The sequence below is a fragment of the Lycium barbarum genome, chromosome 7 (assembly GCF_019175385.1).
Source record: "Lycium barbarum isolate Lr01 chromosome 7, ASM1917538v2, whole genome shotgun sequence".
In the NCBI taxonomy this organism is placed as follows: Eukaryota; Viridiplantae; Streptophyta; class Magnoliopsida; order Solanales; family Solanaceae; genus Lycium; species Lycium barbarum.
The window spans coordinates 38,796-110,884 of NC_083343.1; the positions used below are offsets into that span (position 1 = coordinate 38,796).

The 72,089-nt window shown below is 36.7% G+C and overlaps 4 protein-coding genes across 6 annotated transcripts; 2 read left to right on the top strand and 2 right to left on the bottom strand.

Annotated features, from left to right (window-relative positions):
* Positions 1-6,935: 6,935 nt before the first annotated feature.
* LOC132602786 (uncharacterized) lies at positions 6,936-13,948 on the top strand. Of its 2 annotated transcripts, none has more exons than XM_060315555.1 (4): positions 6,936-7,263; positions 7,437-7,534; positions 13,557-13,628; positions 13,806-13,948. In XM_060315555.1, the coding sequence occupies exons 1-3, from the start codon at positions 7,038-7,040 to the stop codon at positions 13,608-13,610; spliced, it is 378 nt and encodes a 125-aa protein (XP_060171538.1). In that variant the 5' UTR covers positions 6,936-7,037; the 3' UTR covers positions 13,611-13,628; positions 13,806-13,948. The 2 variants fall into 2 exon arrangements, with proteins under 2 accessions (XP_060171538.1, XP_060171537.1); XM_060315554.1 differs by having other exon boundaries at positions 6,937-7,263; positions 13,710-13,948.
* A 3,523-nt stretch (positions 13,949-17,471) lies between these two features.
* LOC132602787 (uncharacterized) lies at positions 17,472-19,916 on the bottom strand. 2 transcript variants are annotated; one of them, XM_060315558.1, is made up of 3 exons: positions 19,584-19,916; positions 17,736-17,891; positions 17,472-17,638 (listed from the first exon to the last, which is right to left on the bottom strand). In XM_060315558.1, the coding sequence occupies exons 1-2, from the start codon at positions 19,771-19,773 to the stop codon at positions 17,770-17,772; spliced, it is 312 nt and encodes a 103-aa protein (XP_060171541.1). In that variant the 5' UTR covers positions 19,774-19,916; the 3' UTR covers positions 17,472-17,638; positions 17,736-17,769. The 2 variants fall into 2 exon arrangements, with proteins under 2 accessions (XP_060171541.1, XP_060171540.1); XM_060315557.1 differs by having other exon boundaries at positions 17,472-17,891.
* Positions 19,917-24,015: 4,099 nt separating this feature from the next.
* LOC132602012 (cold-responsive protein kinase 1-like) lies at positions 24,016-30,868 on the bottom strand. The gene is made up of 7 exons (XM_060315044.1): positions 30,710-30,868; positions 28,805-28,972; positions 28,586-28,716; positions 27,958-28,171; positions 27,086-27,317; positions 24,862-25,012; positions 24,016-24,770 (listed from the first exon to the last, which is right to left on the bottom strand). The coding sequence occupies exons 1-7, from the start codon at positions 30,768-30,770 to the stop codon at positions 24,447-24,449; spliced, it is 1,281 nt and encodes a 426-aa protein (XP_060171027.1). The 5' UTR covers positions 30,771-30,868; the 3' UTR covers positions 24,016-24,446.
* Positions 30,869-54,112: 23,244 nt separating this feature from the next.
* On the top strand, positions 54,113-59,759 carry LOC132602788 (LEAF RUST 10 DISEASE-RESISTANCE LOCUS RECEPTOR-LIKE PROTEIN KINASE-like 2.1). The gene is made up of 3 exons (XM_060315559.1): positions 54,113-54,999; positions 58,025-58,057; positions 58,219-59,759. Exons 1-3 carry the CDS (start codon positions 54,324-54,326, stop codon positions 59,361-59,363), a joined length of 1,854 nt encoding a protein of 617 aa, XP_060171542.1. The 5' UTR covers positions 54,113-54,323; the 3' UTR covers positions 59,364-59,759.
* The last annotated feature ends 12,330 nt before the right edge of the window (positions 59,760-72,089 follow it).

Here is a 72,089-nt window from a genome sequence, read left to right on the forward strand (position 1 = left end):
CATCATACCCTAGTAAGATCGAGGTGTGACACTCTATTTGCCCCGAAATTGCATCAGTCCATACCAAATGGGCTGGGGACCAATGCGGATGGCTTACACTGGCAGGGCGTGGCTTATTTTTCTATTTATTTTGTCCAAACACTGAGGACCCTCATTTGGAGACCCGTCGTGTGTATTAGCCTATGGGTTTTGCGAGATCGGATGAGCCGGCTCTGTTTGCCCGAAATTGCACCGGTCCGTACCAAACAGGCTGGGGACCGATACGAATAGATTACACGGGTAGGGCGGGTCTTATTTTCTATTTATTTTGTCTAAACACCGAGGACCCTCGTTGCGACCGGACCTGCAGGCTCTGTTTGGCTTGAAATTCCACCATTCTGTACCAAACAGACTGGGGATCGATACTAGTTGCTTATCCGGGCAGAGAATAGCTTATTTTTCCATTTATTTGGTCCAAACACCCGAGCTCTCGTGATTTAGACCTATCGTGTGTGTTAGCCCATGGATTTCTCACGACTGTATCTGCCGGTTCTGTTTGCCCTGAAATTCCTTCGGTCCGTACCAGACGGACTAGGGATCGATACTAGCTTTTTACCCGGACACGGCGTAGCTTATTTTTTCATTTATTTGGTCTAAATACCCGAGATATGTTTGTCATGAACACATTCCCAACACTCATGTAAACTGTTATATCCCGTATTTTTGAACGTCAGATTATTTGCTGAGGTGGGGCCCACACATCGAGATTTTTTTGGGACATCTGAAAAGTCATATGAATCACATATGTGAAGTTAAACACAACTCAAGAAGGACCCTTGGGCCAAATCAAAGTGGAAGTCCTCCAAACGAATATTTTTAAGAAAACGGTTTCTGGTGATCTGACGGGGAAAAAACGGTATTATAAGTTTGGAATTTGAAAACGTACCAAGAAATATAAGTTGTATATAATTGAATTAGATTTCCAACCATAGGTCGTGGGTTCCCAGGTGACATCGGAATAAGGAGATATGGACGTTTTAAGGCAGAAAGGTCAGTGGGCTAGGCCCAATCCGAACCCAACCGGGTTAGGCCCATTACCCATGTCCTTATAAGTGCCAATTTCGGCATTCCTCCTCATTTTAACACCAGGAACATCCAGAAAATTCTGGGGAGAGAGAGAAAAAGAGTTTTGGAGAATAAAAAACCAATTTTGATCGAAATCTGAGCCCCGAATCCTGAAGCCCATGAAGGGAAAAATGTTGTACGCTGCATTGTCTTCAATTTCTGCTAAAAATCAACCAAGGAGGAGAGTGATAACGTGGTGGTTGAATGCTTAAGGTATGGATAAGGTTCCTTTTCATTGCTAACAAGTTTATTTAAAGTTTTAACAGATTAGAACGGGAAAATAGCGATATAAATTCGTCCGTTGGCATTGAAATTGATTGTAGAAGATTATGTCATTTTAATATGATTTTATGATATTATGGAAATGAAGTTGTTAAAGTGTGGATTGTTGTTGTTGATTATGAATTTGAAAGTAGAAAATGCGTCGTGGTAGTTTTGTTGTGTATATAGGAATTTCGGGTGGAATATGGAATTGATGGAATTGTTGAATATTGTATAGATTGCTTGGAATGTTCTTGGCCTATGTTTGAATGGTCTTAAATTAGTACATGAATATGAAAATGGTGATATTGATTTGAAAGTGCAAGTTGGTTTGGTAAGTTGTTATGGGAAGTTTTGTGATTTTATGGTAGATTTATGTAATTATGAAAATGAAATTGTTAAGGTGCAAATTATGATTATTGTTAATGAAATTGGAGGACGAAAATGTGCTATGAATATTTATGTCGAAGATTAGAGGTTTCGGATGAATTATGGTTTTGGTGGAATTTTTGTATATTTTGTAGAATGATATGAAATGCTTCCGAATTGTATTGGAATGATCTTGATTAGTAAATGGATATGAAAACATTGATATTAGTTTGGAAGTGCGAAGTTAGTTTGGAAGTTGTTGCATTATGTTGGAAAGAAGATTAGTTATGCTATATTGTGTTTTATAATGATTGTTGGTGTTGTGGGTATTGTTGTTGGTTTGGTTGTTGATATTTTGAGCCGAGTTATATTCTCGGGGCAGCGAAATTATAGGGGAAATGCTGCCCAAATTTTTGTAGACAAGTGGTGAATTAAAGATTTGAATGCTAAAAGTCTTACTATTGACAATTGGTAAATATGACCATTTGTAGATTTTGGGCGAAACGGAAATTGAATTTGAGCGAGCGTAAGGCACAGCTAAGGTATGTAAAGTCTTGCCCTTCATTCTTTGGCATGTTCTAAACATAATAGGCTCGGCCGTGAGCCTTAGATACGACCCTGTTCCTAGAAATCCGAGATTGAAATTGGCTCCATTTCATTTAATGGGATTGAATTGGTTTCTTAACATTTCGTCGGCAAAATGACCTATATGTATCCAACTTTCACAAATGAAGTCGGAACGCCCTAAAACTCTCACGGATGACTCCATAAGACATGATCTATAATTTACGTACGCCACCTCGGTTCGGCCCAAGGTGAGCCCACAAATCTTGATACTTTCCGTATGGCTTTAGCTAACTCATTTCTGTCCGGAATTCACGGGTAGCTTTTGGTTATTATTCTGTTTACTATGCGATAAGTGTTATGACTACCTTCATGAGTCTTATAAAATATTTTTGACATCTGGAACGTTTCTGGAAATCTTATTCTGATATTCTGGATAAGCTACGTACCTTCGGTATTTTTCTGATATACGATTTTGGCATATATGAATCTTGTGTGATGCATGATCCTGGCATGTGTGATTTATGTTTGGAAAGTAATAAACTTGGCATTCTGTTATTACCTCTTTTGCCAAGTCCCGGGCCGGTTATATTATTGTGCGCATTATGTGATATCGACCGCTGGACCCCTGACCGCGGTATGTCCGACATTGACCGCTGGACCCCTAACCGCGGTATGCCGGATTTGTGATATTGACCGCTGGACTCCTGACCGCGGTATCTGCGACATTGACCGCTGGACCCCTGACCGCGGTATGTCGGGTTTAAGATGTTAACCGCTGGGTACTTGGCCGCGGTATGTGTGATAGTGACCGCTGGACTTTTGGCCGCGGTAATTGTGTGTTTGATTTTCTGTGTGTGTGAGACGGAAATGTTTTCAAAAGAAAGCAAAGAAGTTTGGCATTCTGATTGCCGTATTTGTCTTCCGGGACCTGATATATATGCTATCTGTATCTGTATATGCTTATGACTCTGCATGCATGATTCTGTCTGTTACGCTTCTGTATGCCTGATCTGGATTATGACTCCGTCTGTTACACTTCCGGAAATCTGATTCAGACTATGATTCAGTCTGTTACACTTCGGTACCTCTGACTCTGATTACGATTATGTCAGCCATATTCTGTACCTCTGACTCTGATTACGATTATGTCAGCCATATTCTGTGCCCTGGTCCGTATGGTGATTCTGTCCGCTATATCTCTGCACTTCTGGTTCGGACTATGATTATATTTGTTATATTTCCGCTTTACATACTCAGTACATTTTCCGTACTGACCCCCTCTTCTTCGGGGGCTGCGTTTCATGCCGCGCAGGTACTCCCAGGTGAGTTGAAGACAGTATAGAAGATGTTCCAGTGCAGATGGCAAGCTCCATTTGTTCCCGGAGTGCTGCCGAGTCAGAGTTTGTATGTTATGCTTTCGGGATTACGTTAGAGACTTTGCAGACAACGTCGTGGGTACTGGTTGTCAATTTGTAAGAGGCTCCGTCAGCCGATGTGTCGGTTTGTGTTATGTACTGAATTTTGTATGATCATAGATTTGTTCGGCTTGGAAGCTACGAGAAAGAATATTTCAAAAAAATTTACTATGTATTTTACCTTGTTTGATTTAAAAAGTTTGATGTGATTTTATGTTCAGCAAGAGTCTGAGGGTTCGCTCGACCCTAGGCAAGGGTCGGGTGCCCATCACACCCTAGGGATATTGGGGTGTGACATAAACTACTCCAAAATCCCCATAAAAAGTCACTAGTCACTGACTGTTATACTCAAACCTTTTTTTTTTTAAAGAAAGAATGGGCATTAACAATGAATGCACTCCTCCTCTCGTCCCGGGATCGGTAAGATCGTTCCATACATAGTTTTCATGACCCTCCACCCGCACCCAATCCCACTGAACCGGTTCAGGTGCTACCAACTCTGGCCTTCTGATAAGTTCTTACTACAAATGGTCTGGCCAACAAATATTACAACCAAAATGGTCACGACCATAGCAAGGGCCAACCGTTCTTTATCATAAGGCATTCCTTCCTGACAATTCTTATCTAATATAAGCTACGGGATGACCTTTTTGCATGAGAACTGTCCCAATACTTGTATCACAAGCATCCGTTTCTACTATAAAAGGGTAGAGAACTGCTTGATAATGCCAGCACTGGAGCTGACACCAGTGCCTCTTTCAGAGATTCAAATGCTTTAGTAGCTACTTCACTCCATTTGAAATTATTCTTTTTAAGTAAATCAATTAATGGCCTGCTCATTATCCCATTACTTTTGCCATTGGGGAGGGATGTATTATTATCATCCATGCCGTTGTGAGAGTAATTTTTTTTTTATGACTTTAACCTCATCCAATAACTTGTAGAATAGATTATAATCCTTTCCTTACCATAATTTTCAACGAAATTAGTTAGATTCCTTCTTATTTAATGTTTATTGTTACATGATGCTTTTCAATTTTACAATTTTGTTTTGGGAAATTTCTGAACTACATGATGAATTACTAGAAAATAATAATCCTTATACTTTTTAGGATTTAAACAAAATGAATTTAAAAATCGGTGATATAAAGCGTTCTGGAGTTAATCTGAACACACACACACAATATATATACTATCAGGAGTTTGTGTTTCCTATCAAACCTGATAAAAAAAAATACCTTAAGTATCACCTTTTTATGAGTTTTCTACATGTACTATCAAGAGTTTGTGTTTCCTATCAAAACTATCACCAACTATTTGTCAAAACACATCTCAACTAGTATTTGATGTTGGGTGGTGTACATTCTTCTTTTTGTTTGTTTAAAGATGGTGTCAAATGGGATTATTAAAGGAATTATTTGGAAAATTAAAAAAAAATAAAAAGATAATGGTCAAAAACACATCTAAAGTATAATTGTTTTTCTTTTGCGGGTTTCTAGCACCATCATAGGTGTGTGTTAATAAATAATTGGTGATTGATCATATAGGGAACACAAACACTTGATAATTCGAGTATATTTAAAAAAATAGTTAGTGATAGTTCAACTAGAAAACTCACCAAAAAAATTAATAATATTTGAAATGTGTTTTAGACCGTGAATAAGTTAGACTAGTATTCTACTACTAGCAATAGGAAAAGCATACAAAGATGCTCACGCCAGCGAAGCATCGAATCCCCAATGTTGCCTTAAAACTCCAAGACCCTTCATTTTCCTCTTACTCTTCTAAGAGCCTGTTTGGATTGACTTATTTTAGATGTTTTTAAGCCAAAATAATTTTTAAGCACTTTTATAGTATTTTAATAAAATAAAAAAATATTTTTAAGCAATTATTTTTAAGGCAAAATAACAAAAATAAATTAAAAGTCATAAACTAAGTCAAATGCTATAAGCTCATTCAAACGGACTCTAAGTCCGCAACACTCATAAACTAGTCCAAAATCCCCATAAGAAGTCACTGGCTGTTATACTAAAACTTTTATTTCAAAGAAAGAATAGCATTAACAATGATTTTCACCGGAAACCAAAAAATCAAATATGATTTTCAACAAATCCAACTAAACACTCGAAACTCATCCGAGGCTTTCCAGACACAAATCAAACATGCATATGTGTCATAAACACGCTTCGAACTCACTCGTGCACTCGAATTTCCCCAAAGAGATCTCCTTAATCTGGTGTTAATCCAAATCAACTCCAACCAAATCAAAACGAACCGTCCAACCAATGACCCAAAACCCCACCAGCCGCCTTAGGACCCGAATCAAGGACAACTAAGTCGATAATCACGTTCTGGACCTAACAGATTTTGGGGACAAGAGTAAGTGCCCTAAACGAGCAAACGGGTAGCGTGTCCTAACTAGGGGTGTTCATGGTTCGGTTTGGGTCGGTTATTGGTTAAAATCATAACCAAACCAATTTAGTCGGTTTTTAAATGTCTAAAACCATAACCAAATCAAGTAAAATAATAACCACCGGTTTGGTTATTGTCGGTTTGGTTCGGTTTGGTTCGGTTTTTCGGTTTATGACTAGCCGTGACAATTCAAATATTCTCTCTCTACATTCTTCAAATTTCGTATGAAACTCTTTTTTCCTCATAGCCCACAAGGGTGAACTTTGCTGCATATTGAGGGAAAGACACGCTGTTGGCAAATCAGGTGGACCAAACTTACAACGCAGTTTAGATTCAAAAGAACAAGTCAAACAGAGGTTTCAAAATACAAACAACCCTTATGCTTACGACTTATTAGAGTTGGGCTTGGATTGTTGGACATATTCTTTTAAGACATGGGCCTTAAAAATAAGTAGACCAAAATTAAATTAATAATTAAAAGGTATAAAATATCTTTAATTATTTATGAAAAGCTAATATTATACATATAAATAATTATAAATTTTATGTATATAATTATCGATTTAGTTCGGTTATTTATTCGGTTATTTTTTACTATAACCATAACCAAACCAAATATTATCGGTTTTTCAAATTTAAAATCAAACCAAACCAAACTAAATCAAATGTCGGTTATTTTATTCGATTTAGTTAAATTTTCGATTTGGTTTTAATTTTAACCAAAACTGTGAACAGCCCTAGTCCTGACGGAGCTTAAAGTGAAATTAATATATTACGCAGGCTTAGCTGATATTAGACCTTTTACTCTTTTAAGTCCACATTAGAGTGTTCCCAACACTGATATATTTCTTGGCAAGGCTCTTCTTAGTCAGTGTAACGCTAAAAGTTGCCGCCGGAATTATCTGAAGAATGGGCGAATGTACTCCTCCTCCTCGGATTGGTAAGATCGGGCCATACACAGTGTTCATGACCCCTCCAGCCACACCAAAACAGGCACCACCACCAGTTCAGCCTCAGCCGGTTCCGGTAGTCGACAAGTCATGTCCAGTTTGGTCTCCCCCAATGCAGTATGATAAACCCTCATCTCACTCCTCTTTTGGCTTTTTCCGGAATGCTCTCGCTAAACTTCAAAATGGTTGGTATCCCCCCATTCTTGATTTTTATAATAAAGATTCTAACTTTATTGCTTTTTTCTCCTCCTTTTCCTTTTGCAGATCTTGATTTCATCTTTTACCCCAACTTTATGTTACTCAATTTTGATTTGTTTCTCTGTGAATATGTACTTTGTATATGGATGGATCTTTATAGCTCATGCCAGTTTGGATGAACAAGTTGCATACTGGTTTGGCTTGAATCAGTCAAAGTATCAGTGGGCATTAGATGATTACTATGAGACCAAAACAATTGTAAGTCTAAAGTCTCTTTCTTTCCCAAATTTGTTTCTTGTTGAGGTAAGGTTTGGGTGTATGTATATCATGTCCCAAGTTATAAGTTTATGTGATTCTAAGTGGTCTACTTTCTGATCAAGTAAGATTTAAGGTTAAGTTTTGTATTCTATTGTTTGTGCCACAGAAAACATCCACTTGCCCTTACCTGGGGATGCAAGTCATGACCTTTAACTTTACCTCTTACTGTGCTCCTACTTGGTGAAGATTATGTTAATCATTGCACCGATAATTATTTACAGATGTGGATTAAGGATATATGAACTTTAAATTGAGTCTTCTCTTCGCTAGACGTCTTTTCTATAGTCTCTGCAGTTTTTCCTCCTTCATGTCATTTCCTGTCTAGGATCATGTAGCTGCAGGTTATGATTCAGATTTTAGTTTGTTCGTAGCCATAATGAGCAAAAAAAGTCCTAATTAATACAACGTGTTGGTGCAATCTCTTGCTGCAACTAGAAAGATTTTATTTAGGATGAAGTCCTTGCTGGTGCTTTCCAGTTACAACCCCCTACTTAAATCTCTTGAAAGTTGTCACGACCCAATTTCTGGTCAAGCCGTGACTGGCACCCGATGCCTTGACTTTACCGAGCAAACTTTCTTGGCTTTTTTACTCCTTAAATTTGAAACACTATGCCGCCCAATGCAGTTCTTAAAGAAAACTGAGAATGTAATATGATAAAAATACTGTTCCTTCTTTCCTTTCTGAAACTGTAACACTTCATGTAAAAAGTTTAAGTAGATGGCCGAGACCTTTCCATGCAGTTGCAAACTGGTGCTAGCCGACCTGTTTCTTTTTTTATTCTTTTTGATGAAGTAAGTAATTTCGTTGCTGGCATCAAGTGGATGCATAGTAGTTACAGAAGTAGAGTAGCAAAAGAAACTTATCATCTCCAGTACTTATCATGTCTAGTTGATAAAGTTCATAAAGGTAACTGGGGAATCTATTGGGGACAAGTAAATTTAGCTTTTAAAGATTGGAAGGAAGTTGATATTCCATCAAAGCATCTCCTATTTCTTTCATTCCAGATGCTCCAAATAATAGCAGCAGGTATCAACTTCCAGATTCTCTTGATGGTGCTATCAACTTTCCAGCAACTCCAGCTTTCAAAAACATCCCTGATACTATGTGGCATGACCCAATTGAGTCCAAAAAGTGTAATAAACATATTCTATAACTCTGTAGCCACTGGACAGTGAATGAAAAGTGGGTTGTGTGATTCTGCTACCTTCAAACACATATAGCACCTATTTGTCAGATGAAAATTCCTTCTGGCTAGGTTATCTTGGGTCATGCATGCTTCATGTAGTGCTGTCCAGCTGAAACAACTAATTTTAGGAGGTAATTTGACTTTCCAAATAAGCTTCCAAGGCCAATAAGCTGTGATTGCATTTTGAGGGCCGAGAAGTTTATATGCAACCTTAACTGAAAATTTCCCCTTCCTCCTATTCCCCCATTTTAGTTGGTCTGCCATCAAGTTGTTGATTGTGGCATTGTGAAGTGCTGCTAAAAGGTTGATCACTTCTTCCATCTGTTCCTTCTTAGGTTGAGGTTCCATGTGTTTCCATCTCTGTGTTGGTGAATTGTAGCATCTGGTTCATTGGCTATCTGAAAAATGTTGGGGTATGCAACCTTAAGAAGGGTGTTGCCCAACCACTTATCTCTCCAAAAACTGATGTGCTGGTCATTCCCTACTACCAGGTGTTTGTGCTGAGAGAACACATCTCAAAGTTTGCTTCTGCTCTTCCAGCAACCAACCCCATAAGTTTCATTTGAGCCTTTTGAACACTAGTGGTTTAAGGCTCCATGTTTGGCAATAATGACATCTTTCCATAAGCACTGGTCCTCCCTTGTGTATCTCCATAGCCACTTCATTAGTAAGAATTTGTTGTGTAGTGCAAGGTCTTTGATGCCCAGGCCTCTCAGATCCTTTGGCAGCAAGACCTTATCCCACTTGACCAAATGAAATTTGTGAGTGATGCTGTTCCCTTCCCATAGAAAGTTCCTTCTAATTTTGTCCAGCTGTTCCAACGCCTTACTGGCGATGGGATGGAGTGGCATACTATAGGTTGATATGCTGTCAAGCACACTGTTGATTAGTGTTAGTCTGCCACCCATTGAAAGGTGTTGCATCTGCCAAGAAGCAAGCCTCTTTTCAAACTTCTCTATGACTCCACTCGAAATGCTTTCTGCCTTGAATTTATCCCCCAGTGGTAACCCCAAGTATGTTGTAGGAAAAGTTCCAGTACTACAACCCAATATGCTTGCCAGTTCTTCAATGTTCAGCACCTCATTAAGAGGGTAGATTACGCTTTTGAGCATTGATGTGTAGAAACATTGAGCATTCTATACTCACACCAAAAACATAGTGAAAGTTTTGCACCAGTGACTGTCTTTGCTAGGAGCTCATTCCACCTCCATTTCATAAAAGTTTTACTTTAGCTCTCATAAGGTTCGTTTTTGCTTCAAAGTGTTGATTTTCGTTTTACTCCAGCCACTGGAATTTAGTCCAAATGGTTAAGATACCATGCTTCTTTGATCTTCATATCCTTTTCTTTTTGGGGCATGATGAGGAGAGGATGAGGCTGATTTTTGGGGAGTTTAGATGTGGGGGTGGAGGTCGAGACGTGGGCATTCCAGTTGGTAGCACAGATTGAAGAAGTTGTGTCTCTTATGTGTTTTTTGGTAAGGTAACATAGTTTTGCTTCTTATTTTGTACTGCCTCCATTTTAGTTTATATGGCAGGGTACAGCGTTCAAGAAAAAAAGACTTTTGGCACATATCAAAAGTAACCTGGTCTGAAACATGCCATCAGGGGTGGATTTAGTATATAAGGTATGGGTTCCGGGAACTCAGTAACTTTTGCCCGGGCCCTGTATAACTGTATTTATATTGTGAATCCATTAAACATATAACCAATTTCTAGTTGGGAACCCAAGATAAAACTGGGTTGTTGGTTCAGTGGCAAAGGTGGAGCCCGTTAAGCTTTGCTGCGCCCTCCTTGACAAGGGTTCAAATCCCGTGGGCACCATGTTTAACCCGATTTTTGCTCTTTTTTTTTTTTTTTTTTTTCAAAAAAACCACGGAAACCTTTAATTTGTCTCTCTTTTTCTTTTTTAATTTGAGATCAATAGGAACCCATAAGCTTCTAATTCTGGATCCGTGTTTGCATGCCATGATATTATGTGGCTATAAGAGCATGTTATTATGGGTAAACTGCGATGTTTAAATTGAAGTTTTTAAATACAAAAAGGTGCTTTTTTGTTTGTTTTGGGGGGGGGGGGGGGGGGTGGAACAAACTAAAAGAAAGAGTGTCATATAAAATGGAATAGAGCTAATATGTGTTAATGGTTTGATCTGTAAGGAGAAAATGATCCATTACAAGAGGTCAAAGATCTTTACTTGACTTCCAGTCCCATTTAGGCTGCTTGAAGCAAATGCGACAAAATTCTTTATTCTCATTTAATTCTTGCATTATTTTTTGGAAGTCTGTAGCATATTAGAGATGTCTGGTGAAAATGTTTCTTTTTGTTATATGAGTTACAAGCTTTATTGCTGCTTGTGGGACTATACTGGGTATGTTGTTGTTGTTGTTGAGTTACAAGCTTTATTGCATAGAGCATGAGGCGAGATAAATCTGCAACGGGATTGGGTTTAAGCTTTGGACAACACTAGGGGTGTTTAGTGTAATGATTAACAAGGGCAATTGACAGGAGAAATGGATCCTGGTGCTTAGATGTAAAAACATGATAACTGAAAGTGGTAAAAGAGGTACATCGAGGATCACATTGAAGGAAGTTATCTCAAAAGATTTAGGAGATCTCGGAATCCAGGAAGATCTACAACATACCCAGTGTGGTCTGCGGACGGTAGACTGCGTACAGACCTTGCCCCCACCTTTTGTGGAGGTAGAGATGTTGTCTCCGATCTAGCAAAGATAAAAAGACAATGAAGTTGAGGACCCGTATAGGTGATATCAACTAAAAGATTAGTGCTTATTAGAAGGCTCTTAGGGGTTGTTTGGTATGATGGATAAGCAAAAATAGTCTTGGGATGAAAATTTAGTACCGTCTTATCCCTGTTTGGTTAGAATAAATCCCTGGATTAGTTATCCCGGGATTGTAGTGTTATTTTTATCCCACATTGAGGGTGGAATAGCAATCCCGAGATAAGTAGTTCCCCAACCAAATGAGCCATTAGTGTATTAGAAAACTGCTAGTATTATAGGTAATCTTTCCCTGCGGAGTTGTGAAATATTATGGACCCAAACAAAACATGTATGATATTATGATTCATACCACTCACTCCAACTAGCTAGGGACAAGGTGTAATTGTTGTATTTTTGGAAGATCCCAAGTGTTTGACATACATTTACAAATAACAAACATTTTACTTTCACGTCTTTCAAAATTTCAAATTCATTTTTTTTGGACATTGATACGATATGTTCCATCTTTCAACTACTACTTTGTTATTACTCAGACAATTTACAAGTCAAATTCAGATTATATTACCAATTAAAAGTATGTCATGTAAAATTGAATAGAGGAATTCTGATATTTATTCTAGACATCCAAATGAATAGTCTAAATCCAATAACATTAGCCCTCTGCATTTTGCAAAAGAATATATACTTACTTGGTTGCTTTAGACTTAAAGCGAGTTTGGCAATATTTCTGCAACTGGTAAACTTTAAAGATGATGCCTAGCTAAATTTCATACCATGCGTGGTGAAACTGGAAATGTCTTAACTTAGATGTCTCAAAGACTAAGACGCAGAAGAGAAAGTGAGTTAGATTATTATATCATGCGTAGAAAGCAAACATTCTATCATTGCATCATGTAGAATCTTGATTTTGCAACAAATCTCAATGCATCACGTCCTAGTTCTTCTTTCTGTGTTTGCAACAAGGACTGTAGTGACTGTTTTTTTGATTGCTTTAAATGTATGGACGATCATGGTTGTCAAAATAGTTGTTTTTAAATCAGTTTCAAAAAAATAGTTGAGTTTGACAACTGAAAATAGAAAAGAGGACAGAAAGAGAAAAATATAAAAACTATCTTGGTTTGTAGATTCTTTTAAATGTGAATAAAGGGTTGGAGGGGGAACGGGTTGGTGAAGGATGACTTGTCTGCTGTTTTCTGTTTTTTCCCCATGGTTTTCTCGTCTTTCCTTACATGGTTTTAGTGTGTGGTCTCTCCTAAGCAAGGCTTGATGTTATCCGAGAAGCATCTGGCCATGCACTCTCTCAAGACGTGTTCTTTTGAATGAAAACCAAAAAGTACTGTTTCCCTTCTGCTTTTGATACTCAAGTTGACAGTGAGTCAGTGAGGCAGGGAAGAGAGAGCATTTCAGTTGGAAGTGGATATGACATGGTTTTATTTTCCTTTGTTTAATAAAGGATCAAGAATTGCCTCGTTTCCTTAGAGTTAGAAACCGACATTTAATTGGTCTGGAATTTTCTACACGAATCATTAATTGTCTGAAAACTTCCTAATGTTTAAATGTTGAATAACATGCTCTAAAATTGAGAGCATGCCAGGGAGAGTTATGATTTTGGTGTCCGCTTACATTTCCTTCTAATTCTACCTTTGATTGATTTCTCTATACAGAATCACAAATAGTATGTTCAGAACTTAACTAGGCAAGGTATTTTTTCTTCCAAAAAAAAAAAAAGAAAACTATCTTTTCATTTTATAGCGACTAAAAATTGGATCAACGTACGGCATGAATCTGGTGGTGTGCCACAATGGCTAGCACAAAAATAAATAATGAATGAATGCTACTAATAAATCAGGATGAGGCAAACATTGGTTGATTTAGATCGTATCTGCAAATCTAAGACCCGTGCAACGCCGTGGTTATACTTTTTGGTGTATTCCTAACTCCTACCCACTCATTGTTAGATCACTTTTAATTCCTACTGTGTGAGATGTTTACTTTTGGCTTTTTTGTTGTATACTTATTAAATGATTTATGCACAGAACCAGGCCGAAGAAAAAGCAAAAGCTGTAGCTAGCAAATTAGAGAATGTATGATATGCCAAAGGAGAGAAGGTAAAATCTTATCGGGATGTGCTTATTTTTCTCCTCTTGTTGCTTCTAGTGCTTTTTTTCACCCTCAAAAACACCGTGCAGGAATATCTCTGGATTCACCAATATATGTATGTGATATAGGCAAGACGTACTGATGCATTGGGATTTTTTTTTTTTTTTTTTTTTGGGATGTATCAGAATGTGATTGTCACACATTTTTAGCTGCTATGGTGCAGCAACTAACGATGCTGCGTTGTAGGCCTCGCCCCATGTAGTTTTCTGAAGAAAGCTTTCTGTTGTTATCTTTTACAATATATCTATGCACTTTTGTTACTGGGTAACTGGTAGAGAGTTTCTTTCAAATAAGGGATTTCTAGTTTAGAGTTCTCATTTTGGTGTCCTACCCACTAAAAGGAACTGATCGCTGTGTGATCAATTTGAAGTGACGTACCGATGATAGAGCGATGGTACAATATTTATAAAGCACATATGACGATAAAAATGCTCTTAAAATAGACGATCTTGCATAAATTTAGTGCTCTTGTGTCGAATTGAGTATATACGTATTCAATTTCGGTTTCCTTTTGCTAACTGAATAATCTAGTATTTGTTTTAAGTCTTAACAAAAACACCTTCCAGGTGCCCAACTACATATCAAGCTAAACTCTCAAAGAGCCGTTTTGACCATGTATTAGGCTGAATTGTAATACGTAGATCCATTCATTACTTTTTGGTTATAGTTGTGTGTTACACTAATTCATCTTATTTCATTTGGAGATATGGTTAGAAGCTAAATTGCACCAGCTGAGGTGACCTTATTTACATCAAATCATATCAACTTATCATGGTTAGATTTTTTTTTTTAAGAGGTAAGAACACATATTGGGATTGAATCGTATTTGTAAGAATACATATTAATTATTCATAGTCAAGTGGTAAAAATCTATATACAAACACGTGTGATGCATCCTTTTTTGTTGATGTTTAATGTACCGTAAACACCTAAGTGCGAATAAATTTTACCCCATCACCGGTCCAAATGCTTTAGTGCGTAACTGTAGCTTCTACAAGGTGCGGAATTCCTCATTGCACACAACTGTTATGAATGTCATCCGCTTGTCAACTCTGGCTAGCCAATAAAGATTTCATCATACGAACATTTTCTTTCAATTTGATTTACGTAAATCAAAGTAATATCCTAAACTTTATGTAAGTCAAATTATATATCAAATGAAACAGAAGTGACCAAGCACTGCGTAATGGTACTAATTTATAGGTATGAAGTTTTTAATTTATCCGTACGTACGAATTCGGTACAATATTAGCGGTGCGCAAGTAAATACTAAAGTACTTGTCGAAGAATTAACTTGATAAGAGCACATCCTATCAAATTTTAGATTTGAATAATCAATAACTAACCTTTTAACACATGCAAAGAATAAAACGAGTATCATATAAATGTCGAATAACGTGTCAAATACCTAAATTAAAGGGTTTTTTTTATCTCTAATATTAAATAAATTTTGGTGAATTGTTTGCTTAAATTTCTTTTTTTGTTCACAAAAAGTATTCAAACTAATGAAAGTTATTCGTGAAGAAACGTCATATTGAGTCTTTTAAAACCTACAGATCTATAAATCCTAAGTATTTTGCAACTTAAATTTATGGTCTGAGAAAAATAGTACTCGCTAACCTAAACAAATTGCAATTTCCATATGGTGCTAGTGGCATTGAGGAACAAACGTCAAACTTCACATGATACACATTGAGCCCGTTTGGATTGACTTATAAGTTGCTTATAAGCTGTTTTCAGTTTTTTTGAGTGTTTGGCCGGCCAACTTATAAGTCATTTTGTGCTAAAATAAGCCTAAAAAAATAATTTGACCCATTTGGCTTAGCTTATCTAAAGCAGCTTATAAGCTGAAAACAGCTTACAACAACGACAACAACAACAACCCAGTGAAATCCCACATCTTGGGGTCTGGGGAGGGTAGAATGTACGCAGACCTTACTCCTACCAATACTCCTACCAAGGTAGGATGGCTGTTTCCGAGAGACCCTCAGCTTATAAGTCAAAAAAAAAAAAAAGTTGGTGTATAGTCCATCCAAACAGGTTCATAATCTAGATTGTCTGACTAGCAACCAGGAAGAATAAAAAACTCCATATTATAGCTCAACGTTCCGTATCAAACATCGCATCATAGTTGATAGCTTATTGCCAATATCACTACGGCATAGAGTCCCTGTATAGTTTCATTGACACACACACACACACACGAAATCTGCAAATTACATAGTCACACTTCATAACCCTGCGGTATTTAATTCTTGAGTTGTATTCCACCACTGTATCGTTATTTCTATATATTCTATATTTGATCTAGCCAAACGACCACAAAAGGTATACCACCGTATCATAATATCATCGCACCAAACAACCACTGAGTCTGTCATTTTGCATATACCAAATGACACCTAATTATTTTTCCCATATTAGACGAAAATCCAGATCCTCTGAAGGATAGAGTAATCTCACAGGCTCCAATAGACAAACTTAGCTAGGAAACGCAGTCAAGAGTAGTGCTTTATCTAGCACCGTACAAGTAATGTTTCAACCGAAGAGCTTCACACTAGGCTTATGGGATCAGCTCAACAGAATGTGTGATCCGTTTATACCCTTGGCCAATGTTCAGTCTGCCAGCCTGAGGGCACCTCGACTAATTTCACGAGTTACCTGCTATATCCCATCAACACAAACTCTGTCCACCAAAACTTGAACAAATGTGAAGAAATCAATGTTTTTGCCTCCATTGGAATTTGAACTTAAGACCTCATGATTAGACTTACATATAAACACTCTCTAAGGTAAGATTTTCTTTGATGACAGTAGCGTCTGGCCTAGCTTGCCCGCACTTAGGCCATTCCAATGGGTACCTACTACCTTCAACCCTCTACGGTTAGTTGTTTGACAAATCTCAATTGTCAAGTTAAACTTAGTTTCTATCTTCACCTATACCCTACATTTGCCATCATGAAGCAGGGTAAACATGGTTACAAAAAGTCATATGAACCCTTCATAATACAAAACCCACACAAACTATCATTGCCATAGCCAACACACCTATTTTTATTTTGGTTTGTTCATTCCTAGAAATCAAAGAGGGATGGTTATTGTACTAAGAGCCACTAGGGTTTACATGATTTTTATCACCCAAGAAAACAAACAAGAAACTCGTTCAAAGACATGCAGAAGTATGTTCTCATAGTCAGGAGTTCATAAGATTGCCTTTTCAGGGAAGCTGAGAAGTGAGCAGTTACTGGCTTGGATAGTCTCTAGCATATAATTTGTTATAGTTGAAACAACTGAATGCTACACTTGAATGGCTTGACATTTGAAAAGAAATTGCAGATAGATGAATCACAAAACATACAGTCTAGCACAATCATAGCACATTGACATTTCTATGAGGGTCTTGATATATTTGCTCTAGAAGTAGAGGTACAATCTTTTATCCATCTCATTACTGTATGATGGGCTTCTGAATGGAGCAAATAGATGACCTACCACAGCGTCACACCCTTTAAAGACTCTACACTACCCATACAACACTAACAATTTCCAGATATGCTTTCCAATTTCTTGTTGTTTTATTTTGAGGGGCTAACTTCAACAATGGTATATTGAATTATAGGAATAATATCGCTCACCCACACAACAAAGAAAAGTTCTTTTGTGTGTCCATGTCGATGCATAAAATATAGACCAGCATTTGACTAAAATGCTTTGTGCTATTTCTCCAATCAGTTAGACAACAAAATAGCCCTGTCTGCTAAACTATGCAGGCAAACCTCTCGGCCCAAAGATTGGAAGAAAAAGTTATGATTATATTGAAAAACATCAAAAACTATCAAGGACTCGTATTATTACATCGTCCACACTGAGGCTGAGTTAAGGAGTACACAGTTTAGCAAGTAATGCTTCAATATCCAAATCAGATGGCTGGATAACATCTTTCCCATTCCCAGGTAACCTATTAGCATTAAAAGAAGCAACACTATTCTTTATCAGATTCACTTTGTTTACAAACTTATCTAGGTAGAGCAAAAGTTTAAAACACAGGAAATGACCTGGCTGTACAATGTATCGACACCATCCATAACTCTACACGGGAGGTATATTGGAGAAAGAGAAACCTTTATAACCCTTGTAAGCATAGTATGCAATCCGCGTATAGTAGAACCCTGGTATAAACAGAACTCCACCTAGTATGGCAAAAAACAGCCCTGCATTACAACAATGTGTAAAAAGTTAAAAAAGGACAATGGAACGACGAACATTCTCTTCAAATAACAAGGAAATATTTATTGTTGTAGCGACTTGACATGCCCAAATTACAACCAAAACTGTACTAACGTCAATGAAAGGCTGCCTTTCACTCTCACTAAAGGTTTTGTCATAGCTAGGGCTGGCAAAATGGTTTCAAAAAAACACGTAACCATTCAATCTGACCCATTAGACATGGGCTGGATAACTGACTTTTTTAAAAATAGATTAGATATGGATACTATCCACTAAAAAATGGATATCCAGATGGATAATATGGATATCCCTATTCTGGAAGTCTAAGCTTATCTTGGCTTTTAGCTTGTATTCTCACCTGACTATTCCTGAAACCATGGATAATATGGATATGCATCGGTTAACCCATTTTTAAATCTGTGTTAAATATGGGCAGGTCAGATATTTTATCCGTTCATATGTAACCCGCCCATATTAGTCCCGAAGCGCCACTACATACCATAGTGAGGCAGAGTAAACAAAACCCTCCTAGATGTGAGCACAAAAACAATGTCACTGACAAGGAAATTCCACTGTCAAGTGTTGAGGATCACAAGAAATGGATCTGATGAACGAATCATGTCTCAATCTTAAGTCTAGCTTAAGACTAACACACACAGATCACCAAGGAAATAAATACCAACCCTAAACAGAATTATATAGCAACTATACTGAGTGTGCCATTTAAAAATCAAAAACATAAATAACTGCAAACCTGAAGATAGGATTGAAATAATAAAACAAGAAAACGGACAGAGAGCACTCCCCAGGAAACTGAATTTGAGAGACAGGTTGAATATTGAATTAGGGAAACAAGGAAAATAAGTTAAAGTGCATTCTATGTTTTGATGATTGTCAAACTAATGGAGAAACAAAGAGAGATCTGATCTTCGACCGAAGAGAGTCCTGATCTTTGACCTGCTCTGTCTCTGTACAGAGTAGCCAACAGCTGTAAAGCTGAGCTGTACACTGCACAGCAGAAATGCAGTGTTGCGGCCCATGCTTAAGGTCAAACATTGGAAGAGTGGTCACCATCATATCCCACATGCTCCTCAATATATATATATACAACATGTTGCAACATATTTTAGTAGACTCGAAAACCTAAACTGTCTTGTGCAAACCTTGCCATCACAAGTTCTCAAGTGCTCTCAAGAACAAAGCTACTTGCAACTGAAAGACCTGATCCAGACACCATATTTTGTCTATGTTCTTTAAGTTGTTATGAGTCTTTGTTCATTTGTGTGTAGACTGTAAACCTACTCTTCTTTCAAGAAGCTAGTTGTAGGTGTCTTTAAATTTTCAAAGGTTGCTTGTTGGAACTGTGTTTCCACAAGCTTTTGAGTGGTACACTAGTGTATTGTAAGGGTTGAGGGACTATGGGAGTTAGCTCCTAGATTGCAAGAGTTGTAATCTGAAGTTTCGAGTTGAAATCCTATTGGTAGGTCCTGATTTTTAATCCCTTGAACAGGGAGTTTTTAAAATAAACTTGGATGGCTAAGAATTAACATATAGGCCTTAATTAAATGTTTTATCAAGTAGATCAAGCAGAAGCCTATAAGATAATAGTTGTACTGTATCCATCCAGCTAGATTTAGATATATATAAAAGAAGAAGAGGGAGAAAAATAGGAATACCATGAGCAGTATCGCCGCCGACCTTATTGATGGCCATGAAAATACCAACAACAATAGCAAGAGTACCAAAGACAAGAAGGGAAACAGCAAGAGCGATCTCTTTCATGGGTCCACGATTGTTGTCGGCATGAGAACCCTCCATCATCATATCCTCGTCTGAAATCGAGAAAGCATGATCCACATACGCCATTCTCAGGGTTTCTAATTGCTTCAACAAGTGGGAAGACCTTTTCAGTTTTTGGAAAACATAGAATACAAGGAATCAAAAGTTTGGTGGACCTTTTTATTGTTTTCTTTTACTCCCTCTTTTTCAATATAGGCGCACGGAATTTAAGCGGCGTTTGGACGTGCGATTTCAGACGAAGCCCCTGTGTATTTCATCTCATATTTTAAATTATTATTTTAAATATAAAATTTGATCCATAAATTTATATTTTATAAAAAAAAATTATAAGTTGGTAAATATTTTTAATAATTTCTCCCACTAATTATTTACCAATCTCATTAACTTCCATCAACATTTATTTATGTTTACTATGTGGGAAGAGTCGTTACATTAATAGTCATGTTAAATTTTCATTTTTTATTGAATTAAAATTTGACCAATTGATGTTATATTTTTTAGAAAGGTCTTCTAGTAGCGTATTAATTTTGTTATGAATTATGACTTGCTCATTTGGTAAGATTGTAAAAAAATTGGGAATATTTTGATAGTTTTCATAACTTGTGGGGTTTTTATGTCTATAGGAGAAAATATAACTTAAGATATTCAAATTACATGTCCAAATATGGTTTCAAATCATGGTTCGAAAACATGATTTCAAACCATGTCCCAACGGCTTCTAAGAAAGAAAGGAAGACTTTTGAAATGTATGGTGTAAAATAAGTCTTATATAAATGCGTGATTATAAATCATCTTATAAAGTTAAATTGTTTCAAACTATAAAAATATAACGTTATTTTTGGGACAGGCCGAAAAGAAAATGGTGACTAAATTGGGATAGAGGGAGTATAATATTATAGATCAGGTTCAGGGTTCATTCCAATAGGGACACCGATTATCAATTTTTAATTCTAAGCTAAAGACAAGTTCATTTATATATTTATTGGAATTTATAAATTATGTTTACATAAACTTATATTTAACCTTCTCTTTTGTTTTTTCCTCAAAAGAGCCGAGGTCTATCGGAAACAGTTTTTCTATCCCATGAAAAATAAAAAGAGTAAATTCTGTGCATATTTGATCCTCCCCATATATCACTTATGAAATATTCTGGGTATGTTGTTATAACCTTATGTTTAACCTTTATTCTCCTACAAGTTGTACACTAATACATTGATGGAGATGACTTTATTCTTATTGACTAGTTGATTGATTTGGACTTCTTCTTTTTTTGTTGAAGTTTTTTGGTTATATACACGAATGAATACATAAATAAACATATGAAGGGAAAACAGTCTAATTTATTCTTTCATTATGCGACAATGATGATTTTATCCTCACTTGTACTATACGCACAAAAATATATTCGTCGATATTTAAGTGACTCAAATATATTCCTCAACTATTAAGGTTATTCAAGATGGACATTCAATCCCACATGACACTATAAGGTGCCGTCACATACTATTTCTACATATAGTTACAAGAAAAACTGAGGCTAGCTAGAATACAAGATAGTCCCATAACTAATTTTGACTATTCCACATACGATTACCCAATATTCGATCTTCCGTGGCTAAAGCTCAAAACCTTCTTCCATTTTCAAGGAAAAAAAAAGAACAAAAAAAAGAAGTGGTACTACTATATACTTTATAGGAAAAGTCCTCCAAAATGAGTTACCTGTTATATAAAGGATTAGGTCCAGTAGGTACCATTCTTTTATCATCATCATTAGCTATGTTATTAATATTGTTTTTCTTCAAAATGCTGCCGTTGGAGAAGTACCTTGAGTAATGAACTCTGATCAAATTATCTGTTGGGGTTTGTTGTGTGGCCACAACGTCTATATTTGCCAATGCTTGATGAAGAAGGACCACCAAGAAAAACACATGATGAGGTTTCATGAAATACAGAGAAAGTGACTTTGCATATGATTTTTTTTTTTTTTTGGGAGCGCAAAAGGAACGGGGAAAAGAAGAAACACTAATTAAATAACCAACAAGGGTTGTGATGTAGTGGCTGATACTACTTCATTCTTAACCAAGAAGTCTCGAGTTCGAGCCTCCTTGGGTACGGAGTCGCCCTTATTAGGGAGTGCTTTGCCCCCATTGTGGGACTACCCCACACGAATTCGGATTAGTCGGCCCCAATGCGGGTACGGGACACCGGATGGGAAATCCAAAAAAAAAAAAAAGACAGTAATTAAATTAGATGGGAGAAAGCATTTGAAGCAGCTGCCCGCAGTTTATAATCATTTGGAAAATTAAAGAAGATAAAAGATTCTTTCCTTTTCAGTTTCCCTTTCCTCTTTATAATTGGGTGTGCGAACAAAGTTTCACATTGGTAGCAAAAAAAATAAAAAAGATTGGGAAGCTACATATAAGGTGTGGAACCTCTTAATGGTGTGAGGCCTTTTGGAGGAAACCGTGACGGGCTCTACTCGAGACAATATCACACCGTATTAAGAGTATCTTTGGGTTGATTTGACCCAACAACTGATATCAGAGCCCAGATTCAGCTGGACGATCATGACTAAAGCAAATCATGGTGTGGGGCTCGGTATACTTCCCCTTACCAGCTTAGAGGCGTACACATACAAAAAAAGCTAGTTGTTGACTTCAATTGCATTAAATACACAAACGATGTGGTGGCGCACAGTGAATTTTGGAAATTGGCCCATGGATTGTGATAATGAGCCACATAGAACTTAGTTCGAAGTGGCCGGTGGTTTCGGGATCCCATAGAAAATGGGGAAGACCCGTCAATTGTGGTGATGGGCCACGTGTAACTTAGTTTGGAGGGGGAGATTGTTGGATGTGCGACAAAGTCCTGCATTGGTAGCTGAAAAAATTGGGAAGCTACGTATAAGGTGCATGATCTCTTAATAGTATGGGGGCTTTCTGGAGAAAAACCATTTCTATATCCTCAAGATGGAAAATTTACTTCTCCCTCTGTCCTAATTTTATGACATTTTTTCGAGATTCAAACTTCTTAATTTTGACTGTATTTGGACATAGAATTTAGCTTTTTGAAATAAAATTTACAAATTTAAAAATTACATAATACAACAATAACAACACACTCAATGTAATTCTACTAGTGAGGTCTGAAGAGGGTGGTGTGTACACAGACCTCACCTCTACCCTGTGAAGGTCTGCTCCACCTAAACATTACGTAAAAAACATTACAATAATTAATAATTCAAATTATTTAAAAGGAAAATGAAAAATTCAATTATCGAATAATCTGTTTGGCTCTCGAAATCCGAACACAATCACATAGGACGAACTAATTACTAATTAGTATTAATTATACTAATAACCAATCTTAACTAAAGATCTAAGTCATCACTGCTAGCATTTTGCTTTTTTCCGGCGAACTTTAGTTTCAAACAAACTTCGATGGCTTATGATTTTTTTTTTTTTTAAATAAAATATTTCTGACTTCTGCTACTGAAATTTTTGCGCCATATACCGTGTATTCTTTTTCACATGGACTTCGAATAAATCATCTGGGGTATAATATTTTTGGTCTGGGATTCAATTGGTTGTTACTTTTTGAATAACCACATTACCATCTTAGATGTCATCTGTTTCTCCTCATAATGCATATTGGTGCATTTTTTCCAAGATAAGATGGTTTGACAGTATAGTGAGCACATTTGTCCCTATGATTGTGTGGAATGGTTTATATTTATTTTGGATAGTTACGTTATTGCACTAAATTATGTTGTACCGATTTAAGTATTTTCATGGACAAAAGTGAGCCGTGGCAAGGTCAAATGAATCAAATTTGAGTAAAAAAAATGGCGTCACTCTATGTGCCAAGCACCTGGCTTAGTTGAATAGGAATGCATGTATGCTGAATTTTCCACCGCTAACATACACGCATGTGTTGAGCCGAGAGTCTTTCGGAAACAGCCGCCGTACCTTTCAAGGTGGAGGTTAGGTCTGCGTACACTCTACCCTCCCCAGACCCCACATGGTGGGATTATACTGGGCTTGTTGTTGTTGTTGTAACATACACGCATGTGTAACACACATGCCGAATGGAATCAAAATCATAGGAGATCTTCAGAAGAAAGGGTTGTTGAGAAAGTGCTTATAAGTCTGCCTAGAAAAAATTATTCAATATATGACATTCGCAGTTGTGAATTAGAAAACATCCATAGACCATTTCTCAACAAGATAAGGATAAAGCCCCATAACCCCCCCCCCCCCCCCCCCCCCACACACACACACACACAAAAAACCAAAAAAACAACTGACAAAGTGATACTTATTCATCAACAAATAACACTCACATTGTAATTTCAATCACCAAAAACACTTTCCACTCATGTTAACTTATTTCCCGTACTAATACACTGGAAAGTAGAATTCCCCATCCCTGCAGAAAGAAAAAGGAACCTTGGCTAATTTCGTTTCTACATATGCACAGATGCTATTGACAACACATGAAAAATAAACTAAAAATTTGAGATCAACCTCTTATATCAAAATTTTAGCTTCCTGTGGAACACGACGTGCAATGAGATATCAGGGGTTGATTTCTCAGATGGTCAATCAACTAATTACTATGATCTCAAAAAGTTACTTTCTTTATTGAAGGAAATTGAAAACAAGAAGAAATGTGACTTTATGAGACAATAACTATTAGTTAAGTGACCATCTGAGAAATCAACTCTGAAATGTAGCGCCCTACTTTTGTGGTCGGGAGAGGGAAGGTGAATCACTCTGCAGAGGAGAAGGGAAACCATCTGTTGTAGTATCCCAAGAAATCTTCTCGTCCTTCCTTCGCTTTCGATCTAAGAAAGCTGGTCTAGTTGGTGTTTCAACTAGTGTAACCTTAGGTACCAACATTGCAACAATCTCAGACATTGGTGGTCTTAAATTTGCATGAGGCTGAAGGCATAAGAAAGCCACATATATTGTTTGCATGACATCCTTTTCCACGATCCCATCTTCCCGCATCTTGGGATCAACTAGATCAATTAATCTTGACCTTTCATATAGCTTCCATGCCTGTACTTGAACAATCAATGTCAATAAATGGTAGACAACTTTTTTTCTGTTTCATCATAACATAACGAAAAATAAAAGGTAGGCAGCCTACATATTCGGGGAGATATTGCATTTCTGAAGGCAAAGAAAGATCTGTATTCTTCCGGCAATTGATAATTTCTAGCACAAGAACACCAAAACTGTATATATCAGCCTTTTCAGACAATTCTCCTCTAATGGCATATTCAGGAGCTGTGTAACCTCTGCACAGAGAAAATACCAAAATCGCTTAAAATCAGTCAATCCAGAAAATCAAAAGAAGAAGTTGATCCTTATAACTTAATGCTTAAGTAGTTCATGTAATGAAATAATTCTGTTCATGTAAGCATCAGAAACACTGAGATGTCATTTATAGATAGCAGACAGTCAAGTCGAGAAGGAAAACCAACTTTCTGCTTTAATCTTGTCAAACGACACTAAAATACTGTCTTTGCGTATCTTCAATGCGGAGAACATTCGTAAAATCACTCTAACTAATTTTCTTTCTTTGTCGAGTATGTTCTAACTAACTCAACAATTATTGGCAATGATTTCTTTGTGCTGGTGCTTTCGCTGCACATATAGCAAGTAGGTACTTGGTGCAGTGCCGATTGACTTCATGCAGATATACGAGATTTTGTCAAGTACACATGAAAATCTATCTCAAGAACAGAAAAAATTCCCTTTGCACAATTTACCATGGAATCAATCGCCCAGTATAACTCGCCTAATCTGATTCTTCCCCTTGATTTTTCAGGCCCTTTACCAACTGGCACATCTCATCCCTCCTTCATATGCTTTTGATTACCAAAGATCTCTTAAAATAAATTCTCCATTATTCACGTCTATAGCTTTTAAGCGATGGGCTATTTAGTGATATATTAACGATGAATTTTGTAGCTTCTTTTTTTTTTTTTTTTTTTGGTTGTTGTTGTTATAGTGACTCAACCCCAAAACATAGCTCATGAGGTAAAATTGCCCAAGATCATACAAAAAGATCTTCCCATCCCTAAATAGATGATGTGGAAATTCAGCAAACGATATAGGTATCTCTGAATTAAAACTCATAAGTCATCGGTCTAACTCCATTTGCTGCACCCTCCCCCCTCCATTCGCTCACTATATTGATATACTGCAGTTGCATTATTCCCTCTCCCTGTTCTCAGAAGTAGTATAGCAGTGTCTGTGGAAGGCATGTTATCAGAATGATGCCTTGTTTCCAAATATCTCATTTCATTGCAAGTTGCCATCAATTCTAAAAGATTCCAGCAACTATATATTAATACATACTCTCCCTATTCCAGTTTATGTGACCCTATTTTCTTTTTAGTTTATTTTCCAAAAAGAATCACCCCTTTTCAAATTTTGACACAATTTAACTTAAACTTTCCATTTTATCCTTAATGACAAGTTTTTATTGCCACACAAATGTTATGATATGTATAAGACTACAAGTTTCAAAAGCTTTATAGTCATACAAATCTTATGGCATGTTTAAGAGCACAAATTTCGAAAAAAATTCTTTCTTTCTTAAAAGTTCGTGTCCAGTCAAGTAGGTTCACATAAATTGAAATGGAGGGAATATCAATAATGTCCTCATTAAACTTCAACGCATTCCAAGTGTAAGTTTGCCAATACAAGTAACTCTCATAGAAATTATGGTATATTAAACCATCTCCACCCCTATTTTGGGAGAGGGAAAGAGAGACAAGCGCTGTAAATTGCAGTTAGTAAGAAAACTGTAAATCCATCAACCCGTTGTCACTGAAACACCTGACTGATACTATTGCAAAGCACAACCTGTTTTCCTTCTTAGAGATACTTCGGTTGACAAATTCCACCAGAAATAAGATGTTTTACATAGGTAAACTATTCCTTAAATTACTTTTTAAGAATTCGGTTGGGAATTGTAGGTAAGCATATGGTAGCAGAGAAGAAAATAAGGGGGTGATTGTAGCGGAGTTTTGTTAATAGTTGTGAGTAACAAAGACTGATAATATTGCTTATGTGTTGCGTTGGAATAAGTGGTATAGTGTAAGAGTTGAGATCCATCACTTCCAGGTCTACAAAAGTTGTAAGGTTGAGATAATTATAGATGATAATTTGTTTCCCTATATACTGTCCTAGGCCAGATAACATCTGCATCAATTTAAAACCAAGCAGTGGGAAACGATGAATCATGAAATACCTTACTCATACCAAACACGCCCTCGGGATACTTCTCTCCAAACAGCTTCGTAGTTAACGGTGTAATCTTGAGACAGCATAATAAACTAAAGTGAGAAAACAGTACTTACAAGGTTCCAGCAAATGCAGTGCTGAGATATGCTTGATCTTCAGGGAAAAACCTGGCTAGGCCAAAATCACCAATTCTTGGTTGGAATTTGTCATCCAGCAGAATATTGCTGGCTTTGATGTCCCTGTGGACAATTCTAATGTGTGAATCCTCATGAAGATATTGTAATCCCCGTGCGATCCCTAAAATTATCTGGTACCGAGTTTTCCAATTAAGGAATATATTAATCTTTCCTGTGAAAAGCAAACATTACAACCGAAATCCAGGTTAGCCCAGAGACTCAGAACATTCTTGAAAGTAAATGGAATACTCATTACCCTGGAGATGTTATACTAGTAGCTTTTGACTGATGGCTATTATATATTTCAGAAGGAAATGTTGAATCCCTATTTCTATTCTTATTTTTCCCTTTGTGCTATTTACTCTCTCTTGGGGGGAGAGAGATAAAACTAAAAGTTATGGAGAGATATACAATTTGAGTTGAAGCACTACAAATCACGGAAAAAAGATATAGCAATTGCATTGCTACTGTTATCCTCAAAAGTGTAAGAGATAACTAGCAAAAACAGTTTGGTTCCAAAAACTTTCAGGTCAAAATAAACAGAACTCACATTTTCAGAAATGAAAGCAAGGTTATCACTCAGTCTTGAAGCCAAATAAGATAATAATACTTCATGAGAAGCAACAAGACAATGAATTTAAATATTTAATATGCCGGATACAAACATATGGGCTTCAAAGACACCCAAAGGTGCAAAAACAATGACATTCGGATTTCTTATATTCAGCCGTTTGGTTCCTTTGCTATCCGAGTTCAGAACTCAGAAACCAAGAAGTTATAACAAGTTTGAAAGGAAAACGAAATATAAATACCATATATTATTTGGTCCAAGCTTCTATTCTTCATGTATTCGTACACGAGAAGCCTCTGAGCCCCATCTGAGCAACAGCCTAGAAGGCGGACCAGGTTCTTATGCTGTATGCTTGTTATCAGCCGCACCTCCGCAAGAAACTCCCGGTCCCCTTGCTGCGAGTTGCCAAGAGACAGCTTCTTGACAGCAATCAATTGTCCATCTCCTAGCTTCCCCTAAGGAAACAGTTCCTTATTTAGGGTGTGTTCGGTATGAAAGAAATATTTTCCATGGAAAATAAGTGAGTCTCTTACTTATTTTCTTGTGTTCGGTATGTAAGCAAAAAATATTATCCTTAAAGTATTTGTATATATTCTAGACAAATATTATAGGGGTGGTGGGGATAGGGGCTATAGCGGTGAAAATGAGGTGTGTTGGAGGGTGGGGAGGACATAATCAATGTGGAATGCCACTTGTGGAACTTGTTTTCCCTACTTCCACTAGGGAAGTCATTTTTAAGGAACTTGTTTTCCTAGAGAAAATGTTTTTCAAAATTTTTGACCAACCGAACATGGGAAAATTGGAAAACATTTTCTACTGAACACATAATGTATATAGGTATAGTATTGAACACCCAGCATGCTACTTACCAGGAAAACTGGACCAAATCCACCACTTCCAAGCAGGTTATTTGAGTGAAAATTCTTCGTAGCCTTCTCCAATGTATGGAAGTTAAAGTAGCTTATTGTACGAAGATGTACACTAAGGGCATCACTAGTCCCTGTATCATTTGAAAAAAAGCTTTAATATGACTTCATCGCGAACAACTATAATAAAATTAAGATATTCTAGAGGGCATCAAGTGAAACCTGGAGGCTTAGCTGTGCGACTAATCAAAGCTCTCAGTTTTCCTGGTTTGAAAAACTTCCATAGGATGAGCATGAGAACTACCAGGATAATAAGAATAACTAGGCTTCCAAGAAAAAAGAACAAGCCAGAGTTCTGCATCTCACGTTTCGATGGTGATGGAGATATTACTGTATCCACAAAGGACAATTTAATAAGTTAATCAAGCTAATATATCAAAGCTGAAGACAGATAGATTATGCAAGTGCAATATCATGCCATGCCAAATATAAGCAAACACTTCACAATTTTTACTTCAAGTAAGAAAGCTGTCTGTCAGATGAAACTACAGTCATAAAATCCTTTTATGCGTGATGGATAATTTTGGAAAATATACAATTCGTTATAGCACCTGACACTATAATTGTTGGGTACTTAAGTTTAAAAGTATAAGCATTCTATTTTTATGAACAAAATAGGATTTTTAGCTAACTTGTTCCTCCATAATAAAGGGAAATATTAAGATGCAATACTGCTTCCAACCCAGAAAGAGATTCAGGATGCAGTAGAAGGCTTTAAATCCCTTTTCATAAGCTGATTTAAAGAAGTAAGGTTTTGATTCCAGTGACAGGCAAGACAGCTGTTATTTTCACCGTGGACTGTGATAAAGATGCAATAGCACTTGGAAAAGATAGCGATACGAGAAAAACTGAAAAAGAGCAGAAGCAGCAGTAGCAATAGTAGTAGGAATTGTTACAAAAGGATCAATGAATATAAAACTTCCAAAATCATACTTAAGCCATAGTTGACTGCCAAAAAATGTGAACCGGACACAACATTGAAGACAAAATATTTGGAAAGACAGTACTAGAAAGCATTAACAGCACTCTTTATTAGAACTGGACGTACAACTAACTTAAAATCCTTCAAGGAAATTTTGCTGATTGACTAAATGATTAAAAAAAAATATCATACAGCTAAGAGCTTCTACATTACCCTCCGGATGGATTCCTCCGACATCACCATTCTATAAATGGAAAAAACTCCACTCAGGCTTTTTAGTAGAATACCTGACAAAAATCTTCTAAAGTGCCTTATTTAACATGTTAAAGCCAAAATACTATCCTCAAAGCCCAAATTCAGCTTAATTTTTCTGCCCATCTTGTTGTTATCAATGTAACTACGGAATGAGTCCTAATAACGTCGTTCAAGCTAACATTCTATTAGCTAAAGCCAGAAAACTGTATAGTAATCAGCTTTCCCTATTGCTATTTCTTTTCAAAATTCCCAATTAGCTCCATCTTATATTAGAAAAAAAGAAAAGAGGGGGATGCATAAAAGATCCAGGTGGATTAGATGTATGGAAATTTTGACCAAAGCTCCTATAAAAGCTTATGGACTATACAGAGTAAATGACAACTTGACCTTAGAAAGGACAGCCCGGTGCACTAAGCTCCTGCTATGCGTTGGTCCGGGGAAGGGCTGCACCAGAAGGGTCTATTCAATTTGACCTTAGCTCTTATGAAAAGCTTATACCTAACATCATCTTTCGCAAGACAAGTTCCTTACCACAAAAAAAAAAGAAGAATCTTTCACAAGACAAGTAATTCAGAGTTTAGAAATAAAAGTTTTTTTTTTTTTTTATAAAGAATGAATATGCGGATATCCAGTAACACTTGAACATTGCCATTTCATTCATCACTATTGATCAAGGAACTTGACAAACATTAACTACTTTCTTTTGTCTCTTTTTGTGGTCAAATGGGAAGATTATGGTTACAATATAGCACCAACTTTCCAGTAGAAAAGGCTAATACAGAAGTTACAATATAAACACATACTAGTACAAAATAGTGCATGAGATATTACTAACCAAATACAGAAAAATAACTTTTGTTGATTGAATAAAGAGAAGATAGAAAGGAAACCTTGAAATGATGTTGGAGGATTAACAAGTGCGTGCGTGGCTGCAGATATTGTGAGAGACATAGGGAGAATCGAAGTGTCGGAAAATCCAGAGTTGCACTAAAGACAAAATAGTGGAGGCCGGCAGAATTTGAAAAAAGATTTTGTTCACTACAATTATTCATTTTTTTCCGAAATATTTTTCACTTTATGATATTTAGCCATAAAAATTTCAAATATTATTTAAAGTTGAATTTGAAATTTAAAAAAACAACCGAAACTTATTTTTCACTTTTTTCCCCACTTTTTCATTTTCAATACAAGCAAATAACCAAATATTCTTTACAAAAACTCTAACCCAATATAACTTCATCTTCAACTCCAGCTCTAAAATACCAAATAAAGGAAAAAATATTTAGTTTTCATGGCCAAACACCTACTTCATTCTATAGACAATACCTGTAATATCTCCCTCTGTCCCATATTACTTGTTTGCATTACTAAAAATATTTATCCCAAACTACAAGTAATATGGGACGGAGGGAGTAACTTGAAGTAATATTTAAATCATAGTTACTAAATACACTAATAGAAATTTTTACAAATTTCACATTTTGAAAAGGCTTTTAAGTGATCTTAGTATACTAGTATAACTTAAACTCAATTTTGAAAAGTTATCTTTTTGTCTCATATGAGTTGGAGGACTACGAGCTCCTAATAAAATTGGAATGTGCAATAGGGTATGCTAAAATGTTACCGTTAAATATGAGGTGTTAAGTATGACATAATTTTTCCTTTGATGGGCTATATTAATCACGTAGAGTTGAAACAAGATGAGAGATATTGAAAAAACGAAAATAAGATATCATAAAATACATAATTACCCCCGACGTATACTCAGATTAATTATGACGCATCCAACCTTTGCGGGCGACCTATTACCCCCTAGCCTTATTTTTTCTATATTTTTGTACCCTTTTTCGGCTGACGTGGCACAAAAAAATTTGATGCCCAGTTGAACAGTGGAAAGTGTTGCACACTCTCCGCCACATTGGCGCCACGTCAGTGCCACGTCACTACCACGTCGTCTTCTTCTTCTTCTTCTTCTTCTTCTTCTTCTTCTTTTCAAGAAATCAATCAACCCATTTTCCTCCATTAACACACACACATTCAATTTCATCATCAATCATAAAAAACTTATTTTCAAGAAATCAATCAACCCATTTTCTTCCTTCATTAACATACACATTCAACCCATTTTCTTCCTCCATTAACACACGCACATTCAACTCATTTTCTTCCTCCATTAACACACACACATTCAATTTCATCATCAATCATATATATCTTTTCAAGAAATCAACCAACTCATTTTCTTCCTCCATTAACACACACATTCAACCCATTTTTTTCCTCTATTAATACACACACATTGAAGGGCAACCAATCCATTTGAAGGGCAGTTCGTGCAATTTCTTCATTGTTTATTTTGAAGAAATAAACAATGCAAGGCAGTTCGTGCAATAAACATTTTAAAGCAACCAGTCCATTTGAAGGGCAGTTCATGCAATTTCTTCATACATGTTAAATGTCCATTTGAAGGGCAGTTCTTGCAATTTCTTCATTGCTTATTTTGAAGAAATAAAGCAAAGCCATATTTCTGGCAGTTCGTGCAATTTCTTCATTGTTTATTTGAGAAAATAGTCAAATTCCCCCTCAACTTAATGGAGGAAGAAAATGGGTTGATTTCTTGAAAAGATATTTATGATTGATGATGAAATTGAATGTGTGTGTGTTAATGGAGGAAGAAAATGGGTTGAATGTTTGTGTGTTAATGGAGGAAGAAAATGGGTTAAATGTGTGTGTTAATGGAGGAAGAATATGGGTTGGTTGATTTCTTGAAAATAAGCTTTTTATGATTGATGATGAAATTGAATGCCCGTGTGTTAATGGAGGGAAATGGGTTGGTTGATTTCTTGAAATGAAGAAGAAGAAGAAGATGAAGACGACGACGATGTGGCAGTGACGTGGCGCCAATGTGGCGGAGTATGTGCAACACTCTCCACTGTGCAACTGGGCATCAAATGTTTTTTGTGCCACGTCAGCCGAAAAAGGGTACAAAAATACAGGAAAAATAAGGTCAGGGGGGTAATAGGTCGCCCGCAAAGGTTGGGTGCGTCATAATTAATCCGAGTATACGTTTGGGGTGGGGGGTATTTATGTATTTTCCCTATATTTTAAAGAAAATTCATGAATTGTTTTTTTCGAAGTTCACTATTTTAACTTTCTTAAATGCAAAGCTATAAATTCATTCAAATATTTATTTTAATGGACAGATAAAAATATTGATTAAAAACATTGAATTTAAAACGGAATATAAAACAGTCATAAATAGGGAAAAATGAGAACAAATGTACGGGATGAAGGAAAAAGCTTAACCAACAGAGTAGGTATATATACTAAATAATGAGAGATAAAACATAATTTGCTCACTCATTTGAACAACTCAAACTAAAATGTTAAAAAATGAAGCCTTTTATAATAATAATTAGAAAAAATTATATATTTTATAAAATGTATACCATTTCCAAGCCTTTTTAATATAAAAATTTAGAATTGTTTTTGTATAGTGACATAATAATGCATTAAATATTCTTTCCATATTATCAAGTTTTAAATATTCTTTCCATATTATCAAGTTTTAATTTCAACGTATAATTAATTTTAATTCTTTTGCAAAAGTCTTCTTATAACCATTCAATTCTTTTTCTTCTATGGGATAAGGCACTGTTACCCCCCCCCCCCCCCCCCCCCCCCCAACTTGTACCAAATTTGGTAGGACACACCTTTCCTTTCAAGGGGTCCTATTACCCCCCTAAACTATATTTTCTCGAAATTATTTGCACCTTTTGTGCTGACCTGGACTAGTGCGTGAGATCAAATATGTGAAGCGCGTAGGAGGTAAAAAAAAACATAATTTTTCACGAATGGAAAACTGCCACGTATCATCACAAAGCTTATGTGAAGACCCATCGTGTAAAGTACACTACATTTTTCATCATATACTCAACTGATTATACACCTAATTTAAGAAGAACTCAAATTATTTTTTCGGTCTTAAATTCTCATCTTTTTCGAAGAGGTAAGTAAATTACTGTCTAAATTCGTTATCCTTTCTCCATCTAATGTCGAATTTCTAGTTTAGGGTTTTAATTTTCTTCCCCAATTTCTGTGTATGAAATTTTAGGGTTAGGAATGGCGAACAACTTGTTGAATAAGCTGTGTATGGATGAAGAAGATCCTATGCTCAATTACGTAGTGCGATGCAAACATGGCATTTTGCTGAAAATGCAAACTTCTTGGTCTGATCGCAATCCCGGAAGGAGATTTTGGTCTTGTCCTCACTATGAGGTTTGTGCTCATATTCTAATTTGGTTGATTAATTTTAGTGTTAAGTGTTAATTTCAAGTGACTGTATTCTTCAAATTTCAGCCAATGAAGTGAAATTTTTTCAAATGGAGAGACACGGAGAGAGTTGATCAAAGATCAACGTTTATTATTCCAAGATTGGTGAACAAAATCAAAGAGTTACAAGAAAATTACGAGCATGTTCGGGTGCATTTGGATGAGCTTGAAAGTCTTAAGATGAAATATGATAATGTCGACATGAATTCACTTGAACCTAAGGAGAAAATTCAGTTGGATGAGGTTGAAAGTCTTACCCTTCAATATGATAATCTAACATCAGTGAGTTGATTGAGCTTCAAGATTCAATAGATAAAGGTGAGTTGATTAAGCTTCAAGATTCAAAATATAAAGGTGAGTTGAATGAGTTTGAAGATTCAAAAGAGGAGGAGGATGGGTTGAATGAGTTTGAAGATACAAAAGAGGAGAAGGATGATTTGAATGAGCTTGAAGATTCAAAAGAGAAGGGTAATTTGAAAGAGAAGGATATGACAGGAAAAAAGAAAAGCAGGAGGTGTTGGTTTAATAGAAACTTACTTTGGTGTTTGATGGTTTGTTTATTTGTTATGTATCTTAGTAGTTTATTCAAATGGGCAACTTGAAGAAAAATCAAATGAAGTTGCCATAGTAGCTAGTGGTCTGTTAATAGTACCTCATTTTGTTTATTGTAATGGTACTTAAATGATCTCGGATAGGCTAAGTTAGATGTGTTTTGTTGGATGGTACATTTGGTATTGTAACGAAGCATTGTAATGATATTTTAATGGTGGTCTTGTACCTACACTTGTTTTAGTTTATCCTACTTCTCATATTGGTGTTCTTTCACTAAATTTTGACAACTTTCTTTTGGTATTTTTTGAGTAAATGTTGGGCAAAATAAGATCACATAATGCAGCAAATTGCACCAGATTTCAGCAAACAAAACCATTCTCAAATGCCATGACAACCTAACAGTTTTTTTCATTCTAAAAGTGCACCCGAATTTGTCACTCAAATGTGCCAGAATTCAGCATCAAAACCATTCTCAAATGCCATAACAACCTAACAGTTTTTTGAGTGAAAAAATGCACCGGAATTTGTCACTCAAATGCACCAGAATTCTTTCACTAAATTTTGACAACTTTCTTTTGGTATTGTTTGAGTAAATGTTGGGAAAAATAAGATCACATAATGCAACAAATTGCACCAGATTTCAGCAAACAAAACCATTCTCATATACCAGATTTTGTCACTCAAACGCACCATAGATAAACAAAACACTTCTTTAAACATTGGGTGTAAATAGCAGAATTCAGTACCATTTCCAACATAACAAAAAACATATGGTACATCTGAATACCACTTCAAAGTCTTAAGTCTTAATGTAGCTTAAAACAAACAAAATACAACACTTCCAGCAGGCACTTAACATTAGATCTTCCATGGGTCTCTTGGCAGTGAAGGATTGGTACTTTGCCTTGCTTTAGCCCTTACTTGATCTTTAATCTCTTGAAGCCTTCTTGTTGTGAGTGCTTTAGCTCCCTTCCACTTCAGTGTACTTGTTGGTTTGAAACCAATATCACCAGTTACATCAGCTGATCTTACTATTTTTTTGGTCCAATAGATACTATTCTTTGACTTGGCAGCCCAGGCTATTTTAAAAAAATAATCATAAGTTACTGTTATTAAGAGAACAGTACAATATAGTAATGTATCAATACTTACATTAAAAGTTGTGAAGCCATTCTTAGCTTGAAACACACCTACTCCCATCACTCTTGGCCTTTTATATGGTGTTGTTCTTGCCACACCTTTTCCTTTTCCTCTAGTTGCAGCAGTTAAACTAGGTGCAGTAGTTGAACTAGGTGCAGCTGTACTTCCGGAGCAGTTGAACCAACTTTCAAGTGGATGATTAACATCCCCTCCCACATTTGTTCCCACACTTTTTCTTTTTCCTCTAGTTGCAGCAGTTGAACTCTGTGCAGCAGTTGAACTAGGTGCAGCTGTTGAACCAGGTGTAGTAGTACTTCCAGAGCAGTTGAACCAACTTTCAAGTAGGTGATTAACCTTTTCTCCTCCCACATTTCTCCCCGCACCCCTTCCACTTCCTCTACCACCTTTAGTACCTCTGGTTCTTTTTGTACTTTCAGCAGCTCTTGAAGAAGTTTCATGTGCCACATTTGGTGTTGTGTTAGTTGCAGATGGAACGTCAGCAGCAACTGTATTTTTCTTAGGTCTGCCTCTCCCTCTCTTTACTGCAGGCTCAACTTCAATAGTTGTTGTTTTCTAACATACAAACACACATATATTAGAAGACACAACCAACATTAGAAGACACACAATAAAATAGTACATTACCTTTGGTCTGCCCACATTTGGTGTTGTGTTAGTTGCAGATGGAACTTCAGCAGCAACTATATTTTTCTTTGGTCTGCTTCTCCCTCTTTCTACTGCAGGCTTAACTTCAACAGTTGTTATTTTCTAACATACAAACACACATATATTAGAAGACACAACCAATATTAGAAGACACACAATAAAATAGTACATTACCTTTGGTCTGCCCACATTTGGTGTTGAACTTGATGAAACTGATGAAGCAACATTTTTCAAAGGACACCCTCTTCTGTTGTGACCCTTAACATGGCAGAGACCACATGTCATAGTCATACCACTTTTAGGTAATTTCCCACACTTCTTTGTTTCATTTTGCTCTTTCCTTCTATTCTTTTTGGGCCTGCCTGGCATTGGTTTCACCACTGGTGGTGCAACAGTAGGATGTCTATTATCAGGCCAAAAAGGCATATTATTTACAGGCTGAATGAAGTGAGAATATGTCATCAAATATCTCTCTTTTTTGTAGCAGCTATCAATATATTCAGTTGGGTCACATTGTTTTAAAACCATGCAGATATGGCATGTGCACAGGGTATCCCCCTAAGCATCCATAATCTACAACTACATACCCTCTTTCTTAGACAAACAGAGTGTTGTTTGTCTCCATCCAACACTTCATATCCTGATTGTCCATTAAATTCCATTGAACAGTCCATTGCTTTGTCAATATTATCCTCTAATATCTTCATTCCCATTGGAGAAATGTCCCCTATCCAAGTATTTGCAAATTGACTTAACCTAGCAATTCTAGTCATAACCTTTACTCTTATCTCCTCAAGCATGCTAATGATAGTTTTGTGCCTAGCTGCCAAAATCCAGGCATTGAAACTCTCACACATATTATTATCAACTGAATCACACTTCATATCAGTGTTAAAAAACACCTTGCACCAATACTCTTTATCATAATAGAGTAGATCATCAACTATTTCATCGCCAAGTTTTCCCAGTAACTTCAAATTTGCTTTAAATTCTGCCTCATAAGTGCTTTTAGCACACTTCCAAAATACTTGCTTCCTTTGAAGCCCTCTCCATTCCTTTGACCAGTTAGCAAGAATGTGCCTAGCACACCTTATTTCTTCACAGGCTGGCAACAGTTCCCTAGTTGCTGATTCAAGTCCCTACAACAGTTGGCATCAAAGAGTGAAAAAACAAAAACAATAAAGAATAAAGAAACAGAAAGTGTGAAAATAAATAGAAGGTACGATAAGAACATACCTTTTGCATGTCTGAAATAATAGTGTAGTTTGTGCCATCTCCTAATCCCAAGTCCTCCTTCAGCAAAGTCAAGAACCAAGTCCAAGTATTTTTGTTCTCATATTCCACTACTGCCCAAGCAAGTGGAAGCATTTGGTTATTCCCATCCCTAGCCACAGCACATAGTAATTGCCCCTTACTAATTCCTTTAAGGAAACAACCATCTAATCCTATGCATTTTCTAACAGCCATAAATGCCTTCTTGAGTGCATCAAAACAGATGTAAAAAGCTTCAAAAACTGGCTGACCAAGATCATTGGCATCACCAAGTTTAACAACACAACTACTGTTATACCCCATTTTAAACGGGTTAAAGTAGGAGTACAACATATTGGTGATTCCTATTTGTTTTATTTTAAGGAGTTGCCACCTAATTAATTTAATGGTGAATTAGGGCACCTAATTATTAACCTCGGCAAAGTTAAACTAAACCTCCGTTAATGGTCTGCTTAATTAGCGTGATTCTAGGTAAGGGTTCTAGATTATCCTAAAGGGAAGGGGCTAGGCATCCTTTAGAATCCGTTAACTACGGTTAACCGGTCAAACTTAGGTTAATTAATTAGGGCTAAAGATGCAAATATAACATTTAAATTTTAAGAAAATGGCTTGTAACTGTTGCTAAGGTTTTAAAGGAAAATATAATAATGCTATCTAAAATAATACTTATAAGTATTGTTAAGGCTTTAAATGGAAATACAATAATGCTATTTAAAATAAGATTTGTAGAAGATATAATGATTTGCATAAAAGAAGATTTTAAATGCTATTTAAAATAAGACTTATAAATGTTGCTAAGGCTTTAAATGAAAAAATAATGCTATTTAAAATAAGACTTGCAGAAAATATAATAGTTTGCATATAAGTAATAGCTTTTAAGAGAAGGCTTAGCAAATTTGAACTTTTGATAAAATTATGTTATATGAATATGGCGATATAGAAAAATCTAGACTTATTTTATAAGTAGGATGCAAAAGGAAGTGAGTTTTCTTTCTCTTTTTTTTTATTAACTTTATTTAACTATATTCGGCTAAAGAAAATATGTATAATTGGATAAATCTTGAAAAATTGTTTATAGAATATACTTGAGTTCATATTTGCGCATTAGTGATGTTTTTAACTTTTTAAGATAGCAAGAATAAATCATGATTCCTTTAGCTCAAAATATGTAGTCATGCTATTTTGAAAATCAATTATTCTAATAATAATAAAAAAAATTATAGATGCTATAAATAATTTTAACATAAAATGGAATGAAACCTATGGGACTAATGGTTAGTTTCTCTTTTAAATTAACTACCCATCATACTAAACTAACCCACTAATTCCGCTAAGGTTCATTTTAGCTAAGAAAACAAACAAAGTAAAGTATTAGTTGTACAATACAAATTAAATGCACAAAAGAAGGAGCAAATATAATTAAATGGGCTCAGCCCATTTCCTAGGACTGCTGCGATCTGCTGCTGTTGGGCTTGGCCCAGTTTTTTTTTTTTTTTTTTTTTTTTTTGTTTTTGCTGTGGACAGGGCTGGGCAGAGAGAGAAGTCATGTTGGGCTTTAGCCCAACATCGAATGCGGAAGAAGACGAGTCCCTCGGACTCGTATGCGATGGTCATGCATAAAATGAAAGGGAAAGGATTAGTATATAATCAATGAATAAGGTTAAACATATAAAATGTAAACTCAAAATGAATTAGTAGATTATGTATATACTGTGTATATTTGAGTATACTTCATGTATACGCATCCATAAGGAGGCTTAGAGGGTTAATATTGGAAAGCTTTTTCCCCCGTCTTCCCGATGTTGCACAAGTTCCAAGGGATTTCATGAATCCCAGGCATGGCTAACGCCGGGGAGGGTTCAAGCTTAATCCATAATGACCCATTAATCTCCCTATAAATGTAGTAACTAAAGTAAACTCTAGGTATACGCATATATACATAATCACACAGTATACTTGCAATCATATAAAAAATTCAAAAGGGTACAGGACTAAAAAAACGACAACATTACAAGGATGAAAGCAGGCCCAAACATGTTATAGCCATGGAAGAGAATAAAGTAGGCCCAGTTGAAGTAACGGATGGCAAAAACACAACCTAAACAAGGTTAATTAACCACAGATGCAAAGGGAGTTCAGTACAGCGAAAATAAAGAGACAGTACCCAACTCAAAGGAGTTTACAGTACAAAGGTTTGCAATTCTGGGCCCTTACAAGTGATATTCGATGTTTATACCAAATATACAAGTTCAGATATACCTGAGGTATACAGAGACTGTATATGCCTAGTATATTTTATTATATGATCTGTGTATCTAACTCATTCTTAAGCAGAAGTTGACATTCAAACTCAGAGAAACTATCTTATCTCACATGGCATATTATGACACCATTTAGAGGGACACAAGGACAAATTTCAAATCATTTTACGCAAGAAAAGCATTCACTCAGAGATACTACATATTTAAAGGTGACTGAGGTTAGATTCAGATCCTCGTTAACCCTATTTAGACTTATCAGACCTCATTTGAGACTTATTTGGCTGAATGAATCGGATACACTTACACTAATGCCAACAATTGTCAAAATTAACTCATAAATCAAACAAGGACCCTGGTGATATCATATTAGGCTAAAATGGACAAACTTTTATTTAAAGTTATTAGTTATGCCATTTTACTCAACTAAGCCATATTTAGGTATGAAGTCATATCTAAAGGGTACAAACAGTATAAACACAAGTTGACATTTTAATTAAAATCAAGTGATGCACACAGACAAGTTCTTATACTTGTTTTAGACATGATGACCTTATACTAGGTTTAATAAAGAATTCCAAGTAGCAAATTGGTATCATATTAACAATAAACCATATAGGCGACCAAAAGGCTGAATGAAATAGCACACTATAAACCAAACTAAACCATCTAGAATGTCATTAACAACATGATTTGATCAATAAGGGGGATATCGGTCCCATTAAACTAGGCAGGATCCAACAATAAGCGAAACGTATGCTATATCAGGCTATTACTAACAGGGCATTAACTAGACAGTAAGCAAAGACACTCTAATCATGTTGAGTCGCTATTAACAGGAAATAAACTCAAGCAGCATATGAAAAGCATATTAAACTGGACGATGTTAATATCAACAAGTAACTAACCTAAAACAAGTAGCTAAAAATACCTAATCATGTTGAACTACTAACATTCATCAGTTTGTTAATAACAACAACTAATATCTATTAATCGTGCTTAAGTCATTACTAACAAAAGATAATTAGAAATAGCAACTAATGCACATTAATTATGCTTAAACTACTATTAACTGGAAATTAAACCAAACAGAAACCAAAGCATACAACAACTAAGGCATGACAGAAACTAACAACTAAGACTAGATAGGAAGGAAAACAACTAAAGGAAGAAGATTTACCGACCTTTTTCGGGTGCACCGAACAGGGTGCAGGGGTTTCGATATCCACTCGAACACTATCAAATCTGAGCTTGCATGCACTTGGGTCCGAAGCGATACCAGGGGCAAAAGAAAAACAGAGAATGATTTAGTATTTTAAATCGATGTCAAGAAAAATTGTGACTACTGAAACTAATGTTCTCTCGGGAAATTTAGGCGACTGAAGACTAATATTTTCAGGGGATTCGAGGCGGCTGAAAAACTCCCTTTAAATGACTCCAGAAAGGATTATTTATAGGAAAAATCTCTAGGGTTTTTGGGGTTCAAAAGTTGGGCGGGATTTTTAAGTCAAAAACGCTCCCCCTTCGATCTAAACGTTCGGATCTTTTGATATTTCAAACGCTTGGTCAAAAAAGAAAGAAGTGGACAAAAACCATTAAAATTTTCGTACTCGAAAATAATAAAAGAACTGATAAAAAACCTATTTTAAATCACAAGTAGACAAAGCTCATCAAGGATGCTTCAGATCGAAAGCAGAGAGAAAGAAGGAGAAAACAAAATTCAATCCCTTTCAAGGGTTGAATCCGGATGGGGCATTAAATGTTTTTCCTTAAATCGACCATGCATGGTCTGTGGGAGGCGAAATCGATCTGCGATTTTGCCGCTTTCGTCGGAGAGAGAGAGAGGGCGGATGAAGAGAGAGGGAGAAGAGGAGAGAGGCGTTGTTTTCTTTTAGGGTTTAGACGATTAAGAGAAAGAGATGGGTCGGGCCGGGTATTTTAGATAGTAGATCGGGTTGGGTATTTCGGGTTAGTGGACTAGTTGATTTTGGGCTGGTAATTTGGGCTGGGTATTATTTTAAGTGATAATGGGCTAGTTCGAAAAATCTGTGGGTTGATTGGGCTCGGATTTGAGATAATATTGGCTGAATGAAAGAAACCATTTGGGCTCCTAAATTTAAATAAAAGACCTATTTTAATTAACTATATGCTAACGTGTGCCAAAATATTACCTAATATAAAAGTACCTGTTTATTAGTGCTCAGATAAAAATAAAATTATATGACGTCGTAATGGTCGTGCGATAATATCAGTAAACAAATGTTATTATTTAACTACACAAAATAAATGCGATGCGTGTGCATAAGGTGGTAAAAATGCTGAAATGGCTACAATGCAAATTATGATAATACTGATAATAATGATAATAAAATAATAATAATAATAATAATAATAATAATAATAATAATAGTGGTAGTAGTAACGGTAGTAAAATAAAAAATAATAACAGCAGTGACTACAATAGGATAATGAAACGCCGGAGCTAGTAATTGTAGTAAAGTATAAATAATTATTTCTTAAGTTGCCAAAAATATTAGAAGCGTAAATAGATATTTCGGAGGAAAGGTGGGACAAAATTGGGTGTCAACAATTTGTCCCTCTTTGACCGGTAATGATGAAAGAATTTTCGGGCAAAGACATTGACTCAATAGCCTATTTTGTCCCGGCTAAAGGATTTTGGAAGACTAAGGGTAAAGAAAATTTGAGAGGATTACGGCCGAACTCCGGTCTCCGAGTTGCCTACATATCTCGGGCTGCACGAGAATCAGGTCGTGTAGTTCTGGGATGACTACGACACCTATGAATAACGAATCCTGATTGGTGCGAATCTTTGCAAAATATTGTCCCAGTGACGAATTATGATGACACTGGGTGTTATGATCGAACTCGAGAATTCTGAAATATGAATGTGCTGGAATGCAAGCGGAATATTTGGAGTTGGAGACGAGTGTTCAAGGTAGATCCTTGACCCTTGTCGGGAAGTCTGATTATCCTTCCCAACAAATTGCCCCAGTTCGCTGCCGAAGAAATAGTTCCACGTTGCGCTAAAGCTCCTGCGAAACTTAAACTAGATAAAATAGTCAGTAAAAATAAATATCAGAAGTAAAACGATGTAAAATAAACCCATAAAAAGCTGCAATGATTTAAATAAATGATAGCCTTAGCTGAGGCTAATGCAAATGAGGTTCTAGGCCGATGATTCATGAGAATGATGCCTTTTGGCGATGATTAATGAAAATGAGGCCTCAAACCGGATATGAATATGGGCCATTTAAGCCGAATGATTTATGAGAAATGAGGCTTTCTAAGCCGGCATAATGCGGTGCGTTTGCAGGGCATTTGAAAGTAATAATGCAATGCATGTGTGGTGCGTTTGCGAGCAATGATGCAGTGCGTTTGCAGGGCATTTGAAAGTAATAATGCAATGCATGTGCGGTGCGTTTGCGAGCATTAATGCAGTGCGTTTGCAGGGCATTTGAAAGTAATAATGCAATGCATATGCCGTGCATTTGCGAGCATTGATGCAGTGCGTTTGCAGGACATTTGAAAGTAATAATGCAATGCATGTGCGGTGCGTTTGCAGGGCATTTGAAAGTAATAATGCAATGCATGTGCGGTGCGTTTGTCGTGCATTTGTAGGGCATTTGAAAGTAATAATGCAATGCATGTGCGGTGCGTTTGCGAGCATTGATGCAGTGCCTTTGCAGGGCACTTGAAAGTAATAATGCAATGCATGTGCGGTGCGTTTGCGAGCATTGATGCAGTGCCTTTGCAGGGCATTTGAAAGTAATAATGCAATGCATGTGCGGTGCGTTTGCGAGCATTGACGTAGTGCCTTTGCAGGGCATTTGAAAGTAATAATGCAATGCATGTGCGGTGCGTTTGCGAGCATTGATGCAGTGCCTTTGCAGGGCACTTGAAAGTAATAATGCAATGCATGTGCGGTGCGTTTGCGAGCATTGATGCAGTGCCTTTGCAGGGCATTTGAAAGTAATAATGCAATGCATGTGCGGTGCGTTTGCGAGCAATGATGCAGCGCGTTTACGGGGTAATTTGAAAGTAATAATGCAATGCATGTGCGGTGCATTTGCGAGCAATGATGCAACGCGTTTGCGGGGTAATTTGAAAGTAATAATGCAATGCATGTGCGGTGCGTTTGCGAGCAATGATGCAGTGCGTTTGCAGGGCATTTGAAAGTAATAATGCAATATATGTGCAGTGCGGGGCATTTGAAAGCAATAGTGCATGCGCAATGTATTTGAAAGAATTTATGCGAGGCATTTGAAAGTAATAGAAAATATTTGTGCGTCGATACATTTGAAAAATATTTGCAAGACTCAAGCATTAATTTATTGCAAATCTCGAAAATTGTTGATACTTGAGAGGCATAATTGTTATAAGAAAGCTTAAACCGTTCGACGCGCAATCCTTGCAAGGTTGTAAACATTACATAGTTCAGCTTCCGCAACTTGGAAATCTGCATCCAAAGAAAATTTGTAAGTTTTTTTTGGGGGGGGGGGGGGGGTTGATTCGCGTTGACTTTGAAGATCTGGCTCTTGACGCTTCATGCTTCCAACTTTGTCTGTACTTGTAACCTCCGCCCATTTCTAAGCCTTGGCTAACTAATAAAACTATCTGATCAAAAGTCATATTATATCAAAAAAGAAGTATGCATAAAAATATGTATGTAGTGATAAATAATTTCTGCTGCACTTAGGACTGTAACACATTGTGAAACAAAGCGAGTATCCTTTCTCCAAAGTCTTCCTTTTGCCTGATGACTCTGTTGGCCATATACTCTTTCATGTTTCTCGATGTCGCTTGCGATGATGCCCTTAAAAAATTGTCCCAGTTTCTGGCATAGGAGAACGTTGAGCTTTTACAAATGACGAAACCGAGCCTTATATAGGCTGCCTATGTATCCCACTAAGGGAATCAGGTCAAGCGTAGTTCAAATTACAAGCAAAATAAAATTGAGATTTTCTAATAATGTGACCGAGGCCTATGTAGGCCGCCTATGTATCCCGCCGCGGGAATCAGGTCAGGCGTAGTTCATGTTACAGACAAATGGAATTTTTTGAAAATTTTTATCTCAAAAGACCAAACCTGATATAGGTTTCTTACGTATCCCGCCGAGGGAACGTAGCTTCATTACATAGAAAGGCATTATAAGATATTACACACGGAATAAATGAAAAGCTCCTAGACGTACTATCTCTTGACAGCATCTGCATTGATAGCTTTCGGCCAAACTTCGCCGTCCATTTCTGCTAGAATTAGTGCTTCCCCAATTAATACCCGATGAACCATGCAAGGCCCTTGCCAGTTGGGTGCAAATTTCCTTTCGCTTCATTTTGGTGCGGGAATATGCGCTTCAACATCAATTGCTCCGGTTTGAACTGTCGGTCTTACCTTTTGTTGAAAGCTTTGGCTATTTTGTTCTGTGCTTAGACCCGACATATCATCATAAGACCATGAGAACACGTCTATATACTGTCTCAAAAGGTTGGTCATTTCTTCCTTTTGTGACAGAGTTAAATTGACGCTAATTCTTGTTTCCTTTACTGCTTCTAAATCTCCCAAGTTTATGGTTTTTGTTTCATCCAAATTTGGTTTTGGCTTATTCTCAAAATGTTCAAAATCCTTAGTCAACTCTTCAGGACGCACGTCTTCTTCACACTCTTCAGAATCTTGCTCGGCATTCACTATGGGCTCGCTTGTTTCATTATATGTCCCATTCACAGTATCAGCAGATTTACTAGTTTGGTTGCTAAAAAACAAAATAAGAGAAAAAGTTGATTAAATAAAGCCGGAGTAAAATATAGAAAAGCATAGTTTGGATCTGGCATTTAAGCTTTCAAAAGTTTGGAGGCAAAACACAACAAAAGCATAAACACGATTCAGGCCTCAGTTTTGAATCGTGTTGTTTCATCAGATACTTAATATAAAATGTCTACCAAGACTCCCGGAGAACCGGGGGCGGGGTACAAGTCCAATTGTTCAAAATATCTCCAGGCTTAGCATCCCAGATGGTTCGAGTTTCAAAGCATTCATCCAGAACCACGTTGCATTCCGCTTCCTCCTCGGCAATGAATAAATTCTTGAGTCCTTCCGCGAGGTTGTCTTCAGCTGCTTCCTCTAATGCTTGGATGACGGATGCTTTGAAAAATGACTGACTCAGGAGAGGAACAGGCTTTGGCAAGGGAATATCACTTCTCCTTTTGAGATTAGCCAGTGAAATTTCTTCAAGGGTGGATTCGTATCCAAGACCAAAAGTGTCCTTTTCCCTGGGCAACTGAATGGGTTCCACTATTCCATCCAAATTCACTCCGAAACAGTTTGATGATTCAACCTTTTTCTCCTTTTCGACCGGCACAATAGTCCCTTCCACATTGTAATCTCCATCAAGGGTAATCATGTTCACAATGGCATCACCATGATTGGGGAACGGATTGTTGTTTATATTTGGGGGAGCTCCCTTGAGCTGGATGACCCCTTCTTTGATTAATGCCTCGATTTTGTCCTTGAGAGTAAAGCAATTTTCGGTATCATGTCCAGTAACTCCTGAGTGATATGCACAACATTTAGTCCTGTCATACCATCCAGGAAGGGGATTAGGAACTTGTTGACACCCAATTTTGTCCCACCTTTCCTCCAAAATACCTATTTTTTCGCTTCTAATATTTTGACAACTTTAAAAAATAATTATTTGCATTTTTTACTATAATTAGCTTTTATTAATACCGGCATTTCATTATCCTGTCATTATCTTTTACTACCGTCATTACTACCATTATTACTATTACTATTACTATTATTATTATTATTATTATTATTATTATTATTATTTTGTTACTATTTTTTATTATTACTAGTATTATCATAATTATCATTTCAACATTTTTTACCGTCTTACGCACACGCATCGCATTTATCTTCGCATAATTAAATAACAACATTTACTTACTGTTGAATTTCAAATATTATTGCACTGCTATTATGACGGCATATAATTTATTATCCGAGTATTAATAATTGCACATTTTATATTAAGTAATTTAAATTGGTCTTTCATTTAAATGCAGTAGCCCAATCAACTCATACTATTTTCGGACTGATTCACAAAGAACCAGTCCACATTTTAATTTACCTGACATCATTTTAATTTACCAACCCAAATAATTAACCAACATTTTCGGACTAGCCCATTCTTTTAATTTTGCCCAGCCCATATTTTAGCCAAAACTGGCCCATTTTTAACCTGACCCGGAGGCCCAATTCCCGTTCGAAATAAGGGAACCACTAGGGTTCCCTTCTCATTTTCCTCCTTCATCGCCACCACCTCCCTCTGTCACCACCACCTCCATCTGTCCCCCACACCATTGCGATTCCACCATACCCTGTTCCCCACTCTTTTCTTCACCGTCATCCTCCTTCTCTCATCTCCACACTCCCTGACACCCCCACTTCACCGCGTCTCCCCCCCACGCGTCTGACACCCCACGCCACTGACACCCCACATTCTTTTGTCACCGCCATTCTCGCCTGTCTTCTCCACTTCTTTTGGTTCCCCACATCTTCTGCCATCCCCACATCTCTCTGTTCTCGGCTCCTCTCTCCCTTCCTCAAAACGAAACCCCAACCCACAATATAAAGGAGGAGATTCTGGAATGAAAAAAAGGGGGAAGAGAATCGGAGTTTTCGGAGAACCCCCCAAATTACCTTGCAAAGAAAAAAAAAGACCCCAAGAACCTCGAAGATTTCTTCGATTCAGGGAATTTCCTAAGAACGAGTGGTTTAATCGCAGAAATCCCCTTTTTAAAAATAAGCTTCTAGCCGCACCACATTCGCCTAAAATATTAGCCCATTTTGTTTTGTGTTTCAAAAAATATTCAAGCATCGAATCATCCCTTTTTATTCTCATTTTTGCTCTGGTTACTGTTTCGCATCCAAGTTTACGCAACTCGGAGATTCGAAGTGTTCGAGGTATATCGGAAGCTCGAGCCCCACTTCGCCGCACCCGAAGCAGGTGATTCTCCCTTTCCCCTTCGCACCTTCCTATTTTACTTTAGGCTTGATTGGTATCTGTGATGCCTTGTTTGCATGTGTAACTGTTTCTCTTTTTATTTGATTTTTTGCATTTATTTTGTTTAGCATGTGTGTCAGTTAGTCTTATATGTTCATTTCAGTTATGTCTTTAATATATGTCGGTTGATAGCCATGCCTCTTCGATTCAGTCTGATGTTAGCCTTAGCTTAGTTTCTTAGTATAAGTTGGTCTAGTTAATCTGTGTGTATGTAAATGTTGTTGGTTGTTGAAAATGCATACAAGTCTTATCCATGTTTAAAGAGTACTTGACTGATTTGAGCATGTTTTGGGCTGCTATAAGCTATGATTGATCTATCCATAAGATTTGAAGGCATAGTCATACTTGCTTAGACTACATTTGCGCATATAAATACATGTAATAGATCTGTTACTCCCTTCTTATGTCTTGGACATGTCCATTATTCGAATTGGGGTTAATATTGGCCTGTTTAGACTAGAATGTGTAGTTGGATCTAAATCTCTTGTTGTAAGTCTGCTTAGATTAGCCATACTTTTTATTGCTTGCCTTTGAATGGTTCTAGCCTCAATAATCAGTCCTCTAAGCTGAATCATCCTGTTAGTTATAGCACTTAAATCCCTGTTTCATGTTCAGTTAGTATTGTGTTCAGCATTAGTGTTTAATTTCCTTTTCTTGTTTGGTTAGTCATACCTTGTTGGCTGTGGTATTCGATGTTTGTTTAGTTTAGTGTCATCATGTTATTTATGGTATTTAAGTTCTTGTCTCCTGTTTAAATTTAGCTACCATCGTGTTTTGTTTTCCTTTCCTGGTTTAGTTCAATTCAATCCTGTTATTTATAGTATTTGATCTTATACTTCCTGTTTGATTAGTTTGTCCTGTTTTAGTGAAAAAATGGTTGAGTAACTGCCTCTGTTCAGCAGGCCTAGTATTTTTTTTTTCAGCTTCCTTCTCTCACGAAATATCAATTCTGTCGTGTTCAGCCTGTAGTTGTTAAACTCTTATCTTTTGGGTTTAGTTTGGTCCATCCTGTTTAATTATAGTGTTCAGCTGTTCAATGGTTCAGTTTCAGTTCATTCTGCTAATTACAATGCTTAGCTTACCTTGTTGTTTTGTTTAGCTCACCATGTCCAATTATGATGTTAGTTTCTTTATCTGTTTGGTTGGGTTCACTGTGTTTAGTTATGATGGTAGCACCCCTGCTTTGTTTTACTCAGCCTACTGTGTTGCCTAGTCCTGCTGTTCCCCTGTTTGGGTTCCTCATGTCTGGTTGTTGTATTCAAGTCCCTTATTCCTCTGTTAACTTAGTTCAGCATGCCTAGTATGAATGCTTAGCGTCACTGTTTTTCCTTGTTTGAATTCCTCATGATTTGGCAGTGTTCAATCTCCTCATTTTGGGTTATGCCTTCAGATGTATGTCAACTACTGGGTTTGTTTAATCTCTGTTAATTGACTAGGAAATAAAGGGGCCGGATCTGCCCAAAAATGCTGTGATGATTTTGGCTTTGTTTAAATTCGTATATGATGGCGTATTGCAGGCATATTGGGTTGAGTTGTATATACTGATGTATATCACCAGTATATCTTAGTTAATATGAATGTGTATACATAGGAAATACTTAAATATACACAATGATATACATAATCTATTGACTTGTTTCGAGTTTAATTTTTACATGTTTATCGTCATTCGTTGATTATATGTTAATCCTTTCCTTTCGTTTTGTGCATGACTGATCGCATACGAGTCCGAGAGACTCGTTCTCCTTCCGCATTCGGTTTGGGCTAAGGCCCAATGTGAACTATTCTTCTCCGTGTCCAGCCCAACAGCGGCCCAGATCCGTAGCCCTAAAATTGTTGGGCCAATGCCCAATATACAGGGCAGCAGTGGCAGCCCAACAAATAAAAAAAAAAACTGCTGGGCCGAAGCCCAACAGCAAATGGACCCCAACAGCCCAAACGGGCTGGGTCCATCTGACCTTTTTTTTCTCTTTTCCTTATTTTTATGTATTTAATGTGTATTATGCAACTAGCCCTTTACTTTGTTTTGTTTTTCCTGATTTAGATGAACCTTAGCGAATTTATTGGGTAGTGAATTTAGGAGAAAAACTCACAATCAACCTCCCATAAATTTCATTTTCTTATTTTTTATATTAAAGTTATTTACAGTATCTATAATATTTACTCCTAGAATAATTGATGGCATAAATTCATATTTTTGAGTTAAAAGAATCATATTTTATTCTTATTATCTTAATTTCAAAATCACTAATATGCAAATATAAATTCCAGTATATTTTATAAATCTCTCCAAATTTTGAATTAATCACACATATTTTAGCTAAGTCAATAAGAGTCAATATAAAAGAGAAAGAAAATTCACTCCATTTGCACAATATTGTATTTCCTGCAAGCTTCATTTTAAAATAGCATTTTTATTTAAACTTTAGTAACATTTACAGTTTATTTTAAATAGCCTTTGAGGTCTCTTTTTGTGCAAATTGTCTACAAGTCTTTTCTTTTAAATAGCATTTTTATTTAAAGTCTTAGCTTATTTCTTAAGTCTTATTTTAAGCAACATTCTTATATTTTCCTTAAAAACCTTAGCAATATTTCCTAACCCCTTTTCTTGAAATTTAAAGCACCTTATTTAGCATTAATTCATTAACCTAAGTTTGGCTGGATAACCGTAGTTAACGGATTCTAAAGGATGCCTAACCCCTTCCCATTAGGATAATATAGAACTCTTACCTAAAATCACATTGGTTAAGCAGACTATTAACAGAGGTTTAGTTTTAACTTTGCCTTAGTTAACATCTAGGTGTCCTAATTCACCGTTAAATTAATTAGGTGGCGACTCTTTAAAACAAGCAATATAGGAATCTCCAATATGTTGTACTCCGCTTCAACCCGGTTAAAATGGGGTATAACAGAACTCTTCTCTGAATTGGTTGGAGTATCCCTGCGGTTCTCAATCTCTCATACAATTAGGCTAAGGGTTCGTCTAACGGTGCGTAGGTTTTGATCGGCTTTCTTTCGAAGTTTGGGCGAGGTCGGGGTGTATTTTGTGGACGGTTTGGTGACTGGTATTAGGGTTGAGGTGAGTAGGCTGGCTGGTATTGTGATGGGCTTTGATGGGCAGGTGCTCGAGGTGAGTGATATGCTGGTTGGGTATGGTAAACAGGATGGGGAGTGGGTGGAGGTTGGTAATAAGGCTGAGGGGCTTGGGTGTATTGGCTGTAGTATGAAAGCTGAGATGAAGGGTATTGGTAGGTTAACATTTGGTTCGGTCTTCGTTCCTGGATGGTCATGACCGCGGACACTCCGTCCCTCTTCTTCTTAGCTGAATCTGATTGAATTGCCTTACTTGTGGCTTGCAAGGCTGCGAGATTTGTAACTCTTCCTGTCTTGATTCCTTCTTCTATGAAGTCTACCATTCTAATGACTTCAGAAAACTTTTGTCCGATGACGCTTAACAGTCTTTCATAGTATGTGGCATCTTTTAAAGACTGTACAAAGAGCGTCGTCATCTCACTCTCCGCCATTGGGGGCTGGACTTTCGCGGCTTCCACTCTCCAGCACATAACGTACTCTCGGAAAGTTTCTGTCGACTTCCTTTCCAGCTTCATCAAGTAGAATCTATCTGGGACAGTCTCAGTGTTAAACCTAAACCTGTCCATGAATTCTTGTGCCATTTCTCCCCAACTATGTCATTTTTGCAGGTCTTGGCATGTGTACCAGTCGAGCGCTTCTCCCGTCAAACTCCTTATAAACAGTTTCATCCGAATGGCCTGATCTTTTCCCACTCCGACAAGCTTGTCACAGTACGATCTCAAGTGAGCCCGAGGATTCCCTCTTCCATCAAACATATCAAATTTTGGTACTTTATATCCAGCAGGCAACTCGATGTCAGGATGAATACACAAATCCTCATACTCCAATCCTTCACATCCTTTGTTGGTTTGGATGTTTCTAACTGCTTCTCTCAGACTGCGAAGCTCTTTTGCTACATTCTCGTTTGCTCTCGCCCTGGCTTCCCTTTCCATCTCCTCATAAGGGTCAACCTTTGGATGTTGTACGACCTGCATTTGGGTAGTGAAAGGTTGAGCTTCTGTTACATATACCGGTGGCACATACTGTGTGTTATGGTTAGCAGTGTGTGCCAATGGTATGTGTTGAGTCGCTTGGTAGTTTTGGGTAGTTTGGATAACTGAAGGCTGAGGAATATAGGGAGTGGTGAAAGGTGGCGAATTGGCTTGTTGGAAGTTAATTTGTTGGGGGTTGGCTTGTTGCGGGTCATTTTGTTGCGGGACGGTATGTTGTATGTTGGTTTGTTGCAAGGTGGTTTGTTGTGGGATGGTTTGTTGCTGGCGAGTTTGTTGTAGGATGAGGGGTGAATTGGTAGTGCCTGGGTTGACTGTGTGAAGCGGAGGGTTTGAGGGAGAGGGCTGAGGAGCGGGCGAGTCAACAGGTGAAAAAGAGGGTGGAATTGTCGCACTCATTCTTTGTTCGTGGTGAGGAGTGTTGAGGGTAATGGATAGGTTGGTGAGATTTCGTAGTCGCTCAATTTCACTTTGCATATTGGCTATTTGCTGTATCAGTTGGGCGATGAGTTCGTCATTCTTTCCTCCCGAAGCCTCGGGTTCGTCTCTTGGAACGGTGACAAGTCCCAAGCCAGTCTGTTCGGATGCCCCTGAATCATTCATATCGCTGGATGCTCGTGCTTTTGATCTTGTGAAGTACGGGTGGTCTGCCAGTTCGCAGTCAACACGAATCAACCTTTGGGGGATAATCAAAATAAAATAAAACCTTCAAAAATGAAGAAAACTGCGTTAGAAACACATGATACAAAAGTTTCTTTTTATTTCTTAAAATTCCGTACCTAGTCAAACTAAGACACTTAATTAGGACGGAAAGAATAATGTAATTTCACGTTTGAGAAAGACAGACTTGTTTTGACATATAATTTGAAAACCAATTAGGCGACGTGGCACTATTTTCTTGGTTTTCTTCTGGTAATACTATGTTTTGTAGAATTATAGTGTGGTCTGAGAACTAAAAGGAAACCGCCTTGCAATTTCTCGCTTTCGTTCTTCTTTGCTCCTGTTAATGATGCTTTGACTCTTCCCCTACATGATGTTGACTATCTCTTTTTCTTGTCTAACTTAGATTCAAAGGTTAAGGGCAATTTGGGCATTATAATTTGTAAGCAATAATTTTTCTGTGGACTTCCGGAAATCTGTTTCATGTAGCTTGGCAAGGAAATTTTGAGTCGTGGGTACAGGACCCTTTACATGTAAGACCTATTGCTCGAGTTCGGTTTCACCTTCACTGTAGATTGTGGGTTCGAGTCATTAAGAGAACAAAAGTGAAACTCCTACAGGGAGGGGTAAAAAAAGAAGTTCAGTAATTAAAATAGTAAGGTGAAATGTTGAAACTAATTTGAGGAATAATTTATGTGAAATAAAGATTTACACTCACTTTTAACGTTTACACACTCCCTTTTTAAATGAAAATTCATGTCCGTACAATATTAACAAGCAAAATACTCTCTCCGTTCACTTTTACTTATCCACTTTGGACTTTTCACGCTATTTAAGAAATAATAAAAGAAGTGCATAATTTACCAATGTACCCATATTAATTGGTGGGTATTTTTATTGAATTTGAAAAATAATTTGAAGTGAATAATTAATACTATGGGTAAAACAGAAAAAAATAAATTATCTTTTCTTGATATGCTAAAAGTGATAAGTAAGAATAAAAATTTATTTTTAGAATATTAGATAAATAAAAGTGATCGGAGGGAATAGTTGTTTTCAAATAGTACCTTTTTTTCTTCAATTTCAACAACTATAAATATTTTCCACACGCCTACTAAGTGCCTGTCACTTTCCATTTTACCCCTCTCTATATTCCAACGCATGAATCACAATCAGACCAAATTGTCTGGTTCCTATATGTGACTGTCTTGACCATAAGGTATGGAAGAGAAATTTAGGTATCAAATTCCAAGTTTCCTACTAATTCCTCCGTGACCAAGTCAAACATAATAAATGTATAATATTTTGGTTGTCTAGCAATAGTATAAACCACAATTAGTTTTTGAGTTCTTCAAACATCATCTAGCAATGTGTCCAAGTCAATTATTCTCCAGCTTCTTCTTGGTCTCTCTCCTTCTTCTTTTGTTCTCCATCTTCATCAACTCCAGTAGAGCTGATGATACGTCCTTTGCAAATTGCCCTTCGTCTACCTGCAAAAATGAACTTGAAATTTCATATCCTTTTTGGAGGCTTGATAGCCACAACCCCCCCCTCTTCACAATACTGTGGCTATCCAGGATTTGGAATCTTCTGTTCTGAAAAAGATCGAATTCTGCACATTTCCGAGGATTCTTTCTATGTTAAGGAGATTAATTACAGTAACCACTCCCTTACCCTGGTGGATATTGATGCTCTTGATAGCAGAGGATGCCCCAGGGTACATCATAATCTTACTATAGATGACGACTTGCCATTGGTATATTCGGAGCTTGATATGAATCTTACTTTCTATTATAACTGTACCGGTTCTCTTCCAGATCCTACTCGTACGTTAGATTGCTTAACTTCAGGTGGAAACAAATCATATTTACATGTTGAGGATTATGAGCCGGAAGATTTGAATTGGTATCGAACATGTGAGAAGAAAGTGGTGGTGCCTGTGACGAAGGGTGGGTGGACTGGAGAACTTGGTGCGGCGATGGATGAGGGGTTCGTATTACATTGGGAGAATGCGACGGTGTGCCGACAGTGTGAGGCCTCAGACGGGCGTTGTGGTTACGACAATTTAACCCAAGAGTCCTTGTGCTTCTGCAAAGATGGCACCGTAAAGTTTCATAGCTGCAGATCCAAAGGTACGCCTCTTCTTTTAAAGCTCTTCACATTCTTTCTGGGAAACAATTTAGGGGTTGTTTGGTCATGGAATAAACTATCCCGGAATTATAATAGTTTGTTTCAATTTATGTCAACCTTTTCGGATTAAGAGAGTCAAACTTTATAACTTTGACCTTAAATTTCGACAAAGATTTTTCAAGTTGGTAAAGATATAATTTATGTATTTACAAACTACATTAAAAGTACTACAAGTCATGATAATTTGTAATTCAAATAATTTAGAAAAAATATAAAAAAAATGTGGTCAAAGAATCACCTCGTAGACTCTCCAAATAGTAAAGGGTTCATATAAATTGAAACAGAGAAAGTATTAAATTATAATGAAAGTACTTATAGCCTATTTGGCTAAGATTTTGGGAGGCCAAAAGTGCTTATTTGTTTTCTAAAAAGTGTTTTAGAAAGTGAGGTGTTTGGCTAAGTTTTTGTGAGAAAATAAGTGCTTCTATGGAGTAACAAAATCTTTTTTTCAGAAGTTAAAAAAATAGTTTTTCCCAAAAGTACCCTTTTTAAAAGCATTTTTTTTTTTGTGATTTTGAGGCCAAAAGTTTTTTTTTTTTTTTTTGGTTGTTGAGAAAAAGCACATTTTTTTTAGATATTTGAGGTGTTTGGCCATTTATTAAAACGACTTTTAAATAGAAGCAGAAGCAGTTTTTCTGCGATTTCGGAGAAGCAGAAAATTATTTTTTTCAAGACAAAAGTATCCCTACCATAAATACATATTTAGCTGATATATCCCTCATTACTCCATCAATTTCTAATTAATAATTCTTTGTGTTGAATTATAATTTGTGGAATGATTTTAAATTTTATTTTGGTTGTAGTTTTCTACTATATTTAAATCATTGTGTTGATATTATATCAATATTTAATATTTGTTTTTTTATTTATCTATGTAGTACATTAATTGAAATTTTAATATAAAATTTTAAATTTTAACTAAAAATTAAAAGTAAAAACTTTTCATAATAGATATTCAAATTAGTTTCTCTCTGCAAAATAATCGTGCTAGTAAAGTTCATTGATATTTATTCTTTTTTGTAATTTGACACTCAAGAGCATTTTTTAAGAAGATTAGTCGAACATAATCTGCTAATTAAAAGTAGTAAAAAGTACTTTTAAAATGAATTAGCCAAACACAAACTATTTCTCACCAAAAGTGCTTTTTTGAAAAACACTTTTCAAATTAAGCAGTTTTTAGCCGCTAGGCCAAACAGTCAGAAGCACTTTGTAAAAGCTTAGTCAAACACTAATTGCTGCTAAAAAATGTTTTTTAAATTAATTGGCCAAACACAAATTGCTTCTCACCAAAAGTATTTTTTTGAAAAACACTTTTCAAAATAAGCTGATTTTAAAAGGTTGGCCAAACATGATTAGTGAATATACTTTTATTGGTAAATTTTATTTTTTTAATAAAAAAAGGCAGCCCAGTGCACTAAGCTCCAATTATGCGCGGGGTCCGGGAAAGGGCAGACCACAAAGGTGTATTGTACGCATCTTTACCCTGCATCTCTACAAGAGGCTGTTTCCACGGCTAGAACCCATGACCTCTTTGTCACACGACAACAATTTTATCAGTTACTAAAATGAATTAAATGAGGTATAATATAAAATGTCCTTTTATATTTTGATTTTAATGTAAAATAATACCACCAATTATGATATAAATAATTTCGGAATTGCCAAGCTTAAAATAAAAAATTCAATCAAATGGGGATAAGATAATAATATATTTTATCCAGGAATTGTTATATCAATTTTTATTAATATGAAAAAGGTAATAAATACATTCTAATTATAATAATAGTCAAAGTTGACCTTGTTTGAATCACGAGATAAAAGTGCCAAAATTTGGGATAGATGGAGTGTTCCTTTTTCTTCTTCTGGTTTTAGTTTAGTGTTTATACCTTGGAAGGAAGTTCATGAACCAGAGGACGGCTCTTGATAAGGGAGTTGGATGCTACTCCTGTGTAGAGTTGTAACTAGTAGAGAATTCTACTTAATTCCTAGATTAAAAGAAAAAAAGGGAGATAATATCTCATATGGTCACTCATCAGAAAGTCGCTAACCTTATTTTCTAACTAAAAAATCACTCAACTATTGGTGTTTCACCTATAAAGTCAACCAACCTATTTAAGTGATTTTTTAATTAAATTTTGTTGACATGAAATTTTTATTTAAAGCCAAAATTGTATGAATTAAAATAGTATCCATTTTAATAATTTTATTGACCCGACCCACTAAAAATATATTGACCAAAACCTTTTATTTTAGCTTCATTAGTTGTATGCGTTATTTATAAGCAATATTTTTTATCAAATGGTACTGCTTATTTAGTGACATTCGACAGTTGAATGGTGATTTATAAGCAATATATTTTGTTAAAGTGACAAATGAAGCTGCATACATGAGGCAATAATTTGGATAAGGGTGTATACTGAGTAAATAACATAGTTGGAATACTTGTGACATTCAGTTGTTCATGTCAAAAAATAAAAGAACGTAGACAAAGAAGAAATTAAGAGGGAATAAGGGTAAAATAAAATGTCTTAGTCACTATATTTTTAGTGAGTCGGGTCAAGTTGGGCGGGTCAATAAAATTATTAAAACCGGTACTTTCTTATTTTTTACAATTTTGTCTTTAAATAAAAATTCAATGTCAACAAAATTTAATTTAAAAAAAAAAACTTAAATATGTTGGGTGACTTTATAGGTGAAAGACCAATAGTTGAGTGACTTTTGATTAAAAAATAAAGTTGAATGATTTTTTGAGTGAACTAGCCATAGTTGAGTGACTATCTGAGATATTATCTGAGATAAAAAAAAAAAAAAAGGCAAGCTAACTTCCCATTTCAATGATTTTCTTCTGTTATGTATTGATCATGTCAAAGGAAAAAATGTTTCAGACTTTTATGAGATACATTATTATTGTTATACTTTATTGAGATACATTATTATGTCTTATCACCTTTTATGTCTCCGTTTCAGGAAGAAACGTGATCGGACTGAAGGTTGCAATAGGTGATTATTGTTTGAATTTGTTCACTTTGATTTATCTTATTATCTTCCTCTTCTTAAGAAAATTCCCATAAGCATTTCTTCTTGCAGCAGCTGGTGCTGCATTTACATAAAAATAGTTTTATCTGATATTGATCACTGGCATTGCTTTTGTCCATTCATAGCATTATCTGCGGTTGGAGCTGCAATAGTGATAACCTGCTGCCTGATGTGTTGCTTCCGATTTAGGAAAACAAATAAAACGTCAAAAAAAGAAGATCAGATTGTTGATGCCTTCCTAAGGCAGTATGGATCCCTATCCCCAACGACATATAGCTATTCAGACATTAAGAACATGACAAATTCCTTTAAAGAGAAACTTGGAGAAGGGGGTTACGGAGAGGTCTACAAAGGTAATCTTAGAGGTCACCCTGTTGCGGTGAAAATCTTAAAAGAGACCAAGGGGAATGGAGAAGAGTTCATTAACGAAGTTGCAAGCATCAGTCGAACTTCTCATGTCAACATTGTTAATCTGTTGGGATTTTGTTTGAGTCGTCGAGTGAAAGCTCTTATTTATGAATTCATGTCAAATGGATCTCTTGATAAACACATATACAACGAAGTTCCAAACATGAGATGGGAAATGTTGTACAAAATTGCACTCGGGATAGCTCGAGGATTAGAATATTTGCATAGAGGATGCAACTCCCGAATTTTGCATTTTGACATAAAACCTCATAATATTCTTCTGGACGAGGACTTTTGTCCGAAGATATCTGATTTCGGTTTAGCAAAACTATGTACTCGAAAAGAGAGCATGATGTCCACACTAGAAGCCCGAGGAACCATTGGTTACATAGCTCCAGAGGTCTTCTGTAGAAATTTTGGAGGAGTTTCACACAAATCTGATGTTTATAGCTATGGAATGATGGTTCTCGAAATGGTTGGAGGAAGAAAGAACTACAGTGCTGAAAGAAGCCATAACAGTGAAATATATTTCCCTCGTTGGGCTTATCAACGAATTTTGCTAGATGAAAACCTAAATATAAGAGATATGATGACCAATGAAGAAGAAGAGATCGCAAAGAAAATGATATTAGTTGGTTTGTGGTGCATCCAAACAGATCCCACGCAAAGGCCGGACACTGGTAAGGTAATTGAAATGTTAGAAAGTAGCTTGGAGGCCTTCCAAATCCCACCAAAACCTTTCATATGTTCTCCATCACGATCAGAAGGATCGGCATTGAACACTTTGGAGCGACCTGCAAAGCCATTTTTATTTTCTACTTTGAGTTCGACGCTCGAGTCTGCAGCCTCAACAATTGTATAATTTGCTGAAGAAGTTTTTAGATAATATTTTTGTATAACATTGGAATATACAACAACAACAACAACAGCCCAGTGAAATCCCACATCTTGTGTTTGGGGAGGGTATAATGTACGCAGACCTTACTCCTACCAAGGTAGGATGGCTGTTTCCGAGAGACCCTCGGCACATTGGAATATAATGATCAAATATTCGTGAAAGTTATAAAGATGTGGCGAATTCCACTTAAAGGTGAAAACTTGTTTATTTATTTTCTTATTTAACTGTTTAACTTTTGCAGGAGAGATGAGGTGAAGGGAATTTTGTAGTCTGAGTTGAGGCTTAGTTTAATTTACTAATTGATGTATTATGCTAATTCTAGACCTGAGAAGGAACTAAATGAAAGGTTTTCACCCCCAACTTTTCTTTAAAAATCTTGAACTATAGTCATTCTCCTCCCTTTATACTAATTAACTTTTTAAAATTTCTATTTTATCCATACATTATCAACTTGTCTTTTTTCTTTTGCTTCTTTAAAATCATGATATTTTTTATCTTCTTAATCTATATTACTAAATTCCTATAAGAAAATAAATATTATTTTCGAGACGGAAAAAAAAAAGAGTTAGAAATTCTAATTGAGTATATACCTTAATGTCGTTCTATAATGAAGTAAGAATGAGAAGAATAAGAATTCTTTTTTATTAATAATTCAAAACTCGATCTAATATCTGTATTTATACAAGTAAAAATAACAGGTAATAATAACTTTGTAAGTATATTTCAATGCATGTAATACAAACCAATTAATAAAAACAGAAGTATATTTTCTTAAAAAAATATTCCATTAATGACAATCAAAACTCGTTTATATATTGACATTAGAGAATAAGAGAGAACTGAAACTTAAATATACACATACATATATATATATATGTAAAATAACATGTAATATTTATGTATATGTGTGCGTGCGTGTGTGTATATATATATATATATATATATATACACGTACGTGCATGTAATATTAAAATATCAATCATAAAAAGTAGGGAAAAGGGTAAAAATTATCCCTCTGCTTTGTTTTAATGGCTGAAAATATCCTCCGAACTAAATTTGGGTCATTTATGCCCCTGCCCTTACGAAAGTTAACAAATATATCCTTCATTTGACGGAAATCTCCAAATTGATTCAAATAACCCGATTTCATAAAAAATAGCCCATTCTCTTATTTTACTCGCCCCGATCCACCTCCTAAAATAACCCATTCTTCCTTTTCTCTTATATTTTCTTCTTTAGCTATCAAGCCCGTCGATGGAGACTTACTTTCTCTTTAGCAGTTGACTGATTCAAAAGTTAGTGTCTTGTTTTAGGAGTTATAGTTTTTATTTTTCAGTTAAGTAATCTTAGGAGTCCTAATTATGTTGAAATTAGTTGGTTAATGGAGTCAACTCTTTTAGCCATTACTTCAGGTTATAGGTTAGTGATAATTTAGTGCTCTATTTATCTGCTTAGTTGGTTGCCTTGCAGTACTAACTATTTAAAGGTATGTACTGGTTGTTTTCAAAATGACTGTCAATTGTTTCCGTCTTTTCTAAGGGAAGAGCTTGAACAAAATTTCTATTCAAATAATGAATAACAGGTTCATGAATTATAGATGATTGACAAAGATGAAATTTAAAATGTTTTCTGGTTTCAAAAACCACTTTTTAATCTTCCTTCTAGTTATGATTGATAGGATCGACGACATGAGAGTTGTAAGAGAAAATATGAGAGAGGGGGAAGAATGGGTTATTTTAGGAGATGTGTCGGGGCGGGTAAAATAGGAGAATGAATTATTTTTTATGAAATCAGGTTATTTGAATCAATTTTAGGAGATGGGTCTTGCTCACTCCCATTCTATGTAGCCTTTCTCTAGTTAGGAGTCTTCCATGCATTGCTAACCAACTAATAAAGCTGTGTTTTGGGATATTAGCATTGGCCCATACTGCTCTCCACCAAGGTTTATGTGTACCTGCATTCATTTTCCAGTGATACTCACTACTTATAGTGTACTTGCCATTCAGCTTCAGCCACCAATTACCCACATAACCATTTGCATATTTGTCCTTGACTCCAGATTTTTTTTTCCAATACCAACAACTATCTTGAGAGGGACGATATTGCCACCAGTTCTTATCTTTTAAGTATACATGATTGATCCACTTCACCCATAAATTATCAGACTTGTTTGCTATATTCCATACATATTTGGCAACAGTTGCCTCATTCCAAAGTACACAATCAGTGACCCCTAGTCCTCCTTCCTTCTTTGGTTCGCAAATCATATCCCAAGCTATTAGAGGAGGTTTGTTTGTGTGCACTTGACCACACCATATGAAGTTTCTGCAGACTGTTATAATCTCCTTGAGCACACTTTTTGGCAACACAAAGATGGATGACCAATAAGTGTGTATGTGCATGAGGACTGAATTCACAAGTTGTACTCTCCCTGCAAATGTGAGGTTCTTAAATCCCCAGATTTTGACCCTTGCCATCATCTTTTCTATCAGTACTTCACAGTCCATAGCAGACAGTCTTTTTGAAGTTATTGGTACTCCCAAGTACTCAAATGGAAGCATACCTTTGTTGTAGTCTGTCAGTTCACAAATTTCCTCTTCAACCTTCTTGTCCGTGTTGGGAGTAAAGATATTTGATTTTGTGGCATTAGTTGTGAGAACAGATGCTTCTGAGAAATGTCTTCAACCCTCTCAGCATGTGTAGGACAAATATAAACGCTCATTTGCTAAAGATGAGCATGTCATCTGCAAAGCAAAGATGGTTCAGTTTCAATCCTTTGCATTTGATGTGAAATTTGAAATCTTCTGTTACGCCTCGGAAATTCCGAAAGTGTTGCTTTGTGGATAGGTTAATGTGAGCTTAAGGTGATTATGAAATCCCTACGAGGTTAAGCGAAGGATTATATAGCTTGAGGTTTATACAATAAGATTTTGAAGTTTTATGAATATGTGAAGTTTAGTTTGTTGAAGAGAGCGAAACGTAAATCGTGTTCGAAAAGATTCCATTATGATTGAGCTAATGTTTATGTGGTGATGTTTTAAAAGGCTGATATAGAGCGTATTGTATGGATAATAAAGCATTATACAAGTGTTAAGAAGGTTCCATAAGGATTGGAGATCGAACGAAACGACGAAAACCATTTCAGAGAAATGGAGTTATACGACCACTTATACGGTCCGTATAACTTTATACGGTCCGTATAACTCCCAGAAGGGAGTTGATTTGCTGGTTCATGAACCACGACCACTTATACGGACTGTACAATACTATACGGACCGTATAAGTGCCCGTGGAAGTCCCGACGGGCTGATTTTCAATGTTTGTATAAATAGATGTCTTGGGTTCTTTTACTTCATTTTTCATATTCTACAAGTGTTGAGTGCTCAAAAACTCTTCTCTAAACATATTCCACTCAAGTCCAAGAGAACAAAAAGATCAAAGACTAGAATCAAGTGTTTATGTGTTAGGAAGCTTCCAAGGGTTAGAGGACCACAAGAAATTCCATTGGAGGAGAACTAGGGTTTGGTTCAAGTGAAGTATTTCCACTCAAGATTCATTCCCTCACCATCTAAGGTAAGTTTTATGGTATTTCCATGTTGTTTAAGGTGTTTGAAAGTTGAAACACTTGGATTGAAAAAGGATATAGAAAATGGGTCTTGAATGTGAGAGTAGTGATGTTTGTGAGTGGTAGTTTGGGTTGAGTAATGATTCTTGATATGCTATGATTATAATCATGTTATGTATGCCATTAAGAACATGGGATAGACGTTATAGATGAGTGGATATAATAGTGTGCTATGACCATGAATATGGGTAGTTGGAAGTGAATTGAGAGATATGGATAATGTGGATGAATAGAGACTATTGTTATGATATTGTGAATGTATTATTGACGTTTGGGAGTTGATTTACGATATAGAGGAATGTAGTATAAATAAAGGAGATGCTCTCCAATTTTCTCTAGCCTTAGTCGTGTATGCTAGCTATCGGTTTTCTAATGATAGTATAACTTTAATGAAGGTAGAAACGCGAGCGTTGAAGGAGAGTGTGCAAGTGGTAAAATAGTTGAACGGAAAGGTATGTAAGGCTAACCCTTCTTTCATAAGGCATGGTTCTTTGACCAAATATTTATTCTTCTATGAGCCTATGATGCGCTCCAAATGATTCTATCTTCAGAAAGCTACAAAGCTTATAATCCTTGATATGTATTACGATTGTACTAGATTCCTCATATGACGAATAATCCTATAAGGATAGACGTAATGAATAACGATAATGATAACGATGATAGTACTGATAATGTTAAAGATGCCTATGAGCTTATATGTATGTGTGCCTATGTATGGCTATTATGAAACCCCGAGCTTATATGGCCGGGTAGAATATATAGAGGTGTATATATATATATATATATATATATATATATATATATATATGTATGACGATGCGTGCGCACCTCTGCAGTTAGGTAAGGATAACACTGAGCCTTGGTAGGGCCAGGTACGTGTAACACTGAGCCTTGGTTGGCCAGGTATGTATGATCACCGAGCCTAGCCATGGTAGGGTACGTGAAACACTGAACCTTCGTGGTCGGGTATGCTATGTAAATGATATGTATATGTATATGATATGGATATGTATATGATATGGATATGTCTATGATATATATATGAGTATGAATACGGGCATGATACAAATACGAATAAGAATGTGTATAAGAATACGATTATGAATATGAATGTAAATGGGTACGGTTACGAATACGGATATGGATACGGAAGTATGTACACAATCACGTACTAGAAATGCAAGTAAATGCTTATGACGACGATACTACTATCTCCCATCTTATGTTATTTCTTATGTTGCTTATTATGCTTCTATATTGATATTGATCATGCTTTACATACTCAGTACATTCTTTGTACTGACGTCCTTTTGTTTGTGGACGTTGCGTCATGCCCGCAGGTGGCCAGGAAGATAGACTTGATCCATAGCTACATTACTCAGGGACTACATAGCGGAGCTCCATCTCATTCGGAGCTATAGCTTTTGGTACTTATTCTTTTGTGTACATATTTATGGGCATAGAGGGGTCCTGTCCCGCCTATATGATATGACATACTCTCCTTAGAGGCTCGTAGACATGTGTATATAGTTAGATGTGTTTGGACTTATCGGCCTATATTTCAGATATCATTTTGTTAGCCTCGTCGGCTTATGTACATTGATATGGGCATAGATGCCAATGATGATATAAAGGTATTGTTGTCCAATGGGACTAGTATGATTGATGAATAGAAATGTATGATTTAATATATGGCTCACCTAGATGTGAATGTAAAGGTATGATAAGGGGTGCCCGGGTGGGATAGCACCGGGTGTCCGTCACGGCCCTCCGGTTGGGTCATGACATCTTCCTTCTCAGCCACCCAATTCATTATTCTAGTGAAATACTCCATGCACACCACAAATAGTAAAGGAAATATGTGATCCCCTTATTTGATTCCTCTCTTCCCTTTAATATCCCCATGCAGTTCACCATTCAATGCAATTTTGCACTCAGGTGTGGTTATGCTTTCCATTATCCATTTGATATATTCACATGGGAAATTCAATCCATACAACATTTCTTCTACAAAACCCCACTCAATAGAGTCATATGCTTTCTTTAAGTCAATCTTGATTAGGCAACTGCTAGTAGTAAGTTTCCTATTGTATAACCTAACTAAATCCTGACAAATCAAAATGTTTTGTACTATGGATCTGCCTGCAAAAAATACACTTTGATTATCAGCAATTATGTCAGGCAGTACCAGTTTCATTCTTGAGCACAACATCTTGAAGATTATCTTATAAATGGTGTTACAGCTAGAGATAGGTCTAAAGTCTCCTACTATCTCAGCATGTATTCCTTTTGGTATCAAGGTTGTCACTGTGTCATTTATTCCTTTAAGCATTTGACCATGCTCAAAGAACTCTATTACCCCAGCAACAACATCTCTTCCCACTATCTCCCAATAGTTTTCTTAATCAAATTAATGATTGTGCTCCCCTCCCAAATGGTTTTACCAAGGTTCTTTCCTATTGAGATAGGAATTAATAGGAACTCTATTACTTCCTTTTTCTTTCCTCAGTTCACTCTATCCACAGAGACATGTTCCAACGAGAATTCTTTTTCAGGTTGTACCAATCAAGTTGATCAAAATTCCTATTGAGATTTCAGATCTTATAATTATGTGACACCCCTTTCATTTTAATCAGTCTAGAAAAGAAGACATCTTTCTATATTCAAAATTAATTTAATTTTAAATTCTCATTTTACCCTTAATGAGTTGATTTAAATTCAAAATATTTTTATTTTCTCCTAAACTCTATGCCCAGTCAAACACCAGGGATAGAAGGAGTAGTGTAGATTTAACTAAGGGTGTCATGGGGGATGGGTTGGCCTGGTCCCGTCCCGGTTCTGGCCCGATTTGGTCACGAACTCGTCCCAGCCCACCATGTTAAAGGGGGACTGGGCTTGAGGGGATGGGGGATGGGGGGACGGGATGGACCAGCTAAAAAATCCCACCTAGGCTCGTCCCGCCCGGTCCAGTTTGAGCGATTTTTTTTAAAAATAAAAAAATAAATTCTAGCCGTTGAGGGGCCCCACCCCAACGACTCCCTCCCCTTTCCCAATGGCTATAGAGTCGTCTCCCCCCTCCCACCACCCCCCCCCCCCCCCCCCAAACCCCAAATCAACCCTTACCCCCCTAACTTTAATCCAACCACCCTCCCCCCTCCCCTCCCCACAACAAAGTTTTATTTAATACACTTTAACCCTAATTCTAAACCATAAATACTCCTATTGTAATTCATTTTTTTCACACAATTCTCTCAACAATCTCTCTATCTCTCTCTAATATTGTTATTATCTTCAAGTGTTTTGGTGAAAGTTTTTATTTTCACTTTTAGTGAATTGGGGAAGATTTGGATTTTGGAGCAACTTTGAAGCTTCAATTTCAGGTTTCAATATTAACATCTACGGTTACGTCTGCTTTTATGCAGACGTTTGATACAATCGTTCCATCCCTTATTTATTTAATTTGCATTTTTTATTTGAGAATTAATTGTCATACTTTATTTTATTTTATTTTTTGAAAGTTATATATTATGGCTTCCAAGAAATTGTCTCAAGTGAAGAATTTTGTTAGAACGCATATTGGTGGTGGTAGTAGTAGCAAGCCTAAATGTGGTAGTTCCGGTAAATTTAAACCTAGTGTTAGAAAAAGACGAAAGATTTTACTCATGTTGATGAAACTGATTTTCAAAATCCTCCAGTTTTATTGATGTTTTTCCTAATGAATCTAGAGGTGAAGATCTTGAATTAGAAAATGAGGCTAATGTTTGGAGGAGAACACTATCGGTAGAATGTTTGGAGGAGAACACTATCGGGCAACCCATGCTTTGGCCAACTCTTAACTTTATTTTTTAAACGAGTCCAAGCTTTATGTAGAGCCTCAACCATAAGTTGACGAAAGTTGTTGATTTCATCATGGAGTTGTAAAATCCGGGAAGAAGGGAAGAACTTCTTGATGAATGCTTGAGTCAACTCTGCCAAAGTAGTAATAGACCCAGCTGGAAGATCATCCAACCATGCGGTGGCCTCACCACGAGAGAGAACGGGAAGAGCCTCAACCTGATCGTCTCGGAGACATTTGAATGCACATTAGCTGTGCAAACCCCAAGAATTTTTTTTATGTGCCTATTCGGGTCATCCGTTGGTAGACCCCCGAATAAGCCCTTGGTGTTGAGTAGGTGCAACATAGTATTGTTCACAAGGAAACTTCCGTTTTCTTGAATTAGAGGTGGGCGAATAGTGGCTGCATCATCCGACTCCAAAATCATTTCATCATCAGAGTTCTTATCCCCCATTGCACCTGAGTCAACACAACAACAACAAATAAAAATAAGAAGAGAAATAAAAACTAAAAGTAGAGTTTTACACTAATTGATAAATTTCTAGACCATATTCCCCGGCAACGGCGCCAAAATTTGATACGCCCAAATTATACCTTTAATATTAGGAGTAAGCAATCTTAGTCAAATATAGAACCCAACAAGGTTGGGGCTGAATCCCACAAAGAATACAATGAAAAAATATACTTGCTAAGTGTAATGCTCAACTGTTAGTCTATATTTCAAGGGAGAGGGGAATATAATAATGATTGGTTTGGAGTTTGATCATTAATGTCTAAAAGTTGTTGTTATAAAATGTAAACTATTGATAAAAGAGACTAATGTTGTGGTTCCAATGCAAAGTAATGCAAATGGGTATCAATTCAACTTCTTTAAATGTCTAGATGCAATTAAATATGGGCTACGTAACTTTATCAAAAGTCTCTCAACCAAATTGATAAATATCATTACTAAGTTTCTCAAGCCTTAGAATGTGGAAAATGTGAACACCCATTATGTTTCAAGTTAGCTTTCCTATCTCTAGCTCAAGCTATTAGATAGATTTAATGACCCAAATCCTTGTTATTTAACTCTTTTCCTAACTTTCACTTTCTTTCTCAAGCAAAGTAAAAGTACTTAGGCAAAAATAATATTTGCAACCATTAAGAGACATTAAAGCATGAAGAGTTGATAGAATGCTTCTTTAACATAAAAATGAGGTTTAAATATGAAATCCAATCACATAACTAACACATTGGGTCCCACAACCTTAGCTAATGGGTTTAGCTACTCCTTTCCATTAAGTAAAAGACAAAGGTAAATAAAGTATTCATAATGCTTACAATGTTTTATGGAAGATGACAACAAAAAGTGGAAGATTCTCCTTATTCTCCTTAAAAGCCTTCAACAACCAATATTCAATGCTAAAAGACAATAAACTAAAGTGAAGATGCCCATCAAAAAACCCTAGAAGAAAATTTATACATCCCAAAAACGTGCAAGAAGATTGGACAAAAATACCCTTGCGTGCATCTTCTGTGAGTCACAGGACGAGCCACAGGCACAGCTTGCGAGTCTCGCGTTTACACATAGGTCTCGCGCGTTGCACATTTCAATAAGTTCCTTTTCAGTGATGGCAAGTCGCGTTGTAAGTCTGTGTTTCGCAGGTAAGACGTGCAAGTCAATCGTGTGAATCACGGGCAATGCTTTTTCTCTCCAAAATTTTACTCTTTTCTCTGACACGTCTTACGTCTCATGTGCGAGTCACAGGCTTGACCTGCGATTCACAGGCACTGCCAACTTGTATCCTTGGCTCATTTTTGCTCTTTTTTTTTGCTCATCCCTTATCTTCCAATGTCTAATCTTTACAAACACTAAAAAACATAAGAAACAACAAAAAGCACACTTAAAGAGTCACAAAAGATCACAAAAATGGCATCAAATATGCCGTAATATCACAGTACATCAACACCCCCAAACTTAAACTCTTGCTTTTCCTCCGGAAATTAAAACCACACTGTGACGCTACGACAAACATTCAAACATCTCAAAGTATTAATGACTACAATGGTGAGAGCAATCAGTTACAAGCATGCCTTCAAGATACGCCTACCCCTCATTCTTATTTTGCAAAACATGATGCAATCATTCAAAAGTTGAGGATTAAATATACCGCTTCATTCGGTGACACAATGCTATTAGCCTCAAGGAAGTAGCCAAGAATCCTAGGCAGAGAGTTAATTCTTTCATTAAGTGTTGCAATCCATATGCCCTCACAAATGACTAAAGAAAGTCCCAAAACACACACATTTACAACAACACAAGGGACAAAGACGAAGGAGAAGAGAACAACTCACACTCACAAAAGATGTACAAGTGCACAAATGTGATGCCATAGGCTTGCCCTTCAAGTGTTTCTCCACTAATGTAAACACACTTTGTTCGAAATCAATTAGGACTCGCGGGCTGTGTTGCAAGCTTTTGGTTAAGGTAGGGTAAACTTTGGATAAGAGAGACTAAAAATCTCCCAAAGCACTACACTTTTCCTCTATTAAAACACATTTCCTTCAACGTATTCACCCATTTCTTTCTCTTTTCATGTCACCACCTAGTCATTCCTTTATTCACAACTTTTATTTCACTAGTCGCGCCTTTTTTTTACGCGACTTCCACATCACAAATTACTGACCGCCACCCCCAAACTTAGGCTTTTAGCTGATGTTTGCATTTTCGAATCACTTGGGGAGGTAGGGTGCCTAAATATAGGTCAATAAAAAAAAGGTAAGGCTTGTAGTATGGGTGTCAAACAAAATGTTCAAAGATCAAAAGGGGTTGACAAGGGAAAACACGCCAAGGGTAGGAAATTTAAAGCTTAGAAACGGTCCAAGGAAAGCCTAATATCCTGTTTCAAACCAAGCGTTGTTTAAGATTTCACCTTTAAAAACTTTCCGGGCAAGTTCTAGATCACAATCATGTACAAGACTGGAATAACAACACCTTACAACACATGGCACATGGATCACTTCACTGTTTTCGAATTACTTCCCAACCGGGCATTCAAGGCATCATTCACAATTAAATTTCTAATAAGCAAAATGTCACCAAATGAGTTATGCTAGTTAAGTTATTCAAGTTCAAGTACTCATGTACAACTGGAAAAAAAAATGAGAGGTACATTTTCAAAACAAGATAACAAAAGTACATGCCATAAACTCATTACCATCACCACATAAGTCAAAACACTCTGCTACACCTAACAAAAACAATGAAACCAACACCTACCTAAACATTCCAGGTTCAAGAAAACCCAAAAGTGAAAAAAACTTCCACACCATCATACCAAAACATGACACCATCATACCAAAACGTTAGCTACCCCACCCCTAACAAAATAAAGATGCAGTGTCCTCAATGTATCAAATGTAAAACAAGAGGTAAGGGGTTTCCTGAGGACGCATCAAGGTGAAGTCAGGGTCTAATCAGCAGGAAGGACTGCCAAAGGTGGTGTAAAATTAGGCTTACTACTCGATAGCTCCTCAGATGCAGGTCTAGTCATCTCAAGATCGACTAACTATGGAGGGGGAGCATTATTTGGAGGAGCTGACAAAGTACTAGCTGCATCGACACTCCAGCCGCTCTTCTATAGATTTTTTTAATGCCACGAAGGTGCCTACATCTACCTCGTCAACACAGGCAGCCAGGGCCTCGGTGTGGGCTCTCTCCAACCTCTCGTTTGCTGAATCATCTGCACCCTTACCTTCACTCGCACCCTCTGGCTCAGCCTCACTTTCCTCCTCATCATCTTCACTTTTCTCTTCTTCTTCAGCCAACTGTTTATCACGTGACTCAGTAGGCCCGGTAGGTTGAGTAGGAAATAGTCTCGCTGCAGGTGGAAAGATCTGTCCAGTAGGTTCCATGTCACCTTTCAGTTCTGAATGTCTACTTTTAGCTGTGTCAGGTACATTCTAATATCGGGAAGACTTCCCTTACCTCCACCCCCAATCTTCTCCAATCTGAGCTCGATTGACTGAAGCTGCTCTTGCATCTTAGGATGTTCCTTCTTCATTTCCTCAAAAGCTATTGCATGTGGTGCCAATGCTAACTCAATAGCATCTTTAAAAAAATCTAGGAGTTCATTCACGAGCTTGTTCACTTTGGCATCTGCAAGTCTAATCAGCTGCATAGCTTCTCTTGGAATACCTTGCCCTGATGCTGGAGTAGATGAAGTGGCAATAGAGGTGAAGGCTATGGAATTGATGCAGTGGCAGGAGCGGCACTGGTCTGACCATCTGTCTCAATCATTTGTGGGTCAAGCTCAGTAATGGTAGCCCTTGGTTGCTGCCCGATCTTCTTTATCTTGACCCTAATCCTGGTGATGTCAAGGGTCCACTCAGCTTTCATCAGTTTGTCAATCTAATCAATCGTTGGTACTCCTTTTTGCCAACACAAAGCTGTTATTTTTCCTTTGAGCACGCTCCTTGAGCTCCTTCCGAATAACCTTCCCCACGTCAACAATGAATCCCGATCGATATGAGGGACGTAATCATAAAGGCTTTCTCGATGGAAATATCAGTATCATTCTTTGACGATAACACTCTCGAAGATATAACAGATGAACAGAATTAATATTGAGAGTGCTCTTATAAATAGAAGCTTTCGGATCAAGCCAATCTGGTGTTCCTGTGGCAATTATGGAGGCTGCCCACGCATGATTATCAGCGGGATTATCAACTGTCGAATTGTATTCTGAATAAAGGGGTGGCCACCCTCCTTTTGGATCTCCCTCTCTTTGCTTGAAATAGTAGACATTTATTGCATCAGCCGAGCAATCTACTGAATTTCCCCTAATTGTTACCCAATTGAGATGTTCCTGTAAATGTAGTAGTCATCTGCGCAGTCTTTTGTTCCTCAACAGTGCCCTATATGCAGCATAAAATTCATGCACCGACATTGGACAGAACTCTCCTGGATGTTTTATGAGACTATCCCATCGTTGAGCCTTCAACTTTCGGATAACACCTGGGCAAATTTCTTTCAGCCCATTCAGACTCATCCTTATGAAACCCTCTCGTAACATTTCCATCATCTTTCACTTTAATGCAGGTGTGGAATAAATCCTTGGAACCCTCAACTAAAAATCGGAGCGTTTTTTCTTCCTTTTTTCTACTCCGCTCCTCAGCTACAACAATTTCCAGCAGACTAGATTCCCTTTGAGTGGGTCGAGATGCATTTTTAATAATATGGGCATTG

Bases quoted from the DNA above. Each gene is read 5' to 3' on its own strand.
- LOC132602012 (XM_060315044.1), bottom strand. From the start codon at position 30,770: ATGTCTCTCACAATATCTGCAGCCACGCACGCACTTGTTAATCCTCCA. The intron at 28,717-28,804 runs GTTTCACTTGAT...CAAATGATACAG, and splicing joins TCGCACAGCTAAGCCTCCAG to GGACTAGTGATGCCCTTAGT. The intron at 25,013-27,085 runs GTAAGTACTGTT...TTCTCTGTGCAG, and splicing joins ACTGCATTTGCTGGAACCTT to AGGTTACACAGCTCCTGAAT.
- LOC132602787 (XM_060315558.1), bottom strand. From the start codon at position 19,773: ATGGCGTATGTGGATCATGCTTTCTCGATTTCAGACGAGGATATGATG. The intron at 17,892-19,583 runs GTATTCCTATTT...GTTGTAATGCAG, and splicing joins CGGCGGCGATACTGCTCATG to GGCTGTTTTTTGCCATACTA.
- LOC132602786 (XM_060315555.1), top strand. From the start codon at position 7,038: ATGGGCGAATGTACTCCTCCTCCTCGGATTGGTAAGATCGGGCCATAC. The intron at 7,264-7,436 runs GTTGGTATCCCC...GGATCTTTATAG, and splicing joins TCTCGCTAAACTTCAAAATG to CTCATGCCAGTTTGGATGAA. The intron at 7,535-13,556 runs GTAAGTCTAAAG...ATTTATGCACAG, and splicing joins ACTATGAGACCAAAACAATT to AACCAGGCCGAAGAAAAAGC.
- LOC132602788 (XM_060315559.1), top strand. From the start codon at position 54,324: ATGATACGTCCTTTGCAAATTGCCCTTCGTCTACCTGCAAAAATGAAC. The intron at 55,000-58,024 runs GTACGCCTCTTC...TCTCCGTTTCAG, and splicing joins TCATAGCTGCAGATCCAAAG to GAAGAAACGTGATCGGACTG. The intron at 58,058-58,218 runs GTGATTATTGTT...GTCCATTCATAG, and splicing joins CGGACTGAAGGTTGCAATAG to CATTATCTGCGGTTGGAGCT.